We start from the raw sequence: 72089 nt of genomic DNA, 5'->3' as shown, positions 1-72089 counted from the left end.
ATAGAGGAAAATCCCTCCACAAACCTTCGGTAATACCCTGCCAAGCCTAAAAAGCTACGAACCTCTGTCGGATTCAAGGGCCTCGGCCAAGTCATCACAGCTTCAATCTTTTGGCCATCAACCTTGATACCATCGCCGGTAATAACATGACCAAGAAAAGCTACAGAAGTTAGCCAAAATTTACATTTAGAGAATTTAGCATATAACCTGTAGTCCTGGAGAGTCTGCAATACAGCTCGCAAGTGGTCCGCATGCTCGGCTTCCGATCGTGAATATATTAGGATGTCGTCAATAAACACAATCACAAATTCATCCAATAATGGTTTGAATACCCGGTTCATAAGATCCATAAAGGCTGTTGGGGCATTTGTAAGCCCGAAAGACATGACAAGGAATTCAAAATGGCCATACCTCGTCCTAAATGCTGTTTTTGGGATATCAATATCCCTGACTCGTAGCTGATGATAACCGGATCGCAAGTCGATCTTCGAAAAGCATTTGGCACCTTGTAACTGGTCGAACAAGTCATCAATCCGTGGAAGAGGATACTTATTCTTGATAGTGACTTTATTTAGTTGCCTGTAGTCAATGCATATCCGCAAGGACCCATCGTTCTTTCGAACAAAGAGCACCGGAGCACCCTATGGGGATGTACTTGGCCTAATAAAGCCTTTATCGAGCAAGTACTTCAGTTGTTCCTTCAATTCCCTTAGCTCTGCAGGAGCCATTCTGTAGGGAGGAATGGATATAGGCTGCGCATCAGGTAGCAAATCTATAGCGAAATCGATTTCCCTTTCGGGGGGAATTCCTGGAAGCTCGTCAGGGAATACCGTAGGGAATTAATTCACAATAGGAACCGACTAAAGAGTCGCTGGCTTCTTATCTATATCCCTTTCTATTCAAGGACAGGCTCACCAGGAAAATAAAATCGGACCAACTTTGCACGACAATCAATATTAGCATAACAAGCTGCCAACCAATCCATACCCATAATGACATCGAAGTCTGTGACAACATCTGGGGATGCCTCTGAATCCTGTCGGCCTGTGAGTACATAAAAGCGGTTCTGGCCACCACTAGAACCTGAGGTGTCTCCTCCACCTCTCCCCCTACCACGGCCCTGAGTAGACTGTGGACCTGGTCGGGGAGCACGGACTAAGGGCGAAGAGGCTGCTGTGAATCCTAAAGGCTGAGCTGGTGTACCTCTGCCTAACCCCGGGCACTGGCTAATATAATGTCCTGTCTGCCCACAATGAAAATATGCACTCGAACCCTGTCTACATTGCCCGGTGTGCAGCTTACCGCACTGAGTACATGGAGGAGTAAGCTGTCTCATCTGTGAAGAACGCTCCTGTCGACGACCCTCAGGCTGGCCTGAGCTCTGCCCGGTCCTGACTGAATATAACGATCAAACCGCTGGCCCTGCATCTGTGGTGGGAAACTACCTGCTGACCGAGGTGGATATCGATGGAGTGGGGGCCTAAAATCAACTCGTGGCTCCATATAAGACCTCATAGTACGAGCCCTCTTACTCTGCTCCCTATCCCTGCAAGTATCACAGATCCGACGGGAAAGGTCCTATATAGTCTGAGCGAAAGCCTGTATGCGGGAAATATCTACATCATCCGATAGGGATGCAACCCTACAGTCTCTAATCAGATAATCCCCCAAACCATCCACATAATGATGAACTCTAGCCCTCATGGTATGTACTATATCTGGTGCACACCTTGCCAAAGAATTAAACTTATGGCTATAATCCCTCACACTCATATCCCCCTGCTTTAGGCTAAGAAACTAGTCAAGACGGGCCTCCCGAACCTCCCGTGGCAAATAATGGGCTAAAAAAGCCTCATAGAAGTCCTCCCACTCTGTTGGCGGAGCATTAGGTCCTCTAGATCTCTCTCATGCCTCATACCATAGGACAGCTACATCACGTAGTCGAAAAGAAGCCAACTCCACAGCCTCGGTGACGGAGGCATGCATCACCCTCAATACTCTATACATATGGTTTATAAAGTCCTGGGGATCCTCAGTGGAACTGGATCCTGTAAATAATGGAGGGGCCAAGTGAAGAAACTCTCGTACCGTCGAGCTTCCTATTTGATCTCTCCGGGCATCTGCTCCTGACTCTAGCTGTCGCTCATGAATAGAAACCATCCTAGTCAGCAACTGAACAGCCTCCCTCATCCCCTGCTCCCCAGTCTCTGATGGGGGAACAATAGGTGCTGGAGGTCCTGTGTCTCTAGCTGCCTCAGGTACCAATGGAACTGGTGAGGCTGGGGGTACTGTATCTCCCTGGGCTCCAACAAGTGCTGGGGAAGCTGAAACTAGGGGTACTGGAGACTCACTGTGAGCCTCTAAGGGAAATCTATCCCTCTGACCCGGTGGGGAACGACTGGTACCTTCTCCCGGATCCATACCTATCTCTCGCTGTGCCATCTCCTGAGCGTAGGTAGCCTGTTAGATAGGAAACACAAAGCACGATTTAGATTTCATATGTTCTTATAACTTCGCTCTATAGCACGATCTATTAATTGAAAGAAATGTAACCATTCCTAAATGCCTCATAGCCTCCTGATTATAAGTGTGGTGCACAACACACCCATAAGCAAGACTCTACCAGACACGGCTTGTGGACTCCCTGGGATACGACCTGCTCTGATACCAAGTTTGTCACGCCCCAAACTAGGGGAGGCACGACTGGCACTCGATACTGTATTCGATCGAGTTAGCCACTAAACATACTAGCTAACTAGACTGGGGGCCCAACAGATCGGGCAGCACAACATCTGAAATACTAAGCCTGGACCATAAGGTTATGACATGAATAACAATAAGCCATATAAACATAGGTAGACAAGCCAAAATAATAAAATACTAGCTGGCTGACGAGGCCGCGACTGAAGACATACATGCCTACACACCTATATATACATGCCAAGCCTATGGGCTGGAGACTGAAAGCAGCAAAAAGAAAGCCAAAATATTATGTCCACAATAGCCTCTAAGAGTGTCATAAGCACTGTCGGGATAAGGCCCCAACTATACCCAAACTGTACAACAAAAGTAACCATCCTATGAAAGCTCCAGGAAAAGGTGGAGCTTACCAACTCACAACTGAACCCCGAAATCCTAGCGGAGGGGTCGATCAGAGTCCCTACCTGGACCTGCACGCACGAAACAAAAATGCAGTGTCCCCAGGCAACGGGACATCAGTACGAATAAAAATATACTGGTATGTAAAGCAGAAAGTAGAATCATACATAGCTGATGTAAAAAGGTAATAAAGATACCACCTGACACTGAAACTCTGATAGCCTCCATGGCCGACATCCGACCTCATAGTAATAAAATATACATAGTATGCTCGTGTAATCGTATGTCGTGAATACATATATATTGATGTAAATGCATGACATACCCAACCAAATGCTAGCAATGACGGTCTCTTCCGGTAGCTAACCGGTATCATATTGCCAACCTGTGGCCATCTGTACAATATATATAGTTTTTCGGGCAAATAGGCCCCTTACCTCCGATTATAGCTCGAAGTCCATGCATAATATGTCATGTATGATATGAACTTTGAATGCACATAATAGGCCATAACAAGAACTTAGCCAACCTTGGCTAATTGGTACTCTTATTCTCATAATCTCATAATCACCTTCGCATCACATACAAATGTCTCGTGGAACCTCGTATCTTTTTTAATAAGTTTGAAAACTTAACTCGACTTTTAGAAAGATAACTTAACTCTGAATATGTTCATAAAAAGCTTAAGGTGCTTCACTTAGTCCTTATACCTGATTTCTTGATAATTAGTAAAAGAAAGTATTTCAAAAAAAATTAAATGTTTTAGTAGTTTAAACATAAAAATTATATTTGAGAATTTTAAAATCGACGTGTCACTTTAGAGATTTTAAAATACACTTTAACAAGGAAGAAGGACTGATCGCAAATACTAAATGCCTTTATTTTTAAGTCACACAACCCAAAGACGAATAAGAATTCATATATATGGACATATATTTAAGAAAGCCGACAAAATGACATATATAGATGTCGAATACCCTTTTTAACCGAACGAGTGGAATATCAACCTAATAGCATCATGAAAATACTTCAGCTACGATACCAATGCCTTTCACAGAAGGTCTTTCTAGCAACAGAATAGTAAAATATCACATTTGGCGTCTTAGGAATTTCCCAAAATTCGTGCTAAAAGGAAGGACGAAGCTTAGCCTTAACATACCTCTCCAACGAACGTCCGAATGCCTGTAGTTCCTTCACGAAAGTTGTTCTTTACGTCCTAAGCTTCGAAACCACTATATATATATGCAGCTCATACGCACCTATAAATAGTTCATAGATGAGTTTAAATCGGCAGATTTGCCATATGACCCTAACTTGACGAAACGCCCGTAGAACTTTGTAAAAACGATCATAAAAGAGTCCCAAGATGATTACCTTGGCAAACCAAGTATAAATCCTGAAGAACCAGCAAGAACAACAATTTCCTATCTTCCGAAAATAGCTCCAAACACAGCTAATAGAAGGGGAAAACGATTGCAAAGCGTAGAGATTGTGCTTCTAGGCACGGGGGCAAACTTTAATGATAGAAATCGTTAAAAACGCACCTTAATAACTCAAGAACACCATGAAACCCTCTCTTAAGCTTTCTCACTGTTTTGGGACGAAGATGAAATGTTTTGGGGTCTTAAAAGTCGGATTTTCCGACTTATACCACTTGTTTGACCCGACCCAGTTCGCGACCCGATTTCAGCCCGGACAGTCCGCGGTAAAACAGTCATAACTGTTTACTCCAATGTCGGTTTGATGTAAGATTTCTTTGGTTTTAAACTAGACTCGTAGACCTTCGATTTGGTAGGTTGTGAGTCCCATAACTCTTTATATATTGGGAGAAATGATCTGATACATTTGACCTAAAGTTTAGAAAATTTATTAGAGAAATTTACGATAACTTTTGCCGACCTTTATTTCGCAACTTGCTTGACTTCAAAACTTAACATGTGACCAGTGTGATATTATAATACCTCATAACACATTATTCTTAGCATATTATATATTCTTAGTCTTATCCCACAGGTGCAAGTTAACTTAAACCTTCCGAACGCGCGGGGTGCTACCCGAACCATTTCTTTAACCATGAACCTTTGTTTAAGGGATTTCTTTGACTTAAAGCTTTAGTTTAGTTCCTTGATATTACCACACATTTTCAGTCTTATTCTCCCAATGTGCTATACCCAATCATATATACCTAATATAACCACGCCACGTTACGTATATTACGTAAGAGAAGAGAGAAACACCTGGGGTCTCACAGTCTCCCCCCTTAAGAACATTCGTCCGCGAATGGGTCAAGTCAATTCTTTGGTTTCATTTCTTGTCCGCTAATACGTTATTTGCGAGGCTATATTAATTAATATTTATACACTAGCCTATAGGTGACTAGTATATATAGGAGGTCATTCATTTATAACTCTTCAAGCAAATCAATCAAGTTATCTACAATACTAAAAACTTCCTCTGAGTTAGTTAGTTGTTATGTAAATAAGCATAGTCCTACATAGAATAGGAGTAGTGTAAGTATTGTGTATTGTTATAAATAGGGGTACTTGTATTATAGTTAAGGTATATTAATAATATAATTTTTCCGTGTTATATTTCTCACATGGTATCAGAGCGGTAGTGAGAAAACATTCGGGAAAGAAAACCCAGCTGAAAAAGTCGTCGTGCTTCAATTCTGGCAACCTTTAAGGGCTGTTTTTTCGTCAAAAGCAATTTCCATCGGTGTTGTGCAAAAACCAACACAACCACAAGATCCCCCAAACCCCGGCGACCAACCCCCAGCAAATACCTCCGGCAGCAGACGTCTCACGCGCCGCCACGGGCTGACCAGAGACAACTTTTTTCTGGCGAGATCTACTTGTAACGATCCGACCAGTCGTTTTGAGCTTTAGCATTTCATTTTGTTGTTTGAGACTTTTATTAGCTTCATATTATGTATTATGACTTTCGTGTATGGTTGGTTTCGATTTTCGAGCAGTTCAAGATTGATTTGGAAGAATGATTCTCGTTTTAGAAGCTTTAAGTTATATGAGTGACCAAGGTTTGACTTTTAGGTAAACGAACTCGGAATCGGATTTTAATTATTGCAATAAGTTTGTATGATAATTTTGGAAATGCCTGCAAAGTTTGGTTAAATTCTAATAAGTTTTGGATAAGTTTGGGTTGTATGGTGATTGTTTTCGGTTTCGACGTCGATTTGAGAATAAAGGTTACCATATAGAGCAAACGGCCTTTGATTCATATTTTGACTAAACAATTATATCCATATCGTAATTTTGGAACGATAGCAACTGAAATCATCAAGTTTCGACATCGTATGAAGAATTTATGATCATTTTACTAAGAATTGGGTTGCTATTATGAACAATAAAGAAGAAGAAGAATATTGTAGAGAAAAGTAGGGAGAAAATTCTTATTGATTTGGGATGAATTACAATGGAATAGAACCCTCTATTTATAGGGAAAAAGTGACTTCGCCACCAAATAAAATCCCTAAATCTCTCTAAAATATAGACATTCACTTTAAATACAATTCTATTTATAACACTCCCCCCTTGAATGTCTATTCAACAGATAATGTGCCTCGTTAAAACCTTAACTAAAATAAAACCCAGTGGAAAAAAAATTCTAGAAAAGGAAAAAGAGTACACATATTTAGAAATACGCCTTTTGGTTGCCTCGTTAAAAACCTTGCAAGAAAAAACCAGTGAGACAAAATCTTATAAGGAAAAAAGAGTACAACACGTATTAACTCCCCCTGATGAGAGCATCAATTTATATCCTTGAGCCTTCGCATTCCAATCTTGTGCACCATCTTCAAAATATCGTTGGTAGAGATTCGATAAACAAATCAGTCATATTAACTTGAATGAACATCATTCTTGATAGATATATAATGTCTTCATAAACTACCATGGAATGGACTTTTCAATATCTCCATAAAGGTAAAAAATTCTCGCTATCACATTATCATGCTTATAGTTATAGCAAGATACATTTGTGCATAAATTGCACTGAGGATGTGGTACTTCAAGATCAAGAATTGTATATGCTTCAAGCAATTGAAATCCTTCAGGGATTATCATATAAGTATAGTTAAATAGGCCATATAAATAGACTTTAGATACATATCAAGTTTTCATGTCATGCTAGACATATAAAATACATGAAAGTGATTGCACACACCTATTGACTTTATACTTTCGAGTGTTTGAACTACATATCCAAAACTATATGTCTTTCATATGAAACCAATTCATTATTTCTCCAGACTTAAGATCCTCTTATATATTTAGCGTTATCATATATGTCGTCGACGGATATTATATATCAGTTCCAATATATTTTTCATAGAGATATCTTCATTCATTTCTGGTACCTGAACCTCTCCTGCGATTTTATGAAGTATTATGTCATGTGATCTTCTAGATCACTTGCCTCCTTACTATGATCATTTGCTCATCTTCTTTATCAAGAATTTTATTTGAAATCGATTTGTCTATACGCTTTAAGCGTACTGTAGACTTTGTCCTTCTAGGACTTATTAATTGGAGCATTTGCAATGAGAATATAGTTACTTTCTTTGGATCGGCAAATGCATCTGACATGCTTTGCAATATATTCCAAATGAATTATCTTTTTATGAACTTCAAGTTCATATTATCTTATTTGAGGATCTAGATGTAGAAATAATAATTCATTCCACGTAACTTTTTCTCAACTGTTTATCCTGTCTCCCCCTCATGTTAGAAAAACTAACTTGCTTCCTCAACTTTGGGAACTCATCTTTGTGCATTATGGTGTTAATCAAAATATACACCGCACATCAATAATAATAAGATGAAATTATTTGATTCCTGACCCTGAACCACTTGTGAGGGGAGAATGTAATATACTTTCGTGCATAACGTATGTCAAACTAATGTAGATAACTTTGTTCTCATAAGCAATAGTTTAACTATTAAGTGGAGGCACTCAATAAATTATTTTGCTAAACCAGTTGTGATGTAAACTAACTTATCAAGATGAAGTGTCTTGAATAAAAAATCTGAAAATTATGCTCTAAATTAAATTATTGAGCAAGTTACCTCACAAACACCAGGTTGCAGATTAATAATAATCGCATATCTAACCATCTCATAGATGCATCTTTTTTAAGGTTTACATAGCAGGTGAATGGGCACATATTCATCTTTGATAAATTTCATAATTCAAGGGATTCAATCTCAATTTTAGTTGGTATAATAATCGCGAGAACAAGCAACATAAGAGAATTCATAAAGAATCTTCTTCAACACTTACCCATGTTAATTCTCATTTATTTTGCGCATCTAAATCAAGATTGCTCAATAGGCCATGCTTGATAAAATTGTCGGTGTTAGTAAACTTTAGGTTTACATCATGACATGCGCAATTATGAATAAACTTCAAGTTTATTATGATATGGGTTTTTATATCAATAAACGTCTACTTTATTATGGCATTCTTTTGTTTGTGTACTACAAACTGAAGAATAAAGCGGGTAGCTTTTCACATACATATCACCCGCTACAAGTTGTAGTAATATAAGATATTAAAATTTTTCTTTATTTATAGTCTCAATATAATCAATCGCTTTTGCGAATACTTTAGAAACTCAATAAGTTTCTTTGAGACTTACTACAACATAATTCCTTATTGATTATCAATTTTGTTCCTCCAAAATAGTAATAATTGGCTCTTCCAGATCTCTCAATAAATTTTGTACTATCACATATTCATCAACATCCATATGGTGAATATCTCTTTTAAAGAGAAAGTTATACCATTATGGTTATGGTTAAAATTATATGCAAGATTTGTTTCTTGCATTACCGTTGTCTTTTAATAATCACATTGCCAAAATATTTTGGCATACAATATGTGCGTGACCAATGACCATTTATGCCATAATAATGATATTATTTTCTTATTTCTTCTCAAACCTCCTTCTAGAGGTGAGTGTGGTATATACCACTAGCACGCTCATATTCTTCCAAAAATGAATATGTATTCATAAATCACATGTTGTCACATTCACATCATGAATGGGCCATAATCATCTATATGTGCTTTGCAAAATCTCATATCAAATCGATGACAAATGTTACTTTCACATAGTGAAGGATTAGTTTGAGAATACTTATTATTCTCATTACCACAATGATGACGATTATAATTTCGTCTATTGCCATATCCACATCCATTGATACATTCATGGTAATAATTTTGTCTTCTTTCAGACGTATCATATACTGCTATCACATTCTCTTAAGGGAATGAGAATGAAGCAAATTCAATGGGACGATGTAACGACCCGGCTGATCGTTTTGAGAGTTATAGCCTCGATCCCCTATTTACCGCTTTTCTCGTATCTGTTTCAGCTTATGTGACTTGCCGGGAGATTTTGTTTTGGTTTTTGGGGGTGTTTTAGGACACTTAATCCCTAAATGGAAGTTTAAGTCTTAGGATTTTGTCCGTAGTCGAAACTGTGTGAAGACGACTCCAGAATGGAGTTCTGTCAGTTCGGTTATCTCCGTTGGGTAATTTTGGACTTAGGAGCGTGTCCGGACTGTGAATTTGAGGTATGTAGCTGATTTAGGCTTGAAATGACGAAAGGCGAATTTTTGACATGGAGTGGACTTTTTGATATCGGGGTCGGATTCCGATTCCGGAAGTTGGAGTTGGTCCGTAATGTTGAATATGACTTATGTGCAAAATTTGAGGTCAATCGGACGTGGTTTGATAGGTTTCGGCATCAGATGTAGAAATTTGAAGTTTCAAGTTCATTAAGTTTGAATTGGAGGTTGATTCGTATTTTTAGCATTGTTTGATGTGATTTGAGGGTTCGACTAAGTTCGTATGATATTTTAGGACTTGTTGGTATATTTGGTTAAGGTCCCGGGGGCCTCAGGTGGATTCCGGGTGGTTAACGGACTAGTTTTGGACTTGAAAGATTTCAGATATTTTTGGTGTTTTCAGTTACTAGTTTCCTCTTATGCGGTCGCGTAGGAGGAGACGCGATCGTGAAGCCTTGAATTAGGCAGTCACCTTTTTGTTCTATGCGATCGCAATAGCTCATCCACGATCGCGAAGTTTGCGTGGCCATTGGTACGCGAACGAATAGCCAGTTTCGCGTTCGCAGTGAGGAAGAAAGGACCTGGGCAGTGGGAGGATTTACTCTATGCGGTCGCGCGGAATGTTACGCGATTGCGTAGGTTTATGCAGTCACTGGTACGCGATCGCGGGTGAGGTGACGCATTCGCATAACATGTTTTAAAGCTGTTGGATTTTTGTTCTACACGATCGCGTGGGAAATTCCGCGATCGCGTAGTGTGAGCACCTGGGCAGAATATAACATTCCAAAATCGAGGGTTAAGCCATTTTTAGCAAAACTTGAGATAGGGAGCTCGGATTTGGACGAGATTTAGAGGGATTTTCAGAGACATCGATTGGGCAATGATTCTTCACTTATTTTTGGTTATATCCCACTAATCTATCATTAATTTCATCATTTGATTTCGGATTTGAGTTGAAAATATTGGGAAAAATGGGAGAAATTCTTCAACCAAGTTTTTGAGTTTTGATTCGGATTTTGATGTCGGATTTGGATAATTTTGGTACGAGTGAACTCGTGAGTAAATGGGTGTTCATATCTTGTGACTTTTACCCGATTCCGAGACGTGGGCCCGTGTCGACTTTTTAGGACGATTTTCGGAATTTTTTGTTAAAGTCTTGATTTCATTAATTAGGTTAGTCTATTATAGTTGTATTTATGACATGTAATTGTTTTTGGCTAGATTTGGGTCATTCGGAGTCGGATAATCGAGGAAAGGGCATTCTTACTGATTGATTGAGCTTGGTTCGAGGTAAGCGGGTTGCCTAACCTTGTATGGGGGAAATACCCTTAGGATTTGGTATGGTTATGATATGTGAGCGCCGTGTACGCGAGGTGACGAGTCCGTACGCGGGCTATTTGTGGAAAAACATGATTTTCACTGAGTAATAGCCTGTTTTCATCTTATCAGAGTATACTAGCATGTGTAGTTATCCTGTTAGCCTAGAATAGCATGTCTACGTGTCCTAGTAAGTCCTGATTCTTTCTTGACTTGTACTTAGTCTAAATTGTAGGTTTCTTGCTGTAACTGTTATATTCATTTGTTTGAGTTGCGTATTTATTTTGGGACTACGGGACGGTATCTCGGGAGACCCCCCATGCATATTTACTTTTGAGACTACGAGGCAGTTCCTCGGGAGTTCTCCCTGCACATTTACTTTTGAGACTACGAGGCGGTTCCTCGGGAGTTCTCCCTGCACATTTACTTTTGAGACTACGAGGCGGTTCCTCGGGAATTCTCCCTGCACATTTACTTTTGAGACTACGAGGCGGTTCCTCGGGAATTCTCCCTGCATATTTACTTTTGAGACTACGAGGCGATTCCTCGGGAGTTCTCTCTGCATATTTACTTTTGAGACTACGAGGGGGTACCTCAGGAGATATCCTTGCATTTTTATTTTGGGACTACGAGACGGTATCTCGTGAGATCCCCTGTTGTTTATCCCTGTGTTCTGTGTTGCTAATTTGCTATGTTCTCTTTGTTTAAATTCCAGTCTCTTATTATATTGTTATATTCTCCTGCTTATTTATTATATACCAGTGGGCCTGACCTGACCTCGTCACTACGCGGCCGAGGTTAGGCTTGGCACTTACTAGGTACCAATTGTGGTGTACTCATGCTACTCTTCTGTACATGTTTTCTTGTGTAGATCCAGGTACTCATTACCAGCCGCATTATTAGTGAGTCGAGACAGTTTTGGAGACTTCAAGGTACATCTGCCGCGTCCGCAGACCTTGGAGTCCCTTTATACTCTTCCCCATGTCCATTATCTTCTGTATTTCTTTTCTTAGACTCTGATGTATAGAGATACTAGGTTTCTTTCTGTAGTTTGTGATTCACGATGTTCCAGGTTTTGGAAAAACTGTGTACGTCTAGTGTTTTGGTTATTGTATATGCCGAGCGGCAGTATTATTGGTTATTCAGTATCTAATGCAGTTGGCTGTTTAGTTTTGCTTCCATTATTGATATTTCCGCAATCTGTTAGGCTTATCTAGTCGTATAGACTAGGTGCCATCACGACATGTCTCGGAGGGATGTTTGGGTCGTGAAAGACGGGTTTTCACTTCTTGTGCTCACAATCATACATGAATTTGATCATGGCAAGACATAGAAATTTTACCACTTAATGGTGGTTATAATTTCTCACAAGCTCTATTAGAATTATAATCAAACTTTATTGTCATTGCATATATTTAAAATAAAATTATAGAATTTCAAGAATTTAAAAGAGAAAAATAAAGTAAAATACTTACCTTAAATTCAGAATTTAATCATGAAGGAAGTTCATGGAACAATTGACAATCATTATGCTCAATCCCAAAGTTTATATTCAATTGGTTAGAGTCTCGTACTGATAACGTGTTATAAAACAATAAAGAAGAAGAAGAATATTGGAGAGAAAAGTAGGGAGAGAGAATTCTTATTGATTTGGGATGAATTACAATGGAATAGAACCCTGTATTTATAGAGAAAAAGTGACTTAGCCACCAAGTAAAATCCCTAAAATCTCTCTAAAATATATACATTCACCTTAAATACAATTCTATTTATAACAGTTGCTAGATTTTTTAGATTAATTACGAAATTTCCACTGAATTCGTATTTAAAAATCTCCACTATTTCCAAATATTAAAACCAACATATTTCCTTCATTATAAGGTCAAATGGAGTGATTCAAAAGCCTAACTTGACTGAAATATCACGAGGAATCCATTGGAGTTATAAAAAGTGAGTTTTGGAATCATTTGGAACAAGAAACAAGGCAGAACAACTGGGTATTTTTGGCTATTAATGTTGTTGGAGTTTTTCTCATATTGAAAGTTTGGGATTGAGAGAATTCAAGGATGTTCTTCAAGTTTCTTCTATGGGGTAAGTGTTTTCTACTCAGTTTTGATTATATTTCGTAATTCTATCTTTGTTTTAGCATTTGATTGATGATTTCAAAAGATAAATTGGGAGGGATTTAAAAAAAGAAGAAGAAAAATTTGGGGTTTTTGTCTAAACTTTTCCAAAGTGAATTTTTGAGTTTTGAACACCGGTTCAGAGTCGGAATTGAGTGAAATTAGTATGGTTGAACTCGTAATTGAATGAGTTGCTGGATTTTATAAGTTTTGTCAGGTTCCGTGGTGCGGGCTCAAGTTTGACTTTTTGGTTGACTTTGGGTAAATGTGTAAAGATTCGACCTTTATCGATTGGGTTTGCTTCCTATGGCATTATTTGATGATTTTGAGCTGCTTTTGGCTAGTTTCGAGCCGTTCAGAGGATGATTTGAGTGGGATGGCGCTTCTAGTGTATTGATTGAGCTTGTTTGAGGTAAGTATCTTGCCTAACTTTGTGGGGGAAAGGGGGAAACTACACCTTAGGTTGGGTTGATTGTGCTATTTGTGTTATGTGAAAGCCGTATACGCAAGGTGATGAGTGGGTACACGGGCTGTATGTGTATTCGACCGGTTTAGATTATCTAGACTCTTTCCATGCCTTTTATTGAATTGTCATAACATATTATATCTCTCATTGTTAATCTACTCTTACATGCTCTATTTGACGTTGTTAGCACTTGTTCTACCTCTTACTTGTTATTTTGCTCTTATATGCTTTAGTTGAATTTATTTCCCTCCTTATTATCTTGTTACCTCTTAATTGTTGAATCATTTTTAATTGAAGTTGTTATTTCATGGAATATCATCTTGTTGAGTTATTGGTGTTGAAGTTGTAATATCCATTATCACATTGAGACGAAGTTGTTAATTGTTGAGATACCTTTCCTTGTTGAGCACTCTCATTCATTTTGTTATTGTTGAAATTCTTGTACACATTGTGGTTGAGCTATGGGCTATTTGTTGTGGAAATATTAGTGTTGTTGACTTTGTGGCAAGTTGTGGCATATAGGGATTTGTGGTGCGAGTTGTGATCGTGTTGTGATATTGATACGCATGTGGTGATATAAGGCTAGGGGTTGATATACATGCGGTGAGATAAGGTGGGCTTGATACACGTGTTGCTAGTAGGGGAACTACTTGAAGCCACGCGGTGAGATAAGGTGGGCTAAAACGCGTGTTGCTATTTTGGGAAAAATAATTTTCAAAACTAAATGTAAGGCTCACGCGGTGATATAAGGAAAGATTGTGATTGAAATTGTGAAATGTGAATACGAGGCAGTACTTCGGTTGTGATTTTCATTGTACATTCCATGTTTAAACAACTTGTTGATTTGAACGGTCATTGTTCTTCCTTCAATCACTCATCCGCATTTTGATTGTGTTTGGTTATTCGTTGTTATCTTGGTGTTGGAACGATTGTGGTTTCTTGTGTGAGTCATGCATTCTACGTGATTTGTTGTGTTGCTTTAACATGCCAATCTGTGCCTCCGTTATAACTTGGTGAATTGATTGTCAATGTGAATTTAATTGCGTGGAGTCACTATATCATATTCTATTGAGTTGTTGTTAACATAACGGTTTAAATAAAAGAATTATTAACATGTTTTATTCTATGTGCCCCTTAAGATAGAACTCGTTATCTCACTCGATACCTTATTATTCTAAATGGTTATCGCACATTCACTATAATTGGGTTCTCAAATTATACTCATTACCCTGTTAGATATTTACCTTACTTAAAATTATTATCATGTTTTTCTTTAACAAATTCTATATTTAAGTCGTTAATTTAACTTGTGTTTTGTTTTATTTAAAAATGATACTTTTACTCAATTTTATGAATTTCTAAACTAAACCCATCTTATACTCTGTTTCGTACAAATTGGATATTATTTTACTTTACTTGATTTCTAAAATAAACTCATTATTTCATTTGACACCTTACTTTATTCAAGATTGTTATTATATTTTATGGTGTCTAAATATATCTTTCGTTCATATAAATAAATATTTATCACGGTTGCAAAGTACATGGTAGCACGTGGGCTTTGCCGTGTGAGGGTGATTGTTATTGTGGGCACGAGGTGCCATATGTGTAAGATTTCAAAATTGTGGTTCATGACTTGTGGTTTATGAGGTGTGGTGCCTCAGGGTAATTCTTGTTGTAAGTCCATGCGTTGGGAGTGATTTGATTATTTGAGTTATCATCCATTTTTTTTCTTATTTGAGTTCATTTACATCTCATCGATGTTCTGATTATGTTGTTTCTTTATTACTCGTTTACTACTTACTGCCATTTATGTTTCTATTACTTCATTGTTGGTTGTAAATCAATAATTTTTTCGCCGTTGGTCTTACATTGATGTTCTTTCCATTGTTAGCTTATGTATATCTTGACAAGTTTCTATGTCTAGTAGGTGTCTTGACCTGGCCTCGTCACTACTCTACCGAGGTTAGGTTTGATACTTACTGGGTACCGTTGTGGTATACTCATGCTACGCTTTTGCACATTTTTGTGCAGATCCAGGTATTCTGATTGTGTTGTTGAGAGTTGCATCTGCGCGACAGGAGACTTCAAGGTATCTGCTTGACGTTCGCAGGCCTCAGAGTCACCATCTTACTTTATTATGCTACTATTAAATTGTAATTCAAAATAGTATTGTGTTTAGAAATATTAGTGTATTTTAGTAGTGCTTATGACTCCATACTACCGATTTTGGGAAATGTATAACTATTGGCCGCTTTGCGGCTATGTATGTCATTTAATAGTTTATGATAAATAATTAAATAGTTCAATTCTGTTATTAAATCAGCATGTGTTAGGCTTACCTAGTCTTAGAGACTAGGTGCCATCGTGACATCCTAAGGTGGGAAAATTAGGGTCGTGACACTACTCCACGCGCCGGCACGTGGAGCCCTTTCCGGCCATTTTTTGAAAACCCTTCTTTAGAACAGTTGGATCGCCCTTTAATTCCGAGCCTACCCGTAATTTTCTTTTTTGATTCTGAGCATTTTGAAAAAGTTTCGGCAACTACAGTAGTTTTCCGGCAATTATAGTATTTTTTTCTAATAGTTTTCCGGCAACTACAGTTGATTCTTTGTTTTATTTGGGTGCTAATTTGCTAGACCTCTTTTCAATCCAACAATGTCTTTGAGAGTTGATGTATTTGGGTCTAAAACACGGGTTCTGGAAGTTCTGGTATTATGATTACCTTAGAACCTTTAATGGAAAGTTCAAACTACTTAGCTTGGGTTTCGTCTGCCGAGTTGTGGTGTAAAGGTCAAGGTGTTCAAGATCATTTAAATAAAAGGGCTAGCGACGGTGATGAAATGACCAAAGCACTTTGGGAGAAGGTCGATCCTTAGTTATGTAGTATCATATGGCGATCTATTAATTCCAAGTTGATGCCCTTGTTCCGTCCATTCTAGACATGTTATTTAGTATGGGAAATGGCTCGTACTTTATACACTAATGACATATCTCGTTTCTATGATGTAATATCGCGAATGACAAGCTTGAAGAAACAAGAATTGTATATGTCTACTTACTTGGGACAAGTACAGGCAGTCATGGAAGAATTTGAAAAGTTGATGCCAGTTTCTGCTAGTATTGAAAAGCACCAAGAGCAACGACAGAAAATGTTTCTAGTTCTTATACTCGCTGGACTTGCTAATGAACTTGATTCAGTACATATTTTGGCTAGTTCGACTGTCCCTATAATTGATGAATTATTCTTTCGATTACTTCGCCTTGTTGTATCACCAAGTCACCTAGTGATCTCATCACAGACACTTGACTCCTCTGTTTTTGCTTCCTAAACAGTGAAAAATCGAGCATATCAAACTATGGAGAATAGACGAGGACGAGGTCGTTTTGGAAGATCTAGACCCAAGTATTCTTATTATCATAAACTTGGACACACTCGTGAAGTGTGCTATTTTTTACATGGTCGACCACCCAAAAATGCTTATGTTGATCAAACCGAGACTACAGGTAACAAGAGATTTTCTTTATCTGAGGAGAATATAATGAGTTTCTTCAATATCGAGCAAGTAAACAGACATCTCCTTAGTTTCTCAGACTGATACTTCTGTTGTTGGTAATTGTTTTGCTTGTGTCTCCCAGTCTAGTACTCTTGGACCATGGGTCATAGACTCAGGCGTTTCTGATCATATCTCTGGTAATAAATCATTTTTGTCGAATATTGTGTATTCACAGTCTCTTCCCATTGTTACTTTAGCCAATGGGTTTCAAACTAAAGCAAAAAAAGTTGGACAAGCCAATCTCCTATCTTCTGTCACTCTAGATTCGTTTGACTCGTGCCCTCCATTGTGGTATATATTTTATTGATGATTCTTTTATTATGTAGGACCGCATTTTAGGACAGACGATTGGCATATGGCGTGAATCAGAAGGCCTTTACTACCTTAACTCACTCAGTCCCTCCACAGTATGTCTAGTTACAAATCCTCCAGACCTAATTCACACACGTTTAGGACATCCGAACTTATCCAAGCTTCAGAAGATGGTGCCTAGTTTGTCTACATTATATTGTGAGTCGTGTCAGCTTGGGAAACATACCCGAGCCTACTTTTCGTGTAGTGTTGAGAGTCACGCATGGTCTGTTTTCTCTTTAGTTCATTCTGATATATGGGATCCTAGTAGAGTCAGTTCAACCTTGGGATTTTATTATTTTGTTAGTTTCATTGATGATTATTCAATGTGCTTGGCTTTTCTTAATGAAAGATCGTTCTAAGTTATTTTCTATGTTCCAGAATTTTTGTGCTGAAATAAAAAATCAATTTGGTGTTTCTATTCGCACTTTTCACAGTGATAATGCCTTAGAATAATTATCCTCTCAGTTTCAGCAGTTTATGACTTCTCAAGGAATTATTCATCAGACATTATGTCCTTATACCTCTCGGCAAAATGGGGTTGCAGAGAGAAATAATAGGCACCTCATTGAGACTGCTCGCACAATTCTCATTGAATCTCATGTCCCGTTGCATTTTTGGGGCGATGCAGTTCTCATAACTTGTTATTTGATTAATCGGATGCCTTCATCTCCCATCCAGAATCAGGTTCTGTATTCAGTATTGTTTCCCCAGTCATCCTTATACTCTCTTCCCCCTCGTGTTTTTGGGAGCACGTGTTTCGTTCATAACTTAGTCCTTGGGAAAGATAAGTTAGATCCTCGTGCTCTCAAGTGTGTCTTCCTTAGTTATTCTCGTGTTCAGAAGGGATATCGTTGTTACTCACCTGATCTTCGTAGGTACCTTATGTCAGCTGGCATCATATTTTTTGAGTCTAAACCTTTTTTTACCTCTTCTGACCACCTTGAGATATTTGAGATCTTATATATACCGACCTTTGAGGAGTCTACTATAGCTCCTCCTCCACCTTCAGCCACATAAGTCTTACCTATACCAACCGTTGAAGAGTCTAGTATTGCTCCTCCTAGATCCCCAGCCACAAACACACCACTCTTGACTTTATCGTCATCCGCGCCCAGCATCAGGCCCAGTTGATTCATGTCCTGCACCTGATCCTGTTCCTACTGCGGACTTGTCTCTTCCTAGTACACCGATTGCACTTTGGAAAGGTATACAAACCACACTTAATCCTAATCCCCATTATGTCGGTTTAAGTTATCATTGGTTGTCATCACCCCATTATGCTTTTATATCTTCTTTGTCCTCTGTTTCCATCCCTAAGTCTACAGGTGAAACATTGTCTCATCCAGGCTGACGACAAGCTATGATTGGAGAGATGTCTGCATTACGAGTGGTACTTGGGAGCTTGTTCCTCTTCCTTCAGGTAAATCTACTGTTGGTTGTCGTTGGGTTTATGCAGTCAAAGTTGGTCCGGATAGCTAGGTTGATCGACTTAAGGCCCGTCTTGTTGCCAAAGGATATACTCAGATATTTGGGCTCGATTACAGTGATACTTTCTCTCACGTGGCTAAAATAGCATCAGTCCGCCTTTTTCTATCCATGACTGTTGTTTGCCATTGGCCTCTCTATCAGTTGGATATTAAGAATGTTTTTCTTCACAGTGACCTTGAGGATGAAGTTTATATGGAGCAACCACCTGGTTTTGTTGCTCAGGGGGAGTCTCGTGGCCTTGTATGTCACTTGCTCCGGTTACTTTATGGTCTAAAGCAGTCTCCTCGAGCCTGGTTTGGTAAGCTCAGCATAGTTATCCAGGAGTTTGGCATGACTCGGAGTGAAGCTGATCACTCCATGTTTTATCAGCATTCTGCTTCAAGTCACTGTATTTATCTGGTGGTCTATGTTGATGATATTGTTATTACCGACAATGATCAAGATGGTATTACTAAATTGAAGCAACATCTCTTTCAACACTTTCAGACTAAGGATCTGGGCAAATTAACGTATTTTCTGGGTATTGAGGTCGCTCAGTCTAGCTCAGGTATTGTGATCTCACAACGGAAGTATGCCTTAGACATTCTTGAGGAGACATGAATGATAGGTTGTAGACCTGTTGACACTTCGATGGATTCGAATTCTAAACTTCTGCCAGGACAGGGGGAGCCGCTTAGATATCCTACAAGATATAGGCGGTTGGTTGGTAAATTAAATTATCTCACAGTGACCAGACCTAACATTTACTTTCCTGTGAGTGTTATAAGTTAGTTTATGAATTTTCTCTGTGATAGTCATTGGGATGCAGTTGTCCGCATTCTTCGGTATATAAAATCAGCTCCAGTAAAGGGTTATTGTTTGAGGATCGAGGTCATGAGCAGATCGTTGGATACTCAGATGATGATTGGGCAGGATCACCTTCTAATAGACGTTCTACGTCTGGATATTGTGTTTTAGTTGAAGGCAATCTGGTGTCTTAGAAGAGCAAGAAACAGAATGTAGTTGCTCGGCCTATTGCAGAAGCAGAATATCGAGCAATGGCTATGGCAACATGTGAGCTAGTTTGGATCAAACAATTGCTCAAGGAGTTGAAATTTGATGAAATCAGCCATATGGAACTTGTGTGCGATAATCAAGTTGCCCTTCATATTGCATCAAATCCGGTGTTCCATGAGAGAACTAAACACATTGAGATTGACTGTCACTTCATCAGAGAAAAGATACTCTCAGAAGATAATGCTACAAAGTTTGTGAAGTCGAATGATCAGCTTGCAGATATTTTCACCAAGTCCCTCACTTGTTCTCGTATTGGTTATATATGTAACAAGCTCGGTACATATGATTTGTATGCACCGACTTGAGCGGGAGTGTTAGTTAGTTAGTTGTTATGTAAATAAGCATAGTCCTACATGGAATAGGAGTAATATGGGTATTGTGTATTTTTATAAATAGGGGTACATGTATTATAGTTAAGGTACATTAATAATATAATTTTTCCGTGTCATATTTCTCACATTTCCTTTAGCAAATTTCTCTTATCTTTCTTATCTAACACCCTTAGCAATCTTGAATATAGTATTTAGGCTGACTTTGCATAGTAAGATCGTAAGTAAGTTGTGCAAGAACATGAGCAAGTTGTTAAGTGCCGCATATACGCTTAGTTTAAGACTAAGGACGTGACATTTTGGTTGAAATTTTAACATTTTTGAAGGAGATTTGGTGGAGAGGAAATGAGAGAGAAAGGGGGGGGGGGGGGATAGACGGTTGGGAAAGAGAAAATATAGGTTTTTAGCAGTGCTTAAAAAAATTCAAAATATATATAAATTGGGCTAAACCTAGTAAGAATAAGCGAGTTAGGACCAATTTTTATAAACTAGTTGCCAGACCGGCCCACTATTGTAAATACCGCTTTAAAATATGGGCCCATTTTTGTTATAACTTGGGCGGGGCTATTAGACGTTATTATCGACCTTTAATACTCGAAAATCTCATCAAAACGCTATGTGATATGCTAATATTATTATCATTCTTTAATAAATAAAATTTTCAAAAAATAGTTTTCACTCTTCAATCAAACACCGAAAAACATTTTTCATAAAAACATTTTAATAAAATAAGTCATTTTCCATAATTATGCTTCAGTAAAGGCCATATGATATTTACTCAATATTTCCAAAATATTAGCCCTTTACTTCCTCTATACGATAAGATAGCTATAAAAATTTGAGATTAATCACTTCTAGAATCTAGACCAAAAAGATACTGTATATCTTAACAATACAATAAGAAATAACATGTCTATACAGTCAACTACAAGATCCCAACATTCTATCCTCTTCTATTTTCTTTATAATCGGTAAGAAAGGGAGATTTAAAAAAAAAAAAAAAGATTAACACAGCTACAGGAAGCACAATATTAATCAAGAGAACTGACTTTTCAGGCCTTGTAGCCTTGCAACATTGCAACCTCAAGAAGTAAATCTTGATCTATCTAATATATTATAGTTGACATGCAAAGTCTAATGGACATAAAAAGTTAAAAAAGAATGTTCACCTATTTGAATACTAGAATACTTCTGCCCTATTTTCGCTTCAGCTCACATATCAGACACTTAAAAGACGATGAACCTCACTTCTAGCTCTGATCGGTCAATAGTGAAGCTGCGACTCTCTTCAACGATTCACTAGCTTTCTTCATATCAGATTCTGAGTGCCCTGCTGAGACAAACAATCGAAGCCCAACTGGCAACTTACATTTATCAAGTGTCGATCTCTTTGAAGTGACAACAAAAACAGAATCTTCCTTCAATACCTGCCAAATGACAATATTTTGTGGAGAATCTATTAGGATGTGTATGAGAATAAGAATAAGAAGAAAACACGGCTACAACTTGAAAGTTGAACACAGATTATGACTTACACGATCCGCGATATCTTCTAGCAGTTTTAGGTCACTGTTTGTGGAACCCATGGACTTGTTTAGTCTTAGAAAAACTATGGGAGAGAGTGGATCACTCGCTATTTCCAGCCCTTTAATATCTGATAGACCTGCAACCACACAAGGTAATAAGTTGATATCTTCCAGCAACCACTGATTACTTTGTGTAAGGGAAAATACCTTTAAACAGTATCTTAATGTTTTCCCTCAATTTTGTGATAAGGTCAGGATTTACTTCCAGGATATCAAAAGCTTTGATTGCAGCACTTGCTAGATATGGAGGCAGAGAAGCAGAAAACACGTAACCAGAACTACTGAGGCGCTGCCAAACAAAAGAAAACCGGCTTAATCGGGAAAAATAAACAGGAGACAGTGACAAGATTTTTTTTTTGGAAGAGAAGGGAAGTGTGACTATACCAATCACATTTTTAGTACCTGGTGTTCAATGACTCTTGTACTCCCGGTGCAAAATCCTCCCTCTGTGGCCAATGCATGTCCCATGGAAGCAGTAATGATATCTATCTTGTCGACCTGCAAAAAGGATAACCTGATTAAGGTTATACATACAGAAAATACAAATCCAGAATAATACAAGACGGCTATCAATTGAGTGGCATTACCGGAACATTGTAATGTTCTGTTAGACCTTTACCGGAACTGCCAAGCACACCCAAGGAATTGCTTTCATCCAACAATACCCGGAATCTGTAGTTTTCCTTCAGTTTGATGATTTCATCCAATGGAGCGACTTGACCAGAATTCTAGATGTTGAAGAAACAAATGAAATTAAAGAATAATCTTCTTAGTGAATTGAGAAGAGGTGATCATGGTCCAGGCAGTTCTACGACATACAGCTTTGACACAACTAAATAATAAAAAAGAAGATACCTGATACACTGCTTCAACAACAATATATCGCCTAAGTTTTTTAGCTCGCTTGTTTTCTTGAGTGACTTTCTCCAATGTATTTCTCAAGGACTCCATATCATTGTGCTTGAAGTATATGATTGTACTTCTAGAGAGCTGAAGTCCATTTTGTATTCCCCAATGCACACCTTCATCCCTAAGCAAGCAAAAGTCATGGTTGAAAATGAGAATTAATTCATGAAATGCTAATATGTTTCATTTTACTCTACAGACTGGTTCCTCCATAATCCCTTTCTCCTACCCCCAATAAAAGATATTTCATCCTCTGTAAGGATATATCTATTCTACAGCCTGGTTCCTCCATAATCCCTTCCTCCTACTCCAAGAAAAGATACTTCATACTGTATGAGGATGTATCTATTCTACAGCCTGAGCTCATCTTTAAAAAAAAAGAAAAATTGAAGAAAATACCTATGATCAACGTGCAAAGAATGATGAACTTACGCAACAATGACATCTCCCTTCTTGCAAAATGCTGGAATTGCACTGAACATGGTAGAAAGTCCATAAGAGTAGAGTATAGAATCAGGAGTTCCAAGAAACTTGGCTATCCTGGCCTCACAATCAAGGTGAACATCTGTATGAAATAAAGAATGATAAGGTTGGGCGAGAAAGAGGAAGGTTGGAAATAGAGCAGAAGAAAATTAACTCTCCCTATTTATGAATATCACAAATTATACCAATTGTTCCATAGAATCCACGAGGACCACAAGAACCTACTCCATATTTCTCCAATGCCCTGGTGCATGTCTCCTGATATACGACATCAGGCAATGATAACCTTGAACCAAATTACAATTCAAAATGTTCAAGAGAGAAGGGTTTCTTACGAGTAACTTTTCATTTCCTAATAATCCGAGGTAATTGGCTGAAGTAAAATTTACTACTTCCTTGCCATTAACAGTTGTATGAGGACCTGCAGCGCTGCATTAATAAAACTTGTAAGCAATTAGATAAACGAGAGAACGCAAGCAAATAGAAACTACAACCATAGAAATATGGGGGTTTCATAAACTTGACTTACAACTTTTATAGCCTGAGTAAGCTCGAGTAGAAGAAGCAAATAAGCTAATCTCGCTCCAAATTTGCATATGTTTTAACTTTTTGTACTGATTTGCATCCTCCTAGATGCTTATCGAATGAAATAGGAGGTACAGGAGTTATTAACTTTTTGTACTGATTAAAATAACAAGCCAAACCTGCATATATTCTCTTTTTAATTCTAAAAACCAAAAAGGGCATAGGTAGATGTGTTACACAATTAGCGCTTATCTAGATTTTTCTCCTCTTGTGAACTCAGGTTCAGTGGCTCTTTTCTAGTATCCCAATCAACTCATTGAGTTCCATCCCTTTGGGTCTCGTCCTCTTTGACCTAAAAAGTTTGAGCCCAAATCCTTAATAAGAGGAACCAAAGCCTTAAATCAATTCTCAAAGTTCTCTGAATACCCTCGTTGATGTTCTAACGTAATTCTTAGGACCAGTCAGGATCAACAGACCATAAGAAAAAGGGATTCCTCTATGTGGCTCCCAAAGTCAGTGGCATGGCATTTGAATTAGTTCCTATATTCTTTGGCTGGTTTCTATCACTTAAGCGAGAATAGAATCTTACAGTGGTAAAAGGCATAATTAGACAAATGTGCAGAATACTGACTTGTCTAACGAGAATGTATATGCTTCGTTTTTCAAATGAAAAAAAGAGAGAGTATTTCCACCTTTCAAGTACTGGAGGCTCCGATTTCATCTCATCTGTAATGGTGGGAATAAGAGGTTCTGGGACCCATTCATCACATAGCTCATCTATTTCCTAAAAACCGAAGCACATACACACGTTCATCAGCTTGAATGTAGCATGTTGCATAGAAGATAGAAAACTTACATACAAATACTGACACGCTATAAACAATAACATATTTTATTTTTAATTTTAACAATCACTTGGGCCAATAAATATCAAAACATTATCAAATAGTACATAAAGTATGGACGGACCCAGCATTAATAGTAACGCCAAGGAAAGACTTGTACACATGTAAGTGAGAAGCCTACCTCCTATCTATGAATACCAAAATGCGGGGATTATATTGGCACCAACCGCTATACAATGGTCAAGATTAAAGATTCCTAAAAAATATAGAATGTTGGAGCTCTTTAATTTTCAAGTTCAAGGTCATTGCCCAAGCACCTTAGAGCTTAGAGCATAGGATGGAGAAAGAAGAGTTGGACATCTTTAAGTTAGGTTCTACTTTGAGAGAGCGTTACAGCAGCAGCTTTTTATGCTATTCTTCTAAGAATGTAAAACTTTTTTAAGTTTATTATCTTTTCTGGCCCACATCAAGCATAGGACTTTCTGCAACTTTTAAAGAGAAGAACTGGCTAAAGTGTGAAACCCTGCCTTGATCACTTTCCAATAAGATAATCATTTAACTACACAAATCAGAAACTGGAAAATGGGAGTGCATCATAAATACAATAATTCTCCTTTTAAGCACATCATCATCTTGGTAATGAGGAAGAGCAATCAAATACCGATTAGAACTTGACCATGGAGGCAATTCTGTTCATATGAATGAGCAAATCAAACAAACAAACAACAACTACTGCGCCTCAGTCCCAAAAAGTATGAGAAAATCAAAGAGAGGGAGCGAGAAAGAACAAAAGATGGACTAACAGAGAAACAAAGATAGAACTGGTGGAATAACACAAGGGACTAACCTTCTTTGTCAATGGTCTTTTAGGTGGTTTATAACTTTTCTGCGATAGTAGGAAAAGGATGACTACAAGGAGAAGACCCTCCACAAATAGATGCCCTGCAGGATCAAGAGTACGTCTTCTCACAAGTCATCATCTAGTTTAACAACCAATAGCAAATTTTTTATGGATAGGTAAAATACCTCCCATCTAGTTTGAAAGCAATAGCATTTTTTTATGGATAGGGAAAATACCTCCCATCTAGTTTAACAACAATAGCAATTTTATGTACAGGGAAAACACCTCCCATCTAGTTTAACAGCAATAGCAATTTTTTTATGGATAGGGAAAATTACCTCCAATGTTAACTCCAAACACCACAGCTCTTGCAAATGGAGCCTCGGATATCCATGTCACCCAATCAGATGCATCTCTCAACGTATTTGTAACAACTGATATTGTTGCATCCATTATCTATATGGAAAAGAAGTTGTTCCATTCACATAATTTTAGGTAATCTATGATACCCCAAAAGTTCATGTATAATCATAAAAGGGACTGGAATTAAGAGACTAAAAGATAAGCATTTAAAGCGCCAGAGAATCAACATTACCCATTTTTAGATAAAATGAGCATTGACCATCAACCATAATGTTGTTATATATCTTTTCACGTTAACAGTTTCACAATAAGTTTCAAAAATGTCGCCAGTCCTATGGTTGTTATGAACAATTAATTATTTTGTTAAAAAAAGTTATACTTAATCATTCCTTTGTGTAACAAAACATAACTAAGGTGTTGGATTGAAGAAAACGATAAGTTAGACGCACACAACTATAAATAATATTATACTATCAGAAATTCATCCAGAAAACAAATTCATTTTCTTGGCTTTGAGGAATTGCATGGTCCTAAAGAACATAAATCATTATCATTTTTTGGCAGGGAAGACAGAATCATATTTGACAGATGAAAACTAGAAATTTTATCCTGTACCTGCTTTATGCTAACAAATGAAAGTTCACAAAATAAGGTGAAACTTCTCTCTCAGTCTTTTTCTTTGTCCAATGTGTCAATTTGCCTACCACACTCAGCATGTCCTTCATATAGCTCATCCCCTATTCTCCCTTAAGCTTTTCAATTATGGAATTATGAAATCAAACAAATTGGACAATTGAGCATACCAAATATGATTGTTGGAATATGATCTAAGCTTAAAAAAAATGTGTGCATTAACAGCATGTAACTCGGATCGAGATGCAATTCCAACTCAGTCAGATCAGAAGACCTCAACCATTTGGCCAAAGCCTGAAAAAAACTAACTTCTCTTTCTTGAATTGTCTTAAAGTACATAAATAAACGTTTGTATAAAAGATAACATATTTGATGGAAGGCTTTTTCTTTACAAGTTATGCAACCAAGGAGAGAGAATTTTTACTTACCTTATCAAAAAAATAAAATAAACTAAAGTATGAAGCATAAGCAAGATGCTTAGCACGAAACTTAAATGCTAAGCATAATCTTAGTACCTTTCCTTTGTTGGATGGTAAAAGTGACCAAGGTTAGACTTGAACCAGACAGGCAGACATAGATTAACTCATTCTTTGAAATAAAATTTTAAACTACACCAAAAAGTATATCTAAATACCAAAATAAGATAAATTAAAGTTAAAATAAAGATAATTTGTCTTTGACTCTTGGAGAGCAAAAAAGGAACAGAAATTATGGGACACAGTGACTAGTTGTTATCTCATGTCCGTTGTAGGTACTCCCTCTGTCTCATATTATCTGTCGTATTTTTTTTTACACGCCCCTTAAGAAACATTAATTAGGAAAGGGGTTAGACTATTATACCCTTATTTATGTCTTAAGATAAAATTTCTGTTCATTGAATATTTATTCTATTTATGTATTATCTCCATCTTCGAGAACAATTATTACTGAGGGTAAAAAAGGAAAAACAATAATCAATTTTGTCTTAGAACTTCTAAAATGACAAATAATTTGATACAACTATATTTAGTAACCACGACTGTTAATATGAGACGGAGGGAGTAACATAAAGAGCTCCTAATTTCTGCAAATAGTTAAATGAAACTCACTTCATCATTTGAATAAAACAATAGAATGGAAATCTGAATTACGTCAATAAATAAATCCAAGCACAAAAATTCCTACTTCGGTTCCTTCCATCAAATCATAGTTCAGATTTGATCCAAAAGATCACAACTTTGATCCAAGATTTTTACATTAAGATCCTCAGAAACTACAATACAGATCAATGAAGACAAAAACTAGGAATTGTTTCAACACTATTGATTAAGAACTACATAGAAGTTTGTATTTTTGCACACAATAAATCTTTATAATACAAAAGAATCGTCAAGAAATTTATAATAACTCAGATTTGAAGATACCCAAATGAAATATTACATTTTTAAAGGAGAATTTCATAAAATACTGACCTGAAAAGAGGGGTTCTTGAAGCTTCAATGGTGTCCTTAAAGATTAGCTTTATTACCCAATTTGCCTCCAAGACTGTGGATTTTGTTTGCAGAATTTTTAATGTTGGATTTGGTTTTTAAATGAGGATTGAATAAATATGAATATAATAATTAGCGATTGATGCAGAAAGGAAAAATACAGATTGGCTTTACATGGATGAGATGACTGTCAAATGTTAGAAACAGATCAGCAGGTCTTACTGGTCAATACAATATTCTAAGGGGTCATTTGGTACCAAACAAGTTATCCGAAATTATAATGATAGAGATAATAATTCGGAGAATAAATTTAATAAATATATTTTTATTCGAAAAAGTTAGATTTATTGGACTAAAAATGGGATATACAATATTCTAAGGGATAATTTAAACATATGTTTGGTGTATAAGATAAGTTGGGATAAACTTTTATTTTTAATTTTAACCTTGGATTATTTAAAAGACTTTGGGGAACCAGCCTTGGAGAATAGAATCTTTGTCATTTTAGTAATTATCTGGGGATTACTTAATCTCCAAACTATTATTTCACCCTCAATGTGAGATAGAATAATACTCAATTGTGAGATTAATTAATCCCAAATTCCAAAGTTCAACCAAACATAAAATATTCTTGCATTTAGTTCTGAAACTATTATCCCTTATCCCACATACTAAACAACCCGTCCTACTATTGAGCTTTGGTGAATTCTTTAATTTTTTCCTTTTTAAATAACGGTGGTATTTAAGATGTTTTGTTAATAAACACTTGCCAGTACCTAATTTCTACATTAAAGATATATTAATTTATTATAATTAAGTCTTAATTAATTAATTATAATTTAATAATAATAATGTATATGAAGATAAATGTGAAGTAAATTTCTTTTTTGCGTTTTTCTAATAAAATATTTATTTATTTCTGGACTATACTTTGGTGGAGTTAAGATATAAACTTTATTTACAACTAAATTCCAATAAAATTTACAAAGGTTAGTACTGCTTAATTTTAATATTTCTCGCTTTGACTTGTACATGAGGCTTGTGATTCGTTTGGTTTGTTTATTTAGTAATTAGTACTCCCTCTGGTCCACAATAAGTGATTTTTGACCTTTTTTTTGTGGTCCCAAATAAGTGATTTTTTCAAATTTTAAGAATGAATTAATTATTTTTTTTCCTACATTGCCCTTGGAGTAAATAATGTTGGAGTATGTGTTAGAGATATTTATGTGAAGAGATAGTAAAGGTTAATATGGTTAATTTCATTGTTAATTAATGTTAAAAGGTGGATTTCTTAATCTGTATAAAAACATCCAAAAAATCACTTATTCTGGACCGGAGGTAGTAGTAAATAACTTTGGGGAACAAGGTGCTGCTACCTTAATAATTAAATAAAAGAAAAAGTTACTATTGTTGATTTCTATATAACAATAGAGTGATACTTAGAACAATTATTGTAACACATATGTCTTTAGGCTAAAGTCGTGCGAGTCTAGGCCCAAAAAAATAATAATATCACTAGTGTGTTAGTTGTAATGATATCGGAGCCACTCGCATGCAACATTGAGTAATGGTGGGCCACACCTCAACGACGACATTGAGTCCCTAAGAGAGGGGTTTATATAACACCAAATAGAGGAGAAATGTTACTTACATAAGGAAGCATGCCTTTTACCCTAATGACGCTGGTGCAAGCCTGAGCCCAAAAATGATAATATTACTAGTGAGTTGGGGTCTTACAATTTAGCCAAGAACTGATTATTTAATCTACCTTTAACCCATCAAATGTCAAGATTTTCATCTTTAATAAATGCCACAAACAAATGGTACATGTTTTTTTCTAACAAAAAATAAATATGCCACTACCAATTTATCCTCGAATCAATTCACTAAGGGACGACCTCTTATACATAATTTCAACGAAATGTTCAGATCATCGACTTAGGTTATCCAAGAAAAAAAATACGTGAAGCAAAAGCCTTCCTATCCAAGTGAACCATTCTTTTCTTGTGGAGTCTAAGAAAAGAATCTGGACGAAAGGCGAAAGATCGGTGTTTTGAGAATTTTCAAAAGATCAAAAATGGTGTACCTTTGGAATTATTGTAAGAGAATTTATGTTGTATTTTGATTATTATGTTTTAATTTCAAAAATAAAACAAAACCAAAGTGTTTGGACAAAAAAAATAACAATTGCAGGCAATGCTTGGAATCGAAGTGCATTTTGACCTTTGATATCCCTTTGCTTGTATGTTATAGAAAACCTATTTCACCGCTTAGTGTAAATGTAACATTCGTGAAGACTTCCTCTTTAAAGCAATAGTAAATTCTCAAAACATCAGATCCTAATCCATGAATTAGAAATTATAATATACTGTTGCATGGTATTTCCAATAAAATCCTACCTCACTGGACTCTTCTAATCATATACATAATGACATTCAACGTAATGATTCCCGGAATAAAATCTTCTCTAAGAATATCATCAAAAGAAAATAAAAAGGTGAAGCATATTTCTAATCACATAAAAATGATGTTAAAGAGAAGGAACGAACGACATGCCAAAGATTGGAAATGAGAAATATATCTACTGATGAATAAAATACAATAATACTGAATCTCAGTCACCACTCATTCTTTCTGACATCAGAACCTGGTACACAAATTCCAGGGGTTGCTTTCTAGCTCAGTACAGTTGTGAAGCCATGCATTTTATCTTCTAGCAATGTGTATACCTATAAGATTCAAAAAGAAAAGTGTTTTAATGCTAATTGCAGAAGAGATTTGCAAAAAATGCCTAAACATAATCGAGTGAATCCCACATCTCCAGACATAATACAACACAGTTGCTGTCTCTAACGAGAATAGCAAAACAAATGCATTCTTGTAATGACGCTTTAGTTCAACTGTAGGTTAGCATTTGCGACATCTAACCGTCCAAAATGAAATACGTGAAAAGTTGGAGGAGAGAAAGGAGAAAATAGAGATAGAACTTATTCGTATACACAATAAATAAACAAAGAAAGCATGAATAAATAAAAGATGATGGTGCACTTATTGCACATTTATTGTGTTGGCACCGAAGACCTTGACTTCTAACAAGATCAAGTTGACTTCAAGGATATAAGGTGCTAAAATTAGGAGTGTCAAACCACGCGTAAATACTTCTTCTTGGAAGATTAGCTCTCAAGATTTGCCAGAATATGTAACTACCTCACCTGTCAAGAACAAGCGTAAGGGTACAAAATGCCCAGAAGTCTTTAAAAGTAACACTCAGATCAATGGCTTTTGAAGGGACCAGAAAAATATTCCTTAGCATATAATCATAATGCTTACGAACATCCCAATGTAAATGACAACATTCAGAAGTTAAGACATTACGTGTGTCAAGCAAGATAGAGGAGCTAACTGCAACTATTTCTCAAATTTCAGAGCAATTAGCACAATATTTCCCTAAATGGCATACAAAAATCAGCTTAATAGCTATATGAAACTACACGTACATTTGTTGATCAAGAAAACTATGACTAGATCATATCTTCCAGGTGAATACGAGTCAATACGTACATCAGACAGTGGAAAAGAGAAACCAAGAACAAACAACATCTCACAAAGTACATATCAATCAGAAGTTAAAACAGCTGGATTAGAAAATGAGAGTTCCATTTACCTTTATGTGTGGACCCATAGGGGTTCCAAAGAGAATGATTTGTCATTTCGTGTCTGAGCTGCAGCAGCTCCTCCAGGAGGTGCATGCACAGTTATTGGAAGTACCCACTCACACTTCTCTCTACCCTCTACCAAAAGAGGATGCTCATATCTGATATGTTATACATGAAGCACTTTCAGAAACAAAGAGGGATAAATTTGAGAATTTAGTGAATTCAAGGAAAAATACCAAAGTACGAAGGAAAATCTACAAACAATATCAGATAGACATTGCACGGATGAATCAGGACATGGCGAACGAAGAGGGTAGAAGAGCATGTCAAGATTACAACTATGGTGCATTTGATTAGACCATATAAATTCCTTTCATTACCATATTCTCTTTAAAATTGAATCAACTATTTAAACAAACTAAGAGCATGCTTCAACCTTCTGTGATTCACTAGAAATAATTATGTCAAGAAAGTTCCCACTTTGACATAGAGAAGATTGGAAGTTTAATCATGTAGAATCTCAAGGTGTCTTTGATTATCCACTTTAATTTAGATACTGATAGCAAGAGAGTGAAGGGGAGCCTTGCCGTGACTGGTAAAGTTGTTGCCATGTGACCAGGAGGTCACGGGTTTGAGCCATGGAAACAACCTCTTACAGAAATGCAGGGTAAGCTGCATACAATAGATCCTTGTGGTCTGGCCCTTCCCCAGACCCCCCCGCATAGCAGGAGCTTAGTGCACCGAGCTGCCCTTTTTACTGACAGCAAGAGAGTATTTCCTGTTAAAGGTTCTAACTTAAGAACCATCCTAGCAATACTCAATATCCTAGGATAATTGTCAAAAGACGGAGACCATCATCATGATCATTTTTTCATTTGCTGGGCACTGGTTCATGAACCATTACCTCAAATGATATTATGAAAAGAGGTACAAGATTGGACACCCAGTGCTACTTACGTTTGAAGGAAGAAGTGATAAAATATTCTTCTCCATGTGAGTTTCCTAGAGAATTTGGCATTTGTTTATTCCGAAGGGTTAAGCCATGGACAATTGAGCCTTTAGCCTCTTCATGATTTCCCTTAAAATGGAGATCAGTAGTACATAACTAATAGTCTGCAATTTGATTCAACAGCTCACATATTCTACATGGATTCTCAGGCATGAAAGAAATAAAAGGTGGAATCAGAATAATTTTTTGCACAAACTCACTGTCAAATTTCTCATATCCCTTATATTTGGTGGAAATAAGAGGCCATTTAAGTAGTTGAAGAGCAGATGTACTTCTAGACCCTTTTGATTGTTCATGATCTTTTTTCAGCTTTTTAGTAAGTCTACAAGCCCTTTTGTATGATTACTGTTCTGCTATGTGTTTTACTCTTTATCTGCACCCTCTCAAAACAGAACTCCAGTCTTTAATCAATGACTCATGCAATGTTATCAATCCAGCAAAACATTCCTGTTACATGAAAAAATGGTCATACCTTGACCAGTCAACATTCTTGGGAGTGGTAAAGAATTCAAATCGAAGAGCCCATTGTACGGAGACATAATGAGTGGAAAAAGACATAGGACCATCCATCGGAATGGAAAAAATAAAGCTTGTCTGAATTAAATCAGCAACCACTTCATGATGATCACTATGAACCTGCATAATTCAAATTGCTTTGGTTACTAATCACCAAATGAAGGGGGGCTCAAGTATTTATCTCTTTCCAGATAAAATCCGTCAAAACACTTTTGCTTTATCAAATGCAAAGAGTAGTAAAGAATCATCAACAGGTATAATACTAGAATCACTTAAAGAATACCTTAGTAATAGAAGGAGCATGTCTCCGTGAAGGATGTACAAACCGTCGGCTTATAGTCTCGGTCATCTCCAGTGTTATTAAAAGCTAGAAGGCAACAAAAAGGACCAATAAACTCCAGAGCGCACAATAAACTGATAATAATCCATATGTCTAAGCCTTATTCCAAGCATGTATTTTGATATATAAGACTACCTCAAGGCATCTTCTAGAACCCTCTTCATGAAAAAAGGTCAGGGTTCCACCTATCTGTTGCAAAACAATAAAAAACAGGTAAGGTTCCAGCCAGTCTGATGCAAATAGGCATTGGTGATAACACTAACATGGAAGGACCAAGACACTGAATAATACAATTACCATATCACTGAAGTAATACGTCGACTCAGAATTTTTTGGAGAAAACCTTAGAAGCACTTGGTCATCCAGTCTAATGTTGTAAGACCTCCCTCGAATAAACCCTTCTGCTGCAGTAAATGTTGGTAAACGATTATCATCAAGGATCTTTTATCACTTAAAGAGTATGGAGGGAACAAATACTAGATATTTAGATCTGAGTGCAAGCTTGATTTACATGCTCCAGATTCACCCATGCCTGAGACAGAAGGTACTGTTGAATCATCATATTTGGAAAAGGATTTGGTATTTTTCAGCTGTTGACTTGGAGAGACGAAAGAAGAAGACTTGCTGGGGGACAAAACATCTGCTGGAAGAATAAAATAAAACCCTCAGTTCTTTTTTGCTTAAAATAAGATAAAACTGTCAGCTTGACTAAGAGGAATTGTAACATTTCCATTTTGTGAAAAAAAGGCATAGAAATAAAAAAGTCAATTTCCTCGAAGATACCTATCGGACCATGAAAACACATACTCCCTCTATCCCATTGTATGTGACACTTTCCCTTTTAGTCTGTCCATAAAAGAATGACACCTTCCTATTTGTAAACTATTTAAAATTAGCATCCAAACTTTACCCTTAATGACATTACTTGTTTGGACCCAGTTGATATAAAAGTTCATTCTTTTAAGGGGGATTATTGGTAGTAAGGGCAATTTTGGTACTTCGCATATATTTAGCTTATGTGTCAAAAGTTTATTAAACTCTATGGCCAGTCAAACTCCTTCACATAAAATGGGACAGAGGGAGAATAAATTTTCTAAGACTAATGATATTCTCTGAAACTACTTCAGTGGTAAATGACGCTTCATATGCATGTAGATATGTGTGTGTTCGTCTTACCCCCATTAGAATCATACAAGACATCAGCCACAGCTATCTGTGGAAGTGCCAGTTGTGAAGATATGCTCGACCGTCCTTCAAGATGTGGAAGATCTTTGCTTGAAGACCTTGCTAAGGAAGACTGCAAGGATAATGAACTTCCAAATGTTCGGTGTATATTATCTTTCATGGGATTATAGGAGGAAACTGATGAGACTTCATCCCTTGAACTTTCATATCCTTCCTCCACACCATCAAAAGTTTCATTTATTTTAGCCTGCAGAACACACAAATTCTCGTCAACAACTCAACAAGTTCTATCCAGTTAACCTCTTTGTTCTCGTATCTCTTTGATTATCCTACAATAAACTACTAACTAAAAGTTCTGCATTGGCATAATCCAATCCCGCCAGGGAAAAAGAAACAGGAAACAAGAAGCAGAACAAAATAAAGAGAGGGAATTGCCAAAAAGAAGGAATTCAAGATGCTTTGAGGATACAATCAGCCCTATTCAGAAGATTAAGATGAATTGTCTTCTTCTTTTTTGTTTTTGTTGCAAAACAGAATATAGTGTTGATTTAGAATCAATCTAAAAGCCTTAGAAAGAGCAAGGATTGTAATTTTTGTGCTTTTTTTAGTTTCATGTAAACATCTTTTTGTCTTCCAGCATAAGTTTTGTGCTGAAGATTTATTAATATACTGGTATATGTTACCTTCTCAAAAAAAAAAAGGAATTAAAGAGGGGGCTGCTTGTCAAGAATCTAACACTGTTTTCTGGCAAGTACAATTTTGAAGAAGAAAGATTTTCCTCTCTCGTCCATTCTTCCTGGTGTACATCCATGACATAGCGGATATTTAGATTCTGAAGTCTCCAGGAAATTAAAAGGTCACCATTTCCATTCTTTCATTTCATCTTCTAACATTTCATGCAATATCGGACCTTGCTCTATTCCTAAATGATAACGGCTAACCAAATCTAAGTAAATCTACTTCTAGAGTGTTAATGCTAGATCTGTTGACTGCTATAATGTTGGGACACTTATGCTGAACAAAGCAAGTTTTGTTTCAGTTATCCTCCTAATTTGAACTCTATTGGTAAAAAATGTTTTAATTGAATTAATCATTTCTAGGAGGGCCTATGGCGTCAAGGGGTTCTAGTCCTGACAAATTGCCTGATATTTAGACAGTGCAACAAAATCCGATAAAACCTCACAATCAAATAACAAGACTGAAGAGCTCCAAATATGTAATTTATTTTTTTCCTAGCCTGACAGTCCTCTTCTCTGTATTCTTAATCTATTTTAATAAAAATTCTTTTTTATTATTTAAAAAGACGAAGAAATGGAGAAGATTCAAAAAGTCCTCTTCTCCACTTGCATGCCTCGTAGCTTTAGGAGAGTAGAAGCAAAGTTCTCACTATATGTTTGTCTTCGCCATTATAGGTGACTTGGAGATAGGAGTTTCTAGAAACACACAATTCTAAACCCCCAAAAGAAAAGAAAAGAAAAAGAGAGAGCACTAAACACACTACATACCTTCATAGAGAGAGACAAAGCGAATAAAAGTTACAATGAAAGTGAATATATGCCTAAGGATGGCTAGCAATAGTCTGGGGGGAGGACATTAGGCTATTCAAGTTTAGTTGTATGAAATGATTTAAATGGACTAACATGGTGAAGATTCATATAGCTGACCTCAACTTGTTTAGGACAGAGGCGTAGTTGTTGTTGTAGTAGTATTGGAACGGAGGAGAAGAATGAAAAAAGGATGAAAATACTCAGGTCAACTATTCCCTGGAAACATTTGGGTCTGTTCGTAGTTGTTGTTGTAGTAATATTCCCTGGAATATCATCTTTTACAAATTGGACCATCTTTTCTAATTTTATATCTTTTCAAATTCTAGTGAATCCTTATACAGTCAATATTTCTTTCTTTAATCACAAGAAGCCTACTGAATAACAAAGATAACTGGCAACAGAATGGTTTACCCAATCAGAATCTGCATCCATCTCTTTCCAATAAACATCCAAAGGCAGAGTTGAAGCAGGAACAATCCCTGTTAAATCGAAAAGCATAATGTGATCATGCCACTGGTCAAAGTAAAAATAAGTATTCCCCAAAATACATAATTAGCGTTGAATTTTCAGAACTGAGAAACCAAGAAAGAAAAGAACGAAAAAACATTTACACAACCTTTAAAAAATGATTATTTCAGCATATCATGTTAAGGTAATTCAAAGTAAGTATAGTCATACATCATTTGACTTCTCATCACAGTAGGATTATTTAAGATTGGTCAGAGGAAAAGAAAGTTCAGCCAGATAAACAGATTTCAGAAAAGTCCTTATATAATAATACTAGTAAAACAGTGGTTTTCTTGAAGGGGCTCGTAGGTATTTTACGACTTCAAATATAATGTAGTAACCATGTATGCAACAATACAAGGATATATTATGGCTCCACAAAAGAACCAAATATTCCGACTTTGTTTCTTGTCTCTATCATTTTAGCCACCCCCCAGTATTCCCGTGTTACTGAAGATATCTTGCAATGAAACAATGACCTCATCAGGATGTTAGACTTAAAGTTTTCTACACAAAATTCAACAGCTAAATCACGAACCAGAACAGATTATATAAGTTTTAAAGTTTAAAACAAGAAAATATTACCACAAGTGCGGCCTTCTTCACTTTTCAGGCCATTACTCTTCTGAGTTACCCATATTTGCAGTGGTATTCTCGTTTCCTGCACGGGTTGAGATTCAGAAAATAGTAGAATCCAAAAGCAGAAAAAAAACTTATGCACAGTTATTGCACTTTTTTTTGTTGAAATGGTAAGAATATTTTAATTTCAGCACTCAAGCTTTATTGCACATCTGTATTGATACTAAAACACAAGCCTTAACATCATCTGTGAGTGGAATATAGAGGAATATAGATTTATCAAATCCTCTTTTTCTTCGAAAAGAAGAAGAATCAGAGAAAAATTTGGGAGTTGTAGCGCTTTTCTCTATATCGTTTTGCTAGCGGATACATTATAAGCAATAAAATTTTCGTATTAAATGATTAAATGTATTATTCGTATTTCAGGTGGACAGTTTCTTTTCCACAATTGAATATGATTTTTCTAGACATTGATTTGCATACAGATGAAACAGAAGCTTAAGATAAGATCACCTTCTCTTAATTCCGTTTTGATTTATTACCAGAAGTAAAAGAAACTGAAAACAAAGCACAATGCCCATCAATGTAAACAGTAACACAGTTGCATTCTTAATTAATTCAAGATTGACAAGCTGCTGACCAAAAGGTCGTAGAGCTGTCAGAAACGTGAAAAATGGTTAAACAGTAAAGCAAATGACCACATAGCGCTCTGGAAAAGCTGGGATGACTATGAGAAAGACGCAGAAAAGTTAGACATGCAATTACAAGAGCATGCCATAAAAGAGCAGGGTAATGCTCCTGAAAGCTGACAAAATATGAAAATCAAATCAAACAAGGATGATAAGTATAAATGAATGATGAACAGAACAGCAAAGAACTAACCAGCTCATCAAGATCTCGTATAGATTCTTCACGGAAGTGACCATTTTCCATCATCAAGTATTGTCCAGATAAAATACTTCTAACATAGTAAAGGTAACGAATGGTTGCACCCCTGTATGATGGTGGTATGGTGCTTGGTAGAATTGTTCGCACCATAACTGCAAAATAAAAGCACATCCTTTCTTTTTATTCATGTCAAAACAAGGAGAATGCCATCAAAGCAGTACTGTTCGGAGCAATTTTTAAGTTGAACACTTTGTTAGGGGTCCGTCCCACAAATGAACAAAATCTTCGGATCACTGAACATAAAATAGACACCGGTTGCGCATAAATACAAGATGCAATCACATCAATTATTACCTATATAACAGCTAAGTTATTCCCAGAAAATGAGGCCTGGGCTATTCTCTGCCAATCCACCTTGTTTTGCAATACAGGTTTAACCTGTACATCTAAGTAAAAATTGAAGAACCTAACCACCAGGGAGTCGGCATCAAGACAATGTAATTTTGCATGTGAAAAGTGCACGAAAAAACATGTATCTCATGAAACGCCATGTAAATCCCTAAGTTATTCAACAAAGATTTATACAAATGGCACGGACCTTCTAGGGATAATTTTGGTATTTCCTCAATTAATTCTTCCACTTTGTATCCGTCCTGTCTTTGGTTAGTACGACTTTCTTTTTATAATTATGGTTTGTTCCGAACTAACTTGCGTGCACTTCATCTAATTCACCAAAGTACCTGCTACTTCTGGTTGAATGTGTGATGACCTCATCTAAACGCTTAAACTGTAAGAAAGAACACATACTTAATTAAGTCATCAACACACTCCCTCACTAGCATGCCTGATTATTTTTCATGGGTCAACACTTGAGAATTCACATGTCATCAACACACTCCCTCACATGCGCGCATGATTATTTTTCATGGTCAAACACGTGAATTTTTTTTATGATAATGGGCGGTGAGACTTAAACCCATGACCTCTGATTGCTCTAATGCCATGTTGATTTGTGTGATCACCTCATCGAAAATTTAAATTGTCAAAGAAAGTACATATTTATTTACTTGATTATATCTTCAACACCTCCCACCGATTCACGTATCAGGTAACCGTGAGCCCGTTTGGATTAGCTTTTAAGCACTTGGGTTAAAAGCATTTTTGAAGTGTTGGGGTTGAATTTAAAAAGCAGTTACGTGTTTGGTTAGAAGTGTTGAAGTTGAAAATAAGCCGTTGATGTGCTTGGTGAAAAAGTGCTGATACTTATTTCTATCAAAATGACCAAAATTCCCTTAAAGATGTCAACATCAAAAATGAATTGATTACTGCAAAATTTTAATTCTAAAGATATTGTACTAATTTTAATTTTAGTACAAGTCAATTTAGGTTGCATTTTATTTCACGTTACAAGATTTATTAGATAAAATTAATTTTATTGATTAGATGTTTCTTTTCCCTTTGATCAGATAATTACTTTTATTAAATGACTCAAAATAATGTAATGGAATGGTGAGAAGCCAAAATCAATTAAAGTTCAATCAGAAGCTAGGATATGGTGTTCAAATATATTGAAGGATGATGTAAATTACTAAAGATATTGCGGATAGTCATTCCAAGAAGTTGCAGAAAGCTTCACAAAATGGAGCACTCGATGTGATAGTAATTGCGGCAATGACAAGTATAATCATTATATAGGTGGAGAAGAAGAAAGATGAGGGATAAAACTGTTATTTATTTGGTCAAACCCCAAGTACTTTTAAGCCAAAAAGCAATAACTTGGGATGGACCAACTTATAGTTTTTGGCTTGTTTTGAGTTATTTTAGTTTAAAGCACTTGGCTTAAAAGTATTTTTAAGTTTGTCAAACACCAAAACAAGCCCAAAAGCACTTTTTTTTTATAAGGTAAATTGTATTAATCAAAAGGGAAAAAAAACTCCCGCATACAAGAAGCATACAAAAGGTAGAGAATTTACATCAGAACATGATTCTCTACAAATGACGCCCAATCTTCTACACAAGTAGGGGCTATATGTGTGCACCAAAAAGCGATCAAAGATAAAAGACTATTCTTAAGATGTGAAAACGGAGACTCAATCCCCTCAAAAACTCTCCTATTTCTCTCTCCCCAGACTAACCACATGAGAGCTAACGGGGCGAACTTCCAAGCCTTTTGCTTGCTTCTTCAATGGAAACCGGCCCAGCTATATAGCATTTCCTTTACAGTGTTTGGCATCACCCATTGAACACCAAAAAGATTCAGGATTGCCCTCCACAAACCCCAGGACACGGGGCAATGCAGCATAAGATGATCAACTTCTTCCCCTGAGCTTTTACACATGTAGCACCAACTAACGTGTGTAATTCCTCTCTTTCGCAGATTTTCAGATGTCAAGATCACTCCCCTCGCTGCTAGCCATGCAAAGAAACACACCTTCGTGGGCGCCTTAGGAATCCAGATCAATGAGTATGGGAAAGTAGTCTCCTCTCTCACCAACATACTCTGGTAGAAGGACTTTACGGTGAACAAACTATCGCCACGCAACCCCCATCTCCAAGAATCATTAGATGGATGGGACATGTCTTGCCCGTATAGCAGTGTCAACAAATTTTGGAGCTCCGCAATCTCCCAATCTTGCATGTTCCTTCTAAAAGAGAGGTCTCATACTATCCCCCTTCATGCTCCTTGCGAATTTGTTGGACCATCAATTCCTTCTGGTTTGAAACTCTGAAGACGTGGGGGAAAGAGACCCTCAGAGTAGCCTCTCCACACCACCTGTGATTCCAAAAGTTGATTCTCCTTCCATCTCCCACCTTGTAAGTGATGTTGCCATAGAAAGCTTCCCAGTTCTTTATGATGTTCCTCCACATGCCACACCCGAACGGTGCTGTGATTGCCTTGGTCCTCCAACCCCCTCCCGTGGAATCGTACTTTTCTGCTATGACCTCCCTCCATAGAGCAGCTCTTCTACCCCGAATCTCCACAACCACTTCCCCAGCAAAGCTCTTATGAATACCCTGAGATCTTTTACTCCAAGTCCACCCCACTTCTTTGGGGAAGTGACTGTCTGCCAATTCACTAGATGAAACTTTCTAGTTCCATCTGCCGCATCCCAAAGAAAATTCCTTTGAAGCCGCTCCAGTTTTTCTGTGATGCTCACAGGTGCTTGCAACAGGGATAAGTAATAGGTAGGGATACTCGACAAAGTGCTTTTAATAAGCACTTCCTTACCGCCTTTTGACAAATACCGTTTCTGCCAGCCTGCTAATCGTTTTTCAACCCTTTCAATGACTGTGTGAGAAGGCACGGGAGAAAATATGTTATTGATATTGGATGATAAATACAATACAAGAGATCTCTCTTTATAGATATACACTACAAGGAGATATTACTCCTCTTCCAATGTGGGACAAGACTACACTATACATATCTATAAACTAACACTCCCCTCAAGCCGGTGCATACACATCATATGTACCGAGCTTGTTACACATGTAACTAATACGAGAACCAGTAAGAGACTTAGTGAAAATATCTGCTAGTTGATCATTCGACTTTACAAACTTTGTAACAATATCTCCTGAAAGTATTTTTTCTCTGACAAAGTGACAGTCGATCTCAATGTGTTTAGTCCTCTCATGGAACACCGGATTTGACGCAATATGAAGAGCAGCTTGGTTATCACACACTAGTTCCATCTTGCTGATTTCTCCGAACTTTAACTCCTTGAGAACTGCTTGACCCAAACTAACTCACACGTCGCCATAGCCATGGCCCGATATTCGGTTTCGGCGCTAGATCGAGCAACTACATTCTGTTTCTTGCTCTTCCACGAGACCAAATTACCTCCTACTAGAACACAATATCCAGACGTAGAACGTCTATCAAAAGGTGATCCTGCCCAATCAGCATCTGTGTACCCAACAATCTGCTCGTGGCCTCGATCCTCGAATAGTAATCCTTTGCCTGGAGCTGACTTTATATACCGAAGAATGCGAACAACTGCATCCCAGTGACTATCACAGGGAGAATCCATAAACTGACTTACAACACTCACCGGAAAAGAAATGTCAGGTCTATTCACTGTGAGGTAATTCAATTTGCCAACCAACCTCCTATATCTCGTAGGGTCTCTAAGAGGCTCCCCCTGTCCAGGCGAAAGCTTAGCAGTCGGATCCATAGGAGAGTCAATAGGTCTGCAACCCATCATTCCAGTCTCCTCAAGAATATCTAAGGCATACTTCCGCTGGGAAATAACAATACCTGAGCTAGACTGAGCGACCTCAATACCTAGAAAATACTTCAATCTGCCCAGATCCTTAGTCTGGAAGTGCTGAAAGAGATGTTGCTTCAGATTAGTAATATCATCCTGATCATTACCAGTAATAACAATTTCATCAACATAAACCACTAGATAAATACACAGATTAGGAGCAAAATGCCGATAAAACACAAAGTGATCAGCCTCACTACGAGTCATGCCGAACTCCTGAATAATTGTGCTGAACTTACCAAACCAAGCTCGAGGGGACTGTTTCAAACCATATAGTGACTTGCGCAATCTGCACACACAACCATTAAACTTCCCCTGAGCAACAAAACCAGGTGGTTGCTCCATATAAACTTCTTCCTCAAGATCACCGCGGAAAAAAGCATTTTTAATGTCTAACTGATAAAGAGGCCAATGACGTACAGCAACCATGGACAAAAAGAGACGAACAGATGCTACTTTAGCCACGGGAGAGAAAGTATCACTATAATCAAGCCCAAAAATCTGAGTATATCCTTTTGCAACAAGACGAGCCTTAAGCCGATCAACCTGGCCATCCGGGCCGACTTTGACTGCATAAACCCAACGACAACCAACAGTAGACTTACCTGCAGGAAGAGGAACAAGCTCCCAAGTGTCACTCGCATGTAAAACAGACATCTCGTCAATCATAGCATGTCGCCATCCTGGATGAGATAGTGCCTCACCTGTAGACTTAGGGATAGAAACAGTGGACAAAGAAGATATAAAAGCATAATGTGGTGACGACAGACGATGATAACTTAAACCGACATAGTGGGGATTAGGATTAAGTGTGGATCGTACACCTTTGCGGAGTGCAATTGGTTGACTAAGAGGAGACAAGTCCGCAGTAGGTGCAGAATCTGATGCGGGGCGTGAATCACCTGGGCCTGATGCTGGATGTGGACGACGATGATAAGTCAAGAGTGGTGGAGCTGCAGAAGGTTGAACTGGATTATGTGGAGGAACTGGAGCTATAGGTGGTGGAGCTACAATCGGAGCTGTAGGTGGTGGAACTGGAGCTATAGGTGGTAGAGCTACAACTGGAGCTATAGGTGGTGGAGCTACAACTGGAGCTGTAGGTGGTGGAGCTGGAGTGACTGAATCTCCAAAAGATGAAACTGGTAGTACCTCAGAAATATCTAAGTGATGACCCGAACCTGTGAAGTATGATTGGGTTTCAAAGAAGGTAACATCAGCGTACATAAGGTACCGCTGGAGGTCAGGAGAGTAGCATCGATACCCCTTTTGTGTTCTCGAGAAACCCAGAAATACGCACTTAAGAGCACGAGGAGCTAACTTATCTGTTCCTGGAGTAAGGTTATGGACAAAACAAGTGCTTCCAAAGATACGGGGTGGAAGAGAGAACAAAGGTAAATGGGGAAACATGACAGAGAATGGAACTTGGTTCTGGATAGCTGAAGATGGCATCGATTAATAAGATATCAAGATGTAAGAACGGCATCCCCCCAAAAACGCAACGGAGCATGAGATTGTATGAGTAGGGTACGAGCAGTTTCAATAAGATGTCTATTCTTTCTTTCAGCTACCCCATTTTGTTGAGATGTGTACGGACAAGATGTTTGATGAATAATCCCATGAGATTTCATAAACTGCTGAAATGGGAAAGACAAATACTCTCGGGCATTATCACTACGAAATGTGCGAATAGAAACCCCAAATTGATTTTGAATTTCAGCGTGGAAGGTCTGGAAAATAGGAAACAGCTCAGATCGATTTTTTATCAAAAATATCCAAGTGCACCTGGAATAATCATCAATGAAACTGACAAAGTAGCGGAATCCTAAGGTGGAACTGACCCGACTAGGACCCCAAACATCTGAATGGACTAAAGTAAAAGGTGACTCTGCTCGATTATCAAGACGCCGAGGGAAATGGGAGCGGGTATGCTTACCGAGCTGACATGACTCACACTCTAGAGCTGACAAGTGAGATAAACCATATACCATTTTCTGAAGTTTTGACAAACTGGGATGTCCCAACCGTTTATGTAATAAATCTGGTGAATCAGTAACAGGACAAGTTGTAGAAGGAAGACAAGATGTGAGTCCATGTGATTTAGCAAGGATAAGGTAATAAAGTCAGTTTGATTCACGCCCGGTACCAATGATCCGCCCCGTACTGCGTTCCTGTATAAAAACATAGTCATCAAGAAATAAAACAGCGCATTTAAGTAATTTGGCTAAGCGACTAACAGCTATGAGATTAAAAGGACTATTGGGAACATAAAGGACTGAATCTAAAGGTAAGGAAGGAAGTGGGCTTGTTTGATCTATTGCAGTTGCCATGGTTTGAGACCCATTGGCCATTGTGACTTTTGGAAGAGATTGAGAATACGAAATAGTAGTGAAAAGAGATTTGTTACCAGAAATATGATCTGATGCACCTGAATCAATGACCCAAGACTCAGAGGATGAACATTGGGAGAAACAAGTCACGCTATTACCTGTTTGAACAATAGAAACTATCTCAGAAGATGTCTGCTTACATGCTTTATACTGAAGGAACTCAATATACTCTGCTAAAGAAACCATCCGACTATTCAAAGCATCGGTTCCCATGTCGCTACAATTTGTAGTAGTATGGTTAACTTGAAATAGTGGAAATAAGTAACTCCTGTGAGAAAACTGAAGAAATAGCTTGAAAAACACTGTTTACAGCAGGAAAATAGAACATTGTTCTGTGCCGGAAACACTGTTCACGCCGAAACACGGTAGCTCGTCGGAAAATTCCAAAGTTGTCGGAATTTGTTATAACCAGGATGGATAGACTCGGAATTCCTTTGCGAGCAAGCTGTCCTGAAGAAATATTTTCAAAAAATGGCCAGAAAGGTCACTGTTCACGCCGGAAAAATATAAAAGTGGCCGGAATTTGATTTGAATTAGATGGGCAGGCTCGGAATTTTGAGGAGAGCACACTGTCCTGAAGAAGCTTCGCGAAAAAATGGTCGGAACCCTCGCCGGAAAAGTTATTGCCGGCGCGTGGAGGAGCGTGGCGGCTTTTCTGCCGGATAAAATTTCAGGGGTTGGTAGTCGGAGGGTGATCTACCTCGTGGTGGTGGTGGTTTTAGCACAACACCGACAGAAAGTGACTTTCACTTAGACAAGCCTTAGGTCACCAGAAAAATTACACGATGACTAAGTTCTTTCTTCCCGGTTAACGCTGGAATGACGCACAGCGATCTTTTCTCACTAATGCTCTGATACCATGTGAGAAGGCACGGGAGAAAATATGTTATTGATATTGGATGATAAATACAATACAAGAGATCTCTCTTTATAGATATACACTACAAGGAGATATTACTCCTCTTCCAATGTGGGACAAGACTACACTATACATATCTATAAACTAACACTCCCCCTCAAGCCGGTGCATACACATCATATGTACCGAGCTTGTTACACATGTAACTAATACGAGAACCAGTAAGAGACTTAGTGAAAATATCTGCTAGTTGATCATTCGACTTTACAAACTTTGTAACAATATCTCCTGAAAGTATTTTTTCTCTGACAAAGTGACAGTCGATCTCAATGTGTTTAGTCCTCTCATGGAACACCGGATTTGACGCAATATGAAGAGCAGCTTGGTTATCACACACTAGTTCCATCTTGCTGATTTCTCCGAACTTTAACTCCTTGAGCAACTGCTTGACCCAAACTAACTCACACGTCGCCATAGCCATGGCCCGATATTCGGTTTCGGCGCTAGATCGAGCAACTACATTCTGTTTCTTGCTCTTCCACGAGACCAAATTACCTCCTACTAGAACACAATATCCAGACGTAGAACGTCTATCAAAAGGTGATCCTGCCCAATCAGCATCTGTGTACCCAACAATCTGCTCGTGGCCTCGATCCTCGAATAGTAATCCTTTGCCTGGAGCTGACTTTATATACCGAAGAATGCGAACAACTGCATCCCAGTGACTATCACAGGGAGAATCCATAAACTGACTTACAACACTCACCGGAAAAGAAATGTCAGGTCTATTCACTGTGAGGTAATTCAATTTGCCAACCAACCTCCTATATCTCGTAGGGTCTCTAAGAGGCTCCCCCTGTCCAGGCGAAAGCTTAGCAGTCGGATCCATAGGAGAGTCAATAGGTCTGCAACCCATCATTCCAGTCTCCTCAAGAATATCTAAGGCATACTTCCGCTGGGAAATAACAATACCTGAGCTAGACTGAGCGACCTCAATACCTAGAAAATACTTCAATCTGCCCAGATCCTTAGTCTGGAAGTGCTGAAAGAGATGTTGCTTCAGATTAGTAATATCATCCTGATCATTACCAGTAATAACAATTTCATCAACATAAACCACTAGATAAATACACAGATTAGGAGCAAAATGCCGATAAAACACAGAGTGATCAGCCTCACTACGAGTCATGCCGAACTCCTGAATAATTGTGCTGAACTTACCAAACCAAGCTCGAGGGGACTGTTTCAAACCATATAGTGACTTGCGCAATCTGCACACACAACCATTAAACTTCCCCTGAGCAACAAAACCAGGTGGTTGCTCCATATAAACTTCTTCCTCAAGATCACCGCGGAAAAAAGCATTTTTAATGTCTAACTGATAAAGAGGCCAATGACGTACAGCAACCATGGACAAAAAGAGACGAACAGATGCTACTTTAGCCACGGGAGAGAAAGTATCACTATAATCAAGCCCAAAAATCTGAGTATATCCTTTTGCAACAAGACGAGCCTTAAGCCGATCAACCTGGCCATCCGGGCCGACTTTGACTGCATAAACCCAACGACAACCAACAGTAGACTTACCTGCAGGAAGAGGAACAAGCTCCCAAGTGTCACTCGCATGTAAAGCAGACATCTCGTCAATCATAGCATGTCGCCATCCTGGATGAGATAGTGCCTCACCTGTAGACTTAGGGATAGAAACAGTGGACAAAGAAGATATAAAAGCATAATGTGGTGACGACAGACGATGATAACTTAAACCGACATAGTGGGGATTAGGATTAAGTGTGGATCGTACACCTTTGCGGAGTGCAATTGGTTGACTAAGAGGAGACAAGTCCGCAGTAGGTGCAGAATCTGATGCAGGGCGTGAATCACCTGGGCCTGATGCTGGATGTGGACGACGATGATAAGTCAAGAGTGGTGGAGCTGCAGAAGGTTGAACTGGATTATGTGGAGGAACTGGAGCTATAGGTGGTGGAGCTACAATCGGAGCTGTAGGTGGTGGAACTGGAGCTATAGGTGGTAGAGCTACAACTGGAGCTATAGGTGGTGGAGCTACAACTGGAGCTGTAGGTGGTGGAGCTGGAGTGACTGAATCTCCAAAAGATGAAACTGGTAGTACCTCAGAAATATCTAAGTGATGACCCGAACCTGTGAAGTATGATTGGGTTTCAAAGAAGGTAACATCAGCGTACATAAGGTACCGCTGGAGGTCAGGAGAGTAGCATCGATACCCCTTTTGTGTTCTCGAGAAACCCAGAAATACGCACTTAAGAGCACGAGGAGCTAACTTATCTGTTCCTGGAGTAAGGTTATGGACAAAACAAGTGCTTCCAAAGATACGGGGTGGAAGAGAGAACAAAGGTAAATGGGGAAACATGACAGAGAATGGAACTTGGTTCTGGATAGCTGAAGATGGCATCGATTAATAAGATATCAAGATGTAAGAACGGCATCCCCCCAAAAACGCAACGGAGCATGAGATTGTATGAGTAGGGTACGAGCAGTTTCAATAAGATGTCTATTCTTTCTTTCAGCTACCCCATTTTGTTGAGATGTGTACGGACAAGATGTTTGATGAATAATCCCATGAGATTTCATAAACTGCTGAAATGGGAAAGACAAATACTCTCGGGCATTATCACTACGAAATGTGCGAATAGAAACCCCAAATTGATTTTGAATTTCAGCGTGGAAGGTCTGGAAAATAGGAAACAGCTCAGATCGATTTTTTATCAAAAATATCCAAGTGCACCTGGAATAATCATCAATGAAACTGACAAAGTAGCGGAATCCTAAGGTGGAACTGACCCGACTAGGACCCCAAACATCTGAATGGACTAAAGTAAAAGGTGACTCTGCTCGATTATCAAGACGCCGAGGGAAATGGGAGCGGGTATGCTTACCGAGCTGACATGACTCACACTCTAGAGCTGACAAGTGAGATAAACCATATACCATTTTCTGAAGTTTTGACAAACTGGGATGTCCCAACCGTTTATGTAATAAATCTGGTGAATCAGTAACAGGACAAGTTGTAGAAGGAAGACAAGATGTGAGTCCATGTGATTTAGCAAGGATAAGGTAATAAAGTCAGTTTGATTCACGCCCGGTACCAATGATCCGCCCCGTACTGCGTTCCTGTATAAAAACATAGTCATCAAGAAATAAAACAACGCATTTAAGTAATTTGGCTAAGCGACTAACAGCTATGAGATTAAAAGGACTATTGGGAACATAAAGGACTGAATCTAAAGGTAAGGAAGGAAGTGGGCTTGCTTGATCTATTGCAGTTGCCATGGTTTGAGACCCATTGGCCATTGTGACTTTTGGAAGAGATTGAGAATACGAAATAGTAGTGAAAAGAGATTTGTTACCAGAAATATGATCTGATGCACCTGAATCAATGACCCAAGACTCAGAGGATGAACATTGGGAGAAACAAGTCACGCTATTACCTGTTTGAACAATAGAAACTATCTCAGAAGATGTCTGCTTACATGCTTTATACTGAAGGAACTCAATATACTCTGCTAAAGAAACCATCCGACTATTCAAAGCATCGGTTCCCATGTCGCTACAATTTGTAGTAGTATGGTTAACTTGAAATAGTGGAAATAAGTAACTCCTGTGAGAAAACTGAAGAAATAGCTTGAAAAACACTGTTTACAGCAGGAAAATAGAACATTGTTCTGTGCCGGAAACACTGTTCACGCCGAAACACGGTAGCTCGTCGGAAAATTCCAAAGTTGTCGGAATTTGTTATAACCAGGATGGATAGACTCGGAATTCCTTTGCGAGCAAGCTGTCCTGAAGAAATATTTTCAAAAAATGGCCAGAAAGGTCACTGTTCACGCCGGAAAAATATAAAAGTGGCCGGAATTTGATTTGAATTAGATGGGCAGGCTCGGAATTTTGAGGAGAGCACACTGTCCTGAAGAAGCTTCGCGAAAAAATGGCCGGAACCCTCGCCGGAAAAGTTATTGCCGGCGCGTGGAGGAGCGTGGCGGCTTTTCTGCCGGATAAAATTTCAGGGGTTGGTAGTCGGAGGGTGATCTACCTCGTGGTGGTGGTGGTTTTAGCACAACACCGACAGAAAGTGACTTTCACTTAGACAAGCCTTAGGTCACCAGAAAAATTACACGATGACTAAGTTCTTTCTTCCCGGTTAACGCTGGAATGACGCACAGCGATCTTTTCTCACTAATGCTCTATTACCATGTGAGAAGGCACGGGAGAAAATATGTTATTGATATTGGATGATAAATACAATACAAGAGGTCCCTATTTATAGTTATACACTACAAGGAGATATTACTCCTCTTCCAATGTGGGACAAGACTACACTATACATATCTATAAAGTAACAGACTGGATTCCAAACCGTAGTATCCTTTTGCAAAGCGCCCAATGGTAGACCCAGGTAAGTAGTGGGAAGAGAGCCCATCTTGCATCCGAGAACATGAGACAAAGCATCAATGTTAGCAACCTCACCCACCGGGAAAATCTCACACTTGCCGAGGTTGATTTTGAGTCCTGATACTATCTGAAACCACTGTAGTACCTGCTTCAGGCAAGTCAACTGATCCATATCGGCATCACAGAAAACCAGGGTGTCATCCACAAAAAGCAAATGAGAGACACTTCGGGCACTGAGCACCCCGATCGAAGCCGAGAATCCTCTCAAGAAGCCTCCACTCGCTGCACGATCCATCATTTTACTCACAGCATTCATCACTAAAATGAATAGCATGGGGGATAGGGGTCACCTTGCCTGAGCCCCCTGGAGCTGCTAAAGAAACCACACGGGCTACCATTAACCAGGACAGAGAATCTGACTGAGGAAATGCAGAACTTGATCCATCCCTCCATCTTTCCCCAAACCCGATCCGCTTCATAATGAAGTCCAGGAATTCCCAATTGACATGATCGAAAGCCTTCTCAAGGTCCAACTTGCACAGTAAACCGGGTTCTCTATTTTTTCTTCTGGAGTTTACAAGTTCATTTGCCACCAGAGCAGCATCCAGGATCTGCCTACCTTCCACAAACACATTCTGGGAGGACGAAACAGACACGTCAAGAACCTTCTTGAGTCTGTTGGAGAGCACTTTAGAAATAATCTTGTAAATGCTCCCCACTAGACTGATAGGCCTGTAGTCTCTGATACAAGATGCGCCTTCTTTCTTAGGCACAATGGTAATAAAAGAAGCATTGATGCTTCTCTCGAAAGCACCATTCACGTGGAAGTATTCGATGGCGTCCATCAACTCCCCCTTAATGGTGTCCCAACAGAGCTGGAAGAAGGCCAAGGAGAAACCATCAAGCCCGGGGGCCTTATCGCCAGCACAACTCGATACAGCATCGTGCACCTCCTCCTCCTCGAAAGCTCTTTCTAGCCACTCATTGTCTCCCTCCCCTATGTGGTTGAACTCTATTCCCTCCAAAGTAGGCCTCCAACTAACTTCCTCTTTGTATAAGTTCTCATAAAACCCCACTATCGCCCCTTTTACCTCCTCCTCTCCCTCAATCCTCACCCCATCTACAACTAAGGACTCTATGAAGTTTCTCCTTCGATTTGCAACCGCAACCCTATGGAAGAACTTGGTATTCGAATCCCCCTCCTTTAACCAGAGCGCCCTTGATTTTTGTCGCCAACTAGTCTCCTGAGCTATTGCTAACTCGACTATTTCACTCTTAACCTCCCCTAATCTCACTTTCTCAGATTCATCTAGCTCCCTCGCCCCTTCCCCTCTCTCTAATTCCCCCAATTCATGCATAAGCTCTTTCATTTTGACCTCCACCCTCCCGAAGACCTCCTTATTCCACCTAATAATATCTCCCTTGAGCAATTTGAGTTTCTTCGACAGACGAAATGAGGGTGACTCTGATACCCCGTAGCTGGTCCACCATTCTTTCACTTTGTCACAAAATCCTGGCACTTTCAACCACATGTTCTCGAACCGGAAGGGAGCACGCACCCCCCCTCCCTCTGCATCCATCTAGCAAGATAGGCAAGTGATCCGAAGTCAGCCTAGGTAAAGGGATCTACAATACATTCGGCACCAGCTCATCCCAGGAGGATGATATAAGAAATCTATCGAGTCTAGACCTTGAGTTTGAATCCTCCGCCCTGGCCCAAGTAAACCTTTCCCCCGACAGAGGAAGATCAATGAGAAAGTGATCATTGATGAAGTCAGAAAACTCCTCCATGGCCCTCGAAATCAAATTGCACCCTAATCTCTCCTCCGGGAATCTAATAGTGTTAAAGTCTCCCCCTAGAACCCATGGAATGTCCCATTCCCCCATAATATTGGCCAGTTCCTCCCAGAAAGACACCTTGGACCCTTCCCTTATCGCCCCGTACACTCCCCCAAATCCCCACTCCACCCCACTCACTCTATCTTTGACGAGAACTGCCAAAGAGAAAACTCCCTTCCTAATCTCTTTTACCTCCAAGCTTCTATCATCCCACATAAGTAGAATGCCCCCGGCACTTCCCGCTGCTGGGACCCAGTCATATTTTACCCAACTACCTCCCCAGACACTTCTCACGATCGCATCCGACAAAACTTCCATTTTGGTCTCCTGAAAACAAACTAGGTTGGCACCCCACTCCCTAACTCCCACTTTGATGATGGCCCTTTTGTTTGGGTCATTCATCCCCCTGACATTCCATGAAAGGATCTTAACTTCCATAAGCAACAATAGCCCTCATTTCCCCAACCCCCCTAGCCGAGGTCCCTTTCTCCATGTCACATACTCGACCCCTCTTCTGATACACCACTACATCCCCTATTTTATTTTGATTAACACCTTTACCCAACACCCTCCCTGCGCCTTCATAACAAGGCTGTTGCTCAATCTCCCTCAACAGTTCTAGCACCCTATCTTCCTTCCCTTCAAAAGAAACACCTAAGAACTTCCCAAAGTTTAATAGTTTATCCTCCATCTATAAGGACATAACCCCTTCTCCAATCCGTGACGAAATTGGACATGCGTCTTCTGTAGTTACCTTTTCCTTGCCCCTACCGGAGGAATGCAAGACCATAGCATTGCTAGCAATAGGACCTCTGGGTGCCGGGTGGATCACGTCGTTTCTTTGAGAGGCACCAACCTCTGAAATTAATGCCTCTCTGGAAGGAGATTGTATTGTAACCTCAGCACATCAAAGCACAGGGGGAGATGAGGGGGCGATGTTGCTGGGTCCTTCAGAGGCGGGGGGGCATTGAAATAACACAACCAGCTTTAGCCGGTGCTGCTCCTGGAGCAGTGGCCGAAGAGGGGCGCAAGTCCCTAGTGCTTGGTGAAGAAATACCACTGTGTGAGGCATCATTGGCAAAAGGAGTGACTGCTTCCATATGTTTAGGAGCCTTATCGGACGCAGCTTGATATAATCTGGGCCCCTTTGGATCAATTCTAATAGAATTGGAAAAAGTTGTTGGGCCCCTGTGTGGAGGCCCAGGCCTGTACTTGCTGAAATCTTGCCCGACCCTATGATAGTTAAAAGAAGACCGACCCATTCTGCCTTTCCAGCCCGCATCACTAACCCATTCACGTCTTTTCCTCCTGTTAAAATTTTGTCGTCTTCTCCCAAATTCAAACCTCCCGTCACTTCTCGATCTACCGTCTGATTCCAGCTTAGTCCACTGATCCGGTGAGCCCTCCCCTCCCCTCAGAGACTGATTTCCCCTTCCCTCCCTTCTATTTGACCTTTCCTTTTCTTCCGCCAATATCACAGGCATAAAGATATGGCAAAATTCAGGGCTCAACCAAACCCTGTAACTCAAGTAGCCATCTTCCAAAAGCACTTTAAAGCTGGTTTGACCAACTTTTAAGCCAATCCAAACACCCTCTATGTCCAACAAGGCTTAGACGGATGGAAAGAAATCACCTAACATTTTTTTCACCTCTACTATGATTTGAACCTTAGTCTCATGGTCTACTCCACCTTCATTAACGGATTGACCATTAACCACATCCTTGGGTAGATAGTATGACTTATTTACGCATTTATTTGTTCAAAGTTACAGTCTTTTCAAGGTTTATTTGAAGCGTTTCAAACCAGCTTTTAAGCCAATCCAAACACGCTTTATGTCCAACAAGGCTTAAGATGGATGGAAAGAAATCACCTATCATATTTTTTATCTCTGCTATGATTTGAACCTTGGTCTCATGGTTGACTCCACCTTCATTAACGGATTGACCATTAACCACATCCTTGGCTAGTTAGTATGATTTATTTATACACTTATTTGTAAAAAGTTAACAGTCTTTTCAAGGTCTATTTGACGCGTCTCATTGAAACTCAGACTTTAGCTTTCATAATTATCATACAGTTTCTGACCATTAAGCTCCTTGTATTGCTTATCAAAAAGAAAAGAAAAAAGAGTTCATGTGGAAGTGTTTCCCTGTCCTCACGATGATAAAGTTCTTTTTTTCCTTCTTTCATAGAAGACTGAAGATTTAACCACTAAAAATTAGTACAACGACAAAACGATTGTTAGACCTCAATCACAAACAAGTTGGGCTACATATATCCTGAATATCCATTATGTTCTGTTTTGAACTGTTTAATTCCAATACTCAATAATTTGTCTTCTAAGATAAATAAATTAAGGGTTTTCCAACTGTAGAGGTGCTCTACATTTTCGATATATATATATGTGTGTGTGTGTGTGTGTGTACTTGCAGACTTGGAACCTATATGGATCTTTTGATCCATTGTGTTTGTATTCTTCGCAAAATTCGCATGAACTCTGAGAGATTGTAAGTCCTGTAAAACATATAAAAACAAATGTACCAACACTAGTTGAGAACTTACATGTTCCAATTAAGGGTGCGCATTCGGGCAGTTCGGACTAAATATGAAAATTTTGGTTTGAATTTTCGGTTTTCGGATTGAAGAAATGACAATCCAAATCCAATCCAAATAAGCTCGGATTGGATCGGATTTTTTAAGTTCGGTTTCGGATTAATCGGTTTGGATATTTTGAATTTTTGGTTTTGAGCTTATAAGTTGAGATGTTTCTTCTTTTTACGAAAATGAATATCCAAATGAACTACTCATGTTAAATTGCCTGAAAAGTTCCTCATTCTCACCGCAATCATCCAAATAAAATATCCAAGTAATGAATTTATTATCAACGAAATGCGACAGAGACATTAATGAGACATTAATACGGCTGATAAGAAGCAATTATAGTAAAACCATATCCAAATGGAAAATATTATGACAATAACTTAGTAATTAATATTGAATATATGATGGGCAGGGTGTTGAACTTATTACTATTGGCATATGGTTAATGGACCAAATATACAACAACAGCAACAACAACAACCTAGTGGAATCCCACAAGTAATAAATTAAATATAAAGTATAAAAATTTCGGATTTTCGGATATCCAAAATTCCGAAGTACCAAATCCATTATCCAATCCGAAATCCAAAAATTTTAAAAATCAAATCCAAAATCTAATCCATAATTCAAAAATCTAAATAAAAAATCCATTAAATTCGGATTTTGGTTTGGATTTCGGGTTTGCCCAAACTATGCCCACCCCTAGTTCCAATTATACACGGCATACCCAATAACAGAAAGGTGAAATCTCAAACAGACAGAGGTTTCTTCTTTTTAATATCATAAAGGGCAGACTACTCAATATCTTATACTCCCATATCCTAGTGGAATAGAATATTATGACAATAACTTAGTAATTAATATTAAATATATGAGATAATATCTAATGGGTATGGTGTTGAACTTATTACTATTGGCATATGGTTAATGGACTAAATATACAACAACAACAACCTAGTGGAATCCCACAAATAATGAACTAAATATAAAGTATAAAAACTTTGGATTTTCGGATATCCAAAATTCTGAAGTACCAAATCCATTATCCAATCCGAAATTCAAAAATTTTAAAAATCAAATCCAACATCCAATCCATAATCCAAAAATCTAAATAAAAAATCCATTAAATTCGGATTTTGGTTTGGATTTCGGGTTTGCCCAATCTATGCCGACCCCTAGTTCCATTTATACATGGCATACCCAATAACAGAAAGGTGAAATCTCAAACAGACAGATGCTTCTTCTTTTTAAGATCATAAAGGGCAGACTACTGAATATCTTATACTCCCTCTCCAATTTTATGTGACACGCTTTCTCTTTTAATATATCCCAAAAAGAATGACACATTTCTTGTTTTTCGAAACTACATAATCTTAACATCCCCGATTTACCCTTAATGACATGACTAATTGACAATGACACCTTAACCACCTTATTTAAACTGAAAAGACATGAGGAATTCTCACCTGCAACTCATTTAAAGGATGTTGGTACTCTGCATGTATTTGGTTAAGTCTTCTTTAATTTCTTAAATCGTGCCCAGTCAAATATCTTCACATAAATTGGGAAGGAGGGAGTATTAATTTCTTGGGAAGAGGTTAAAAGCCAAATGTTGCTACAACTCAACTCAGTAAATACATTCTTTTACCAGATTTGAGACCCAGATTAGTTAAAGGTAAATCAAAACTGTGCATTTGAAACCATTGAGTTCAAAATTGTAACTACTCCTTACGTCCCAATTTACGTGACATTATTTTATTGGTCAACGAGTTCAAGATGTCAATTGACTTGTATATCATCAAAGAAATAACAGAAGATAAGGTGCTATGTTAGCTTGATAAAATAATATTTCATCAAAGTTTAAGTTAAAATAGTCGAATGAGTTTAGACTCTTGAAACTTGTGAAGGTTTTATAAAGTAGTCTTGTTAATTAAATAATATTAATGATGTGAAACGTTCCAATATCGAATGAATATCGTGCAACTACAATTTTTTATAAGTCATATCAAGTAACTATACCAAAGGGAGTAAGTCAAAGAGACTTTGATGGTTCGGAGTTGAGTGTGTTCAAATTGAATTTTCACCAAAAAAAAATCTGGATTAATAAAGACAACTGGAGCGTTGCTTTATTTTTAAGACGAACTGAAAGTTATATAATAGGCAAGATGCTGTATCCGATAGGATAGAATATGTAAAGTAACATACATATCAAAAGAAGGATTTTACAATAAAATCAAATTGTAATATTAAATAAATAAGGAGATAACTAATACAAACTATGGAAAATTACTGATAAGTCCAAAATGGTGTTGGTAAAACCCAATTTTTGCAATAACTTTAAAGCTGGATGGTAATGCGGTATTTAAATTGGGTAACCAAAACCCAGTAATGAAGGAACCTAAGGGTCAATGGGAAAAGGTAAAAATATTATACAAATAATGTTCATCATGCAACATACAGTAACTCTGGACAGTAACATTTTATACTCATTATCATCATGCAATTCAGCTATGTGAGTTATTCAAATGATTAATGGTATTTTGCCTTGTATTCTGGACAGTAACATTTAATGGTTGTCATGTTCTTTTCAAGAATTTCTAGTTTTGCTAAAATAAGCCCCGTCCTAGGCTTTTTGCTTGATTTCCCTTCAACTTCGTAGGGTTTCAACATGATTCGAAGTATAGTCCTTATTACACCCTGCTTCATCATTCAGACCAAACTAAAAAGCTTAATGAAGTCGTCATCATCTTCAACCAATCGCTTGAGATTTTACTGAATATTTGTTTAGTTTCCCTGTTTTGCAAGCAAACACTGACTATGAAAACAAAAAGTATATCATTCTTTTTTGTATTGATGTCATGCAACAAAGCATCATAAATTTTATTTCTATTGTATTACCTAGTATAGCACCGAGGTTACACCCACTGCTTGCATGTTTATACAAAATTATTTGCATGTGTTTCCATTAAAAGAAACAACAGATAGCTAAATGAATATACTCCCTGTATTCCAGTTTATGTGATACTATTTTTTTATTAGTCCGTTCCGGAATAATGACACATTTCTATATCTGGAAACAATTAACTTTGGACTTCCCATTTTACCCTTAAAGGGAAGTTTTTATTGCCACACAAATCTTTTTTTTGATAAGGTAAATTGTATTAATCAAAAGGGAGAGAACTCCCGTATACACGAAGTATACCAAAAACGTAGAGAATTTACATCAGAACATGATTCTCTACAAAAGACGCCCAATCTTCTATACAAGTAGGGGCTAAATGAGTGCACCAAAAAGCGATCAAAGATAAAAGACTATTCTTAAGATGTGAAAAAGGAGACTCGATCTCCTCAAAAGCTCTCCTATTTCTCTCCCCCCATACTACCCACAGGAGACTCATAAGATTGCCACACAAATCTTATGACATGTTTAAGATCACACATTCCAAAAGTCTTCCGTTCTTTCTTAAACTCCATGTCGAGGCAAACTATGTCATATAAATTGAAATAACGGGAGTATATGATTAGAATATGTAAGAATCAGGAGGATAACGTCAAGCTAAAGGTTAAACTTACATTGTCTGGAGCTACCAGCGGAGACAATCTGATTTGAAATTAATGCAGGAGTCACATTATCCATAAAAACATACTCACCTGGAAGAAAATAAAACATAACAATGAAAAGTATCACATAAAGCATAACAAGATATAAGAACATTTATCTTCAGTAATAACAACAGAGCAAAAACAGAAGATGGTCCCTGGAGCTAATTATTAGTGCATCTGGTTGGAGAGGGATAGAAGTTTTTTTGAATTTTGTCAGTTCACTAGTCATAGCCTAGTTTTAGTTACCAGAACTGACAAATCTTCACTTTTTGTTTCTTTTGTTCATCCATGTAATGCTTTGCATCTGCTTGATGCCCTTAATGAATTTTATTACTTCATCAAAAGAAAAAGAGCAAATACAGACTTTTCTTTTTCTATAAGATCTATGATTTCATCCTACTAGCTATAAGAAATTTTGTGATAATCAGGAATAAAGCATTTCTCTAATGTAGCATATTGCTTTTAGTCCTTTATAAATTTGGATTGTGCCTTATCAGCTGATGAAGAACTTTACATAATGGCACCCACAATGCCCACATTTATCTTTGAAAAAATCAAAGCACCATGTATGAACTGGTACACCGACCAGATTTTGTGGTCAAACATGGTCTACACAGCCAGACACTTCAGACTACCTTTCCGGCTTCAAAAACGTCCCTCCATCAACTGTTGTCCATTGTTTAGAACTTGAGTTGCTTTTTCTTCGCTAAAAAAACAGATGGAAATCTTGTGTCTAGGGCTGTGCATTTGGATCGGATATCCGAAATCCGAACCGATCCACTCAATTTCGAATTTCGGATATTCGGATTGGATATGGATTATGTTTTATAAAATTTCGGATATCCGGATTGGATTCGGATTGGTATAATTTAAATCCGATCCGACCCGAAATCCGAAATTATATGGACCTATATAAATATTATACTAAAATTTTAGGGTTAGGCTTCTTTCTTATTTCATTTTTCAGACAACCCACTTAGGTTAGGGCTGTATCTCTCTCTCACATTTCTGATTTCTCTGCTCCGACTTCCGCCTCTCTTCTCCAAGAGTCCAAATCCTTGTTCGATTTCCAATCTCAGACAGTCACGACTCACGACCAAACGACGCACAGCTCTAATCGACGCACAACCCTCTTTCTGTGTGTGTTTCACGGTAATTATTTCACGGTAGAAATCAAATAGAGGTATTTTTGTGTGTGTTTTTTGTGTCTTTTTTTTGTGTGAGTTAGAGAGAGATTACATGATCTGTGCTAGGCTCACCGTTGACTAACTCAGCTGATACCTAATATCAAAACATAAGTATACTCCAAGAACTTAGTTCTCTTTTGTTTTTGTGCCTTTTTTTTTTTTTTAATTTCCATGCTGTCTTTTTCCAATTTTTGGGTGTATGTATCGATTTGGCTTTTATGGGTGTATTTTAATTATTCCACGTCTGATTTTACTTTGAATTTTTTTGTTTTCGTAGATGGAAAATGAGGCAGAGACGCCGAACGAACTTCAAATTGTTGAAAAATGTGGTGAAAGTGGTGCTTCAAATGATTCCACAACCAACTGTGAATCTCAATCTGGTTCGAAGAAAAGAAAAATGGTTAAAGAAAGATCAGTTGTGGTGAAAGTGGTGCTTCAGATTGTGGTTTATTTATTCCAAGAAGAAGCCATTGAACTGTTTTAGGAGAAGAATGGTGTTTTCATCATATTCACTGAATTTGTTTTGTTAATCAGATTGTGTTTTCTCCTAAATTAAGTCCTAAACCAGCAATCTTACTGGTGGAATCATTAAGCAGCATTTGAAACGTCCTTGTAAATTCCTGGTCTTTGGAAATTCCTATGTTAGTTAGCGGCATCTGCTTCAGCAAGATCAGGACTTAATTCATTCTTGTTTTAATTGATAAGCACCAATCTCAGTGGCAAGATACAGAGAGCATTAAGAAAGGGTGAGTATGATTGGCAATAAGCCATAATAATGCAGACAATCCGATCCGACAATCCGAAATATTATCCGATCCAAACTTTAAAATCCGATCCGATCCAATGTTAATTCGAATCGGATTCGGATTGCATTTTGTAGAATCCGAAATCCGAAATTTCAATCCGAAATGTGTTAAATCCGATCTGATCCGATCCGTGCACAGCCCTACTTGTGTCTTCTAAAGGGGGCACCTTCAACCTGTGTTTAACCCCCATATCTCTGCAGCCCAGTTTCTGATTGCTTTCGTTGAGCCAACACACTTTACAAAGCTCCCTACCAAACAAGTGTTCAGAAATTTTCTTCTCCTCTGGATGTGCTCGGTTGAAAGCCTAAAACTTGGTTCCTTCACAGCATCCAATTTCTGGAAGTTACCTTCTAGGTCCAGTACTGACCAAGGTAGAGCATCTTTGAAGCCATTCTGTCTTTACCTAGATTCTAGTTTTTTTTTTTTTAGGTAACATGTTTCTGTATATTTATTAAGACATCAGCATAAAGATTGTGCTGGAAACCAAAATAGGATGTTACATCAGAGCGCCAAAATAGTAAAAAACCTACATGCTTGTTCTTCTTACAAGGAACCTAGTACGTCCAAACTATCCTCAGGATCATCTATGTATTCAGATTTACACCAAAAACAAAGAATAAGAATACTAACCAACATATCCATCTTGATTCTAGTTTTTCTTAAACAACTTTAGCTTTACTTAGGTCTTGCATGAGATTTGCAACGTCAGTGTCCCTTCCAGAACACTTCCATCTTCTACAGTTTCAAGCTTTTCTTTAAACTTTTTTAGCTTTGCAGGTAATCAAAATCTTGCACCACTTGGACTGAGAAATAGTACCACCATTTATTCACCAACAACCCCCCTATTGTAGCCACATATTCACTTCTTACATCAAACTAGGAGAGTTTTCCTCCCAATTACTAGAGATATTATCCTATTAATGCCAGACGCAACTCTTTTATTTTCTCCACGTTAATTTAATCATACCATTGGTAAACCAATTGGAATTAAATTCTGAGAACTCACGGTTACATGACCATCTCTTCCGCAAATCTAACAGCATAAAAAATCCCATGCGATCTCAAAAATTTGACATATTCTGAAGTGTATTAGATAATCGTTGTGCATTCCTTATGAACTCCAGACAAGACCCACCCAAAAATCTTCCCCAAGCATTTGAGCAGGTAGGACAAGGCAGGACAACTCCATGATGAAAGGATCTCCTCATTTAGGGACATCTCCTTTTGTCCCATAAAATTGAAAAACCCTTAGCTCCCAGTCTTGAGTTCAAAGACAATCGTGACACATGTTCAATTGCCTACCCATCTTGATTTCTTGTAACTGGTAAGCAATACACATACGGCCTCCAATTTTTAATCACTGCCTTCACACCATTTTATGGGGATCATTTAGACCCTGCGTATTCTGCGACATTATTTTGAATTGCGAGATGATAGTGAGTATAAAATGCCTGATGTATCCCCTCTGCCTTCTCCTTCCAACCTTTCCTTCTGTTTTCCAATCAACTTCACAGCATTTAGGTATCTGAACTCGAAGTCCATTTCCCCTTTGGTGCCAAAATTCTTGCTCTTCTAGATGGTGTTTGCACATTGTTTGTTTTATTCCACTTCTGTTCCTTCTTACTTCCAGTTAAATTTTCCAGTCTTCTCCTAAAATCCTTCAAATGAGATTCCAAAAACATTTTCTAAAGCCTTAATCTTTTTATTTTTTTGGCCCAAATAATCTTATTCTATTCCGGTGAGCATGAGTTGTTGTTATTTCTAACAACAGCAAGATGCACATCAGACATTGCGATCTCTGAAGTATTCGGTAGCACCTTCCACCTGTGATCCCTTGCCGTCTGCTAATTATAACTGGAACATCTGACAAGGAAGGTTCCCAAGAAGTATGTTCTACACTCCCTCTCATCTCTTGACCCTGTGAAGACAAATTTTCATTTCCTTCATAGCTCCAGTGACACTCATCCTCAAGTGAAAAGCTGGCCAAGCTTCTTCCTCTAAAATCTCACTGTTCCATGGCCAACCAATCTAGCTTTCATTACGACCTTGAGTCTATCTTTCCCTTGATCATGCACGAGGCTTATGTTACTCTGTATTATTGAATCAACCCAGATTGCGGAAATGTTTCTTAAATCAAGATAAATGCTATGCATATTTTGATTTGGTTAAAACAACACTAGAGAGATGGAAATTTTATCTCCCTAACTAACCATTTTATTAATATCCATTCCAATAACTATATACTCCCTCTATCACAATAATGTGGTATACCTTCCTTTTTAGTTGTCTCAAAAAGAATGTCAAATTTCTATATTTAGAAATAATTATAACTTTGAAATTCCTACGTTACCCTTAATGAGATGATTTTTGACCACACAAATGTCAATGGTTTATGTTAGGACACAAGTTTCAAACGTCTTCCTTTCTTTCTTAAACTCCGTGCCCAGTCAAATGGTGCCATATAAGTTGAGACGGAGGGAAAGTGTCATATATCAAGCAAGTATCAACCGTTCATCCTTATCAGAAAAAGTATCAACAGTTCATATTCAAATTAAATAATACGATTCGCACCAAACTGACTTTTTGATATTAATTACTCATTACATCCCATTTTATATGATGTTGTTTGATTGAGCACGGAGTTTAAGAAAGAAAGATTTTTGAAACTTGTGGTCTAAAACAAGTTGTAGATATTACATCAAAGGTAAAATGGGAAGTTTAATGTTAAATTGCTTTTAAATATAAAAATATATTGTTAGTATGTATAGTGTAGTCTTGTCCCACATTGGAAGAGGAGTAATATCTCCTTGTAGTGTATAGCTATAAATAGGGACCTCTTGTATTGTATTTTATCATCCAATATCAATAACATATTTTCTCCCGTGTTTTCTCACATTGTATCAGAGCATTAGTGAGAAACCTGTCGCTGTGCATCATTCCAGCGACTTTCGGGAAGAAAGACCTCTTCGCCGTGCAATTTTCCGGCGACTTAGAAAGTTGTCCGTAAGCAAATCACTTTGTGTTGGTGTTGTACAAAAACCAACACCACCACAAAACTTCTCACGCTCCGGCGACCAAACCCCAGTCAACCCCACCAGAAAACACACGTCCACGCGCCCTCACGCGCCTGGAAAAGAAAAAAAATTCCGGCGAGATCTGACCCACGCGCCGGCGCATGAGCACTGTTCCGGCCAAATTTTAAAAAAGTTCCAGTTGAACAGTAGGATCGCCTGGTAATTCCGATCCTACCCTCACTGGTTTTGTTTCATTCCGACCACTTTGAGTTTTACCGTCAACTACAGTAGATTCCGGCGAGCTACAGTGTTTCCGGCGCAGAACAATGTTCTGTTTTCCTGCTGTAAACAGTGTTTTTCAAGCTACTTCTTCAGTTTTCTCACATGAGTTACTTATTTCCACTATTTCAAGTTAACCCTACTACTACAAATTGTAGCGACATGGGAACCGATGCTTTGAATAGTCGGATGGTTTCTTTAGCAGATTATATTGAGTTCCTTCAGTACAAAGCATGTAAGCAGACATCTTCTGAGATAGCTTCTGTTGTTCAAACAGGTAATAGCGTGACTTGCTTCTCCCAATCTTCATCCTCTGAGTCTTGGGTCATTGATTCAGGTGCATCAGATCATATTTCTGGTAACAAATCTCTTTTCACTACTATTTCGTATTCTCAATCTCTTCCAAAAGTCACAATGGCCAATGGGTCTCAAACCATGGCAACTGCAATAGGTCAAGCAAGCCCACTTCCTTCCTTACCTTTAGATTCACTCGTTTATATTCCCAATAGTTCTCTTAATCTCATAGTTGTTAGTCGCTTAGCCAAATCACTTAAATGCGCTTTTTATTTCTTGATGACCATGTTTTTATACAGGAACGCAGTACGGGGCGGATCATTAGTACCGGTGAATCAAACGGACTTTATTACTTTATCCTTGCTAAATCACATGGACTCACATCTTGTCTTCCTTCTACAACTTCTTCTGTTACTGATTCACCAGATTTATTACATAAACGGTTGGGACATCCCAGTTTGTAAAAATTTCAGAAAATAGTATCTGGTTTATCTCACTTTTCAGCTCTAGAGTGTGAGTCATGTCAGCTCGGTAAGCATACTCGCTCCCATTTCCCTCGGCGTCTTCATAATCGAGCAAAGTCATCTTTTACTTTAGTCCATTCAGATATTTGGGGTCCTAGTCGGGTCAGTTCTACCTTGGGATTCCGCTACTTTGTCAGTTTCATTGATGATTATTCCAGGTGCACTTGGATATTTTTGATAAAAAATCGATCTGAGTTGTTTTCTATTTTCTAGACCTTCCATGCTGAAATTCAAAATCAATTTGGGATTTCTATTCGCGCATTTCGTAGTGATAATGCCAGGGAGTATTTGTCTTCTCCATTTCAGCAGTTTATGAAATCTCATGGGATTATTCATCAAACATCTTGTCCGTACACATCTCAACAAAATGGGATAGCTGAAAGAAAGAATAGACATCTTATTGAAACTGCTCGTACCCTACTCATACAATCTCATGCTCCGTTGCGTTTTTGGGGGGATGCAATTCTTACATCTTGCTATCTTATTAATCGCATGCCATCTTCAGCTATCCAGAACCAAGTTCCATTCTCTGTCATGTTTCCCCACTTACCTTTGTTCTCTCTTCCACCCCGTATCTTTGGAAGCACTTGTTTTGTCCATAACCTTACTCCAGGAACAGATAAGTTAGCTCCTCGTGCTCTTAAGTGCGTATTTCTGGGTTTCTCGAGAACACAAAAGGGGTATCGATGCTACTCTCCTGACCTCCAGCGGTACCTTATGTCCGCTGATGTTACCTTCATTGAAACCCAATCATACTGCACAGGTTCAGGTCATCACTTAGATAATTCTGAGGTACTACCAGTTTCATCTTTTGGAGATTCAGTCTCTCCAGCTCCGATTTCATATTTCTGAGGTAGGTTGCTCTGATGGTAAGCACCCTCCACTTCCAACCAAGAGGTTGTGAGTTCGAGTCACTCCAAGAGCAAGGTGGGGAGTTCTTGGAGAGAAGGATGCCGAGGGTCATTTGGAAACAGCCTCTCTACCCCAAGGTAGGGGTAAGGTCTGCGTACACACTACCCTCCCCAGACCCCACTAGTGGGATTATACTGGGTTGTTGTTGTTGTTGTTTGTCTCTCCAGCTCCACCACCCACAGCTCCAGTTGTAGCTCCACCACCTATAGCTCCAGTTCCTCCACATAATCTAGTTCAACCTTATGCAGCTCCACCACTCTTGACTTATCATCGTCGTCCACATCCAGCATCAGGCCCAGGTGATTCACGCCCCGCATCAGATTCTGCACCTACTGCGGACTTGTCTCCTCTTAGTCAACCAATTGCACTCCGCAAAGGTGTACGATCCACTATGTCGGTTTAAGTTATCATCGTCTGTCGTCACCTCATTATGCTTTTATATCTTCTTTGTCCACTGTTTCTATCCCTAAGTCTACAGGTGAGGCACTATCTCATCCAGGATCGCGACATGCTATGATTGACGAGATATCTGCTTTACATGCGAGTGGCACTTGGGAGCTTGCTCCTCTTCCTGCAGGTAAGTCTACTGTTGGTTGTCATTGGGTTTATGCAGTCAAAGTCGGCCCGGATGGCCAGGTTGATCGGCTTAAGGCTCGTCTTGTTGCAAAAGGATATACTCAAATTTTTGGGCTTGATTATAGTGATACTTTCTCTCCCGTGGCTAAAGTAGCATATGTTCGTCTCTTTTTGTCCATGGTTGTTGTACGTCATTGGCCTCTTTATCAGTTAGACATTAAGAATGCTTTTCTCCACGGTGATCTTGAGGAAGATGTTTATATGGAGCAACCACCTGGTTTTGTTGCTCAGGGGGAGTTTAATTGTTGTGTGCAGATTGCGCAGGTCACTATATGGTTTGAAACAGTCCCCTCGAGCTTGGTTTGGTAAGTTCAGCACAATTATTCAGGAGTTCGACATGACTCGTAGTGAGGCTGATTACTTTGTGTTTTATCGGCATTCTGCTCCTAATCTGTGTATTTATCTAGTGGTTTATGTTGATGATATTGTTATTATTGGAAATGATCAGGATGGTATTACTAATCTGAAGCAACATCTCTTTCAACACTTCCAGACTAAGGATCTGGGCAGATTGAAGTATTTTCTATGTATTGAGGTCGCTCAGTCTAGCTCGGGTATTGTTATTTCACAGCGGAAGTATGCCTTAGACATTCTTGATGAAACTGGAATGATGGGTTGCAGACCTATTGACTCTCCTATGGATCTGAATGCTAAGCTTCTGCCCGGACAGGAGGAGCCTCTTAGAGACCCTACGAGATATAGGAGGTTGGTTGGCAAATTGAATTACCTCACAGTGACTAGACCTGACATTCTTTTTCCGGTGAGTGTTGTAAGTCAGTTTATGGATTCTCTTTGTGATAGTCACTAGGATGCAGTTGTTCGCATTTTTCGGTATATAAAGTCAGCGCCAGGCAAAGGATTACTATTCGAGTATCGAGGCCACGAGCAGATTGTTGGGTACACAGATGCTGATTAGGCAGGATCACCTTTTGATAGACGTTCTACGTCTGGATATTGTGTTCCAGTAGGAGGTAACTTGGTCTCGTGGAAGAGCAAGAAACAGAATGTAGTTGCTCGATCTAGCGCCGAAGCCGAATATCGGGCCATGGCTATGGCGACGTGTGAGTTAGTTTGGGTCAAGCAGTTGCTCAAGGAGTTAAAGTTCGGAGAAATCAGCAAGATGGAACTAGTGTGTGATAACCAAGCTGCTCTTCATATTGTGTCAAATCCAGTCTTCCATGAGAGGACTAAACACATTGAGATCGACTGTCACTTTGTCAGAGAAAAAATACTTTCAGGAGATATTGTTACAAAGTTTGTAAAGTCGAATGATCAACTAGCAGATATTTTTACTAAGTCTCTTACTGGTTCTCGTATTAGCTACATGTGTAACAAGCTCGGTACATATGATGTGTATGCACCGGCTTGAGGGGGAGTGTTAGTTTATATAATGTAGTCTTGCCCCACATTGGAAGAGGAGTAATATCTCCTTGTAGTGTATAGCTATAAATAGGGACCTCTTGTATTGTATTTATCACCCAATATCAATAACATATTTTCTCCCGTGCTTTCTCACATATATCATTCTTTTTGGACAGACTAGAAAGTGCATCACATAAATTGTGACAAAGGAAGTAGCTAATTTCTTAACTACAACTTATATACTTCCTCCGTCCCAATATATGTGGCACTGTTTGACCGTACATGGAGTTTAAGAAAGAATGAATCACTTCTGAAATTATTGGTCTAAAAAAAGTCAGATTTATTTGTGTAGCTATACATCATCTTAACTAAAATGTGAAATTTTAAGTAATTTTTTTTTTTTGTTGATAATGGTAACAAATTTTATTATGAGTAAAATATTTACATGAGATTGTGTGAGCCACAATCAGAACCCAAAAGAACTGACCGCCTAGCCTATTCGATTACATTTCTTCTAGCAAGTCCAGTAATGAATGTACATCCTCCCTATAGCTTTGCACCAAAAATGAAATAACAAACAACAGTTGAGCTTAATTTTCTGATAAAAGCTTGGCCTATCTTCAAAAATTCTGGCATTCCTTTCCTTCCATATGACTTAAATTATTTTTAAGTATAAAAAGGTATCAGCCCTTTAGACAAAGAGGAAACTGCATCACATATATTGGGACAGAGAATGAGTAACATTTTCAACTCTTCTCTTAAAAGCTACAGTACTAAGTTTGGTCAAACTAAGACAATAAAAATGGAATTTGAGTAAATAAGATACAGAAAGCACATCAAACCTCTGCGTTGCTTAGAATCAGGAGATGGTTTAGGAGTTGAAAACCATTGAGTATCCAATTTCTCGATCCCTTTAATCTCAAAATTAAGTTTTTCAATAAGCAAAGAGCACGAAGTTGTCGGGTTCTTGATTTCAACGGTAATGGTTACCGGATCACCCGGTCTATACACTTCTCTATCCGGCTCCAGCTTCAACTGTGGTTGTGGTAAATCCGTCGTTGCATTGGATCTTCTGACACTGCCACTGCCACTGCCGATGCCGCCGCCGATGCCGGTGGTGATGTTAAAGAATGAGAAACCACGGGAAGGTGGTTTATTAGGGGCTGACATTTGGTGAATTAATAGTGGAATTTGTTGAAAAGATCAAAAGAGTTGAAAGATAAGAAATGGGAAAAGGATTTTATTTCTTGAATTAGGATATGAAAATGGAGAATCTATGGAAGTTCAGTGAAGGAGAGTGAGAATGTGAGATCTTTGACACCCTGTTTCATTTTTTTCTGATGCCAAATTGTTTTGTATATTTTTTTATTTTTTGCATTTGAGTGTGATCTGTCGGGCAGGTTGGTTATGACCTCTTTTGAAACTTACGTTACCCATCGTTTACAATATATTTGTATTGTATTGTATTCTTTCGTTGTATAGATATAAGGTTTGACTATATTATATTATTTACTGTTGTTAAATATTACTTTTGCTAATTGATTTATTTGTACCGTACTATAACCGATAATAAATGATAACAACAACGAAAAACTCATTGTAATCTCATAGGTGGATCTTAGAAGAATAGTGTGTACGCAAACCTTACCATTACCTTATAAAGATAGAGAGACTGTTTTCAATAGGCTTTAGGCTCAAGGAACAATGAAAATAAAGCAACCAAATAACAAACAATAGTAATAACATTGTAATATAGAATCAGACGCGAATGAAATTTAATAATAAAGAACCATGAATAAGAAAATACAAGAATATTCCTAGTACTACTAGAAAAGCCCGGGAGAAATACAATGCTACCTGTCAACCTTCAACCTTAATGGGTGATACGCAAGCCTGTAAGCCACCTCTCTCACTCTCTCAAGAATCTCAAAAGGGCCGATATACCTAGGGCTCAACTTGCCCTTCTTTCCGAACCTCATCACATCCTTCATGGGTGATACCCGAAGCAACACTCTCTATCCGACCATGAATGCAACATCACGAACTCTACGGTCGGCATAACTATTCTGCCTGGACTGAGCTGTGCGAAGTCGATCCTGAATAATCTTGACCTTATCCAAGGCATCCTGTACTAAATCTGTACCCAACAACCGAGCCTCCCCGGCTCGAATCATCCAACCGGCGATCGGCACCGCCTACCGTATAATGTCTCATAGGGAGCCATCTGAATGCTCGACTGGTAGCTGTTATTATAGGCAAACTCCGCAAGCGGCAAGAACTGATCCCAAGAACCTCTGAAGTCTATAACACAAGCGCGGAGCATGTCCTCCAATATCTGAATGGTGTGCTCGGACTGTCCGTCCGTCTGAGGATGAAATGTTGTGCTCAGCTCAACCCGCGTGCCCAACTCACGTTGTACTGCTCTCCAAAAGTGCAAGGTGAACTGCGTACCTCGATCAGAAATGATAGACACGGGCACACCGTGAGGACGAACGATCTCGCGAATGTAAATCTCTACCAACCACTCTGTAGAATAGGTAACTGCCACGGGAATGAAGTGCGTTGACTTGGTCAGCCTGTCCACAATGACCCAAACTGCATCGAACTTCCTCTGAGTCTGTGGGAGTCCAACAACGAAATCCATAGTGATACGCTCCCACTTCCACTCAGGAATCTCTAACTTTTGAAGCAAACCATCAGGTCTCTGATGCTCACACTTTACCTGCTGACAATTTAGACACCGAGCTACATATGCAACTATATCCTTCTTCATCCTCCTCCACCAATAATGTTGCCACAAATCTTGATACATTTTGGTGGTGCCTGGATGGATAGAATACCGGGAACCGTAGGCTTCTTCAAGAATTAATTCACGAAGCCCATCCATATTAGGCACTCAAACACGACCCTGCATCCTCAAAACTCCAACAACTCATACAGTAACCTGTTTGGCATCACCGTGCCGCACAGTGTCCCTAAGGACAAGCAAATGAGGGTCATCATATTGCCGCTCCCTGATGCTCTCAAACAAGGAAGACCGAGCGACTGTACAAGCTAGAACACGACTAGGCTCGGAAACATCCAATCTCACGAACTGATTGGCCAAGGTCTGAACATCTGACGCAAGCGGTCTCTCACCGACTGGAATATACGCAAGGCTACCTATACTCGCTGCCTTTCTACTCAAAGCGTCGGCCACCACATTGGCCTTCCCGAGATGATACAAAATGGTGATATCATAGTTTTTCAATAGATCCAACCACCTCATCTACCTCAAATTGAGATCCTTTTGCTTGAACAAATACTGTAGGCTCCGATAATCCGTGAAAACCTCCCACGACAAACCGTAAAGATAGTGCCTCCAAATCTTCAGCGCATGAACAATGGCTGCTAACTCTAAGTCATGTATATGGTAATTCTTCTTATGAATCTTCAACTGCCGCGACGCACATGCAATCACCCTATCATCCTACATCAATACTGCACCGAGCCCAACACGGGATGCATCACAATATACCGTATAAGATCTTGAACCCGTGGGCAACACTAACACTGGCGCCGTAGTCAAGGCAATCTTGAGCTTATGAAAGCTCACCTCACACTCGTCTGACCATCTGAATGGGGCACTCTTCTGGGTCAACCTGGTCAACGGGGCTGCTATAGATGAAAACCCATCCACAAACCGACAGTAATAACCTGCCAATCCCAAGAAACTCCGGATCTCCGTGGATGAAGTGGGCCTAGGCCAGTTCTGAACTGCCTCAATCTTCTTAGGATCCACCTGAATGCCCTCTGCCGATACAACGTGCCCCAAGAAGGAGACTAAGTCCAACCAAAACTCGCATTTCAAAAATTTAGCATATAACTGGTTGTCTCTCAGAGTCTGAAGTACAATCCGAAGATGTTGCTCGTGCTCCTCTCGACTGCGGGAGTAGATCAATATATCATCAATAAACACAATCACAAAGGAATCCAGATAGGGCTTGAACACCCGGTTCATCAAATCCATAAATGTTGCTGGGGCATTTGTCAACCCAAATGACATCACTAGAAACTCATAATGCCCGTACCGAGTCCGGAAACTTGTCTTAGGGACATCGGATGACCTAATCCTTAACTGATGGTAGCCAGACCTCAAATCGATCTTTGAAAATACTTTGGCACCCTGAATCTGGTCAAATAAGTCATCAATCCTCGGCAATGGATACTTGTTCTTGATAGTGACTCTGTTCAATTGCCGGTAATCTATGCACATTCTCGACGATCCATCTTTCTACTTCACAAACAACACGGGCGCACCCCAGGGCGAGACACTTGGTCTAATGAAGCCCTTATCAAGCAAAACTTGCAATTGCTCCTTCTACTCTAGGGGGCCATACGGTATGGTGGAATAGAAATGGGCTGAGTGCCTAGAGCCAAATCAATACAAAAGTCAATAACCCTGTCGGGTGGCATCCCCGGTAGGTCTGCATGAAATACCTCTGGAAACTCACGGACAATTGGTACTGAATCCATGGAAGGAACCTCTGCACTAGAATCGCGGACATAAGCCAAATAAGCTAGACACCCCTTCTCGACCATACGCCGAGCCTTCATATAAGAGATAACCCTACTGGTAGAATGGCCAATAGTATCTCTCCACTCCAATCGAGGCAACCCCAACAAGGCTAAGGTCACCGTCTTGGCGTAACAATCCAATATAGCATGATAAGGTGACAACCAATCCATACCCAAGATAACATCAAAGTCTACCATATCGAGAAGTAGAAGATCTACACTAGTCTCAAGACTCCCAATAGTAACCACACACGAACGATAAACATGAT

The 72089-nt window shown here is 38.6% G+C and overlaps 2 protein-coding genes across 4 annotated transcripts; both read right to left on the bottom strand.

The window, feature by feature from the left end:
• Window positions 1-21413: 21413 nt before the first annotated feature.
• LOC107795207 (long chain base biosynthesis protein 1) lies at window positions 21414-28281 on the bottom strand. Of its 2 annotated transcripts, none has more exons than XM_016617790.2 (13): window positions 28016-28281; window positions 25907-26024; window positions 25575-25669; window positions 24575-24666; window positions 23693-23786; window positions 23543-23615; window positions 23307-23439; window positions 22824-22998; window positions 22556-22696; window positions 22371-22466; window positions 22116-22257; window positions 21918-22045; window positions 21414-21809 (listed from the first exon to the last, which is right to left on the bottom strand). In XM_016617790.2, exons 2-13 carry the CDS (start codon window positions 26019-26021, stop codon window positions 21633-21635), a joined length of 1461 nt encoding a protein of 486 aa, XP_016473276.1. In that variant the 5' UTR covers window positions 26022-26024; window positions 28016-28281; the 3' UTR covers window positions 21414-21632. The 2 variants fall into 2 exon arrangements, with proteins under 2 accessions (XP_016473276.1, XP_016473277.1); XM_016617791.2 differs by lacking the exon at window positions 28016-28281 and adding an exon at window positions 26547-26684.
• A 2069-nt stretch (window positions 28282-30350) lies between these two features.
• LOC107795206 (uncharacterized) lies at window positions 30351-68640 on the bottom strand. Of its 2 annotated transcripts, none has more exons than XM_016617788.2 (13): window positions 68106-68640; window positions 58220-58297; window positions 38255-38412; window positions 37379-37454; window positions 36698-36765; window positions 34731-34986; window positions 34066-34197; window positions 33852-33958; window positions 33690-33743; window positions 33498-33581; window positions 33171-33334; window positions 31698-31847; window positions 30351-30762 (listed from the first exon to the last, which is right to left on the bottom strand). In XM_016617788.2, exons 1-12 carry the CDS (start codon window positions 68431-68433, stop codon window positions 31700-31702), a joined length of 1653 nt encoding a protein of 550 aa, XP_016473274.1. In that variant the 5' UTR covers window positions 68434-68640; the 3' UTR covers window positions 30351-30762; window positions 31698-31699. The 2 variants fall into 2 exon arrangements, with proteins under 2 accessions (XP_016473274.1, XP_016473275.1); XM_016617789.2 differs by having other exon boundaries at window positions 34066-34194.
• Between the last annotated feature and the right edge of the window lie 3449 nt (window positions 68641-72089).

Source organism: Nicotiana tabacum, chromosome 4, assembly GCF_000715075.1.
Source record: "Nicotiana tabacum cultivar K326 chromosome 4, ASM71507v2, whole genome shotgun sequence".
NCBI classification, from domain to species: Eukaryota; Viridiplantae; Streptophyta; class Magnoliopsida; order Solanales; family Solanaceae; genus Nicotiana; species Nicotiana tabacum.
The sequence above is the reverse complement of the archived record's forward strand: the minus strand, read 5'-3'. Positions and strand labels throughout refer to the sequence as shown.

Excerpts from the sequence above, each read along its gene's own strand:
- LOC107795206 (XM_016617788.2), bottom strand. The coding sequence starts at position 68,433 with ATGTCAGCCCCTAATAAACCACCTTCCCGTGGTTTCTCATTCTTTAAC. Across the intron at positions 58,298-68,105 it reads TGATTCTAAGCAACGCAGAG|GTGAGTATGTTTTTATGGAT; the intron begins GTTTGATGTGCT and ends ATTTTCTTCCAG. Across the intron at positions 33,744-33,851 it reads CGTATTACTTCAGTGATATG|ATAGGTGGAACCCTGACCTT; the intron begins GTAATTGTATTA and ends GTTTTGCAACAG.
- LOC107795207 (XM_016617790.2), bottom strand. The coding sequence starts at position 26,021 with ATGGATGCAACAATATCAGTTGTTACAAATACGTTGAGAGATGCATCT. Across the intron at positions 24,667-25,574 it reads AAAGACCATTGACAAAGAAG|GAAATAGATGAGCTATGTGA; the intron begins GTTAGTCCCTTG and ends TTCGGTTTTTAG. Across the intron at positions 23,440-23,542 it reads TGGATTCTATGGAACAATTG|ATGTTCACCTTGATTGTGAG; the intron begins GTATAATTTGTG and ends TATTTCATACAG.